The 72,089-nt window shown below is 37.0% G+C and overlaps 4 protein-coding genes across 4 annotated transcripts in view; 1 reads left to right on the top strand and 3 right to left on the bottom strand.

Moving 5' to 3' along the window:
• The first annotated feature begins 45,000 nt into the window (after positions 1-45,000).
• Positions 45,001-46,058, top strand: LOC126699600 (LOB domain-containing protein 29-like). Its single transcript, XM_050397524.1, has 2 exons — positions 45,001-45,385; positions 45,500-46,058. Exons 1-2 carry the CDS (start codon positions 45,107-45,109, stop codon positions 45,917-45,919), a joined length of 699 nt encoding a protein of 232 aa, XP_050253481.1. The 5' UTR covers positions 45,001-45,106; the 3' UTR covers positions 45,920-46,058.
• A 1,465-nt stretch (positions 46,059-47,523) lies between these two features.
• Positions 47,524-48,912, bottom strand: LOC126700849 (uncharacterized). Its single transcript, XM_050399028.1, has 3 exons — positions 48,472-48,912; positions 48,274-48,334; positions 47,524-48,137 (listed from the first exon to the last, which is right to left on the bottom strand). The coding sequence occupies exons 1-3, from the start codon at positions 48,910-48,912 to the stop codon at positions 47,524-47,526; spliced, it is 1,116 nt and encodes a 371-aa protein (XP_050254985.1).
• An 11,233-nt stretch (positions 48,913-60,145) lies between these two features.
• LOC126699601 (uncharacterized) lies at positions 60,146-61,467 on the bottom strand. Its single transcript, XM_050397525.1, has one exon. It carries the CDS (start codon positions 60,689-60,691, stop codon positions 60,242-60,244), a length of 450 nt encoding a protein of 149 aa, XP_050253482.1. The 5' UTR covers positions 60,692-61,467; the 3' UTR covers positions 60,146-60,241.
• A 9,324-nt stretch (positions 61,468-70,791) lies between these two features.
• Positions 70,792-72,089, bottom strand: part of LOC126699593 (WEB family protein At3g02930, chloroplastic-like) — a 4,512-nt gene continuing 3,214 nt past the window's right edge. Inside the window, exon 3 of the mRNA XM_050397495.1 lies at positions 70,792-72,089. This exon is cut by the window's right edge and continues 1,445 nt beyond it. Within this exon, the coding sequence (XP_050253452.1) occupies positions 71,216-72,089 (874 nt within the window). The 3' untranslated portion in view covers positions 70,792-71,215.

Here is a 72,089-nt window from a genome sequence, read left to right as displayed (position 1 = left end):
TATCACCCTTCCTTTTTACTATGGCTACTGATGTTTTGTCTAGGCTTATTTTGTAGAAAGAATCTAATGGTCTCCTCAAGGGAATTAAGGTTGCAAGGAATTGTCCCTCAATATATCATCTTATGTTTGTCGATGATCTGATTATTTTTTCTAGAGCTCTCCCATCAGATATGGAAGCTATCCAAGACTGTCTCAACCAATTCCATGAATGGTCGGGCATTTCGGTCGGTACCGCCAAATCTGCCATTTCCTTTAGCATTAACGTTCAACAGCCAGCCAAAGCTGAATTCTGCAATCAAATAGGGCTTAAGCTCTTGGATCCAAATTCCAAGTATCTTGGCTTGCCCCTCCACATCAAGTGTGGGAACCAGTCTCCTTTCAACACCATCATTGATAAAATTAATAGTCGGATCACTGGCTGGAAGGCAAAAGTTCTATCTTAGGCCGCCCACTTCCCCCTCATCAGATCAGTCCTCACATCCATTCCAACCTATTGGATGTCCTCTTTCCAATTGCCTAAGAACACTTGTGCCCAAATTGATGCAAGGCTTCGTAATTTCTTCTAGGGGTTCTCTGATTCCAACCGCGACTTATATCCAAAAGCTTGGGGCTATATTTGTAAGCCTAAATCTTCTGGTGGCCTTGATTTTAGAAAAGCCCATGATCTTAACAATGCTTTTGTTTCCAAGTTAGGTTGGTTAATTGCTTCAAATGCTGATAAACCTTGGGCAAACCTTCTTCGGTCTAAATATTTAAGAGGTCGCAGCTTGCTAAATGCCTCTGCCAAAACCAATTCATCCCCTCTTAAAATTGGGCCATTGTCACCTTATTAGCTCAAGGAATTCTATCAACATTTGAAACGATCCATGGATACCTTCTCTTCAAGGTTTCATTCCCCCGCATCCTCTAACCCCATCGGACATCCAATTGGTTGCCAAGCTTATCATCCCAAGTACTAGGCTATGGAACTGTGACTTACTCCATGCTCTTTTTAACCAGCAAACTGCCTCCTCCATCCAACAAATCCATCTCTTTGCCTCCCCAACTGAAGATATTGCAATTTCGGCAAAGAATCCAAGCGGTAAATTCTCGGTTAAATCGGCTTACTTAGCCGACCAAGAAGCAAGATTCACTCCATCTAGTCCTCTTTCCAAAAAAGACTGGTCCAAGTTGTGGGCTTTGAAGATTAATGAGCGGCTTAAGCTCTTTTTATGGAAAATTGCCTAGGATTCCTTACCCACAAGAGAATTCCTTTGTTGTAGAATCCATGATATGGACTCAATATGCCCTCGCTGCTATGGTTCCCAAGAATCCATTGTCCACGTATTTTTTGAATGTCCTTTTGCCAACATCATATGGAGACACCTATCCTAACCCCTCAACATCGGCAGCATCCCTCCAAGATCGGCTCTTGAATGGATTCAACTGATCCTTAACCCATCCACACATCTTGGTCTAAACCCCTAGGACGCCCACACCTTTACTCTCTTGGCTGCTATAACATGTGATCTAATTTGGTGGAGTCGCAACAAACTGTTTTTTGATAGCTCACCACCAACCTCCCCTATTGACATTGCTGTTGATATTAACAGAAGTTTCTCTGCCCATTCTAACGCTTGGAAATTGAAGATGTAGCCCACCACCTCCGCTTGGGAACCTCCTCCTCCTGATTGGGTTAAATACAATTTCGACGCTGCCATCACCCTGAGTGCTTCCTTTCCCTTTGCAATTTGTAGTGACTTTAATGGGCATATTATCTTAGTCTTCACAGCTAAAGAATCTATCTCCTCCCCCGCTTGGGCCGAAGCTAAAACAGCCCTCTTGCTATTTCTTTAGCAGCTAACCTCTAGCTCCCATCTGTCATTTTTGAAGGCAATGCAAAGATTGTAATTGACTCAATTAAAGCTCCTAGTTCCACTCCTTTTTGGGACCTTAGATCAATCATCTTTGATATACAGCTCCTCCTTCCCTCCTTTTCTCAAATTGTATTTAATTTTTGTCATAGAGCCTCTAATGGCCTAGCCCATTCTATTGCTTTTTGGGCATCTTTTTGTTCAACTTGGGGACCCTAACCCCTTCTTATCCATCCCTTCTTGGGTTCTTTGTGAGGATTCTAATGGGCAAGTTCCCCCTATGTTGTCTTTGCCCACTTTTAGGCTTCCTATTCAATAATATTTTACTTACCAAAGAAAAGAAAAACACCTATCATACAATATACAGACACCATCTAATCATTTAAATACTACAATGATGCCAAGGGAAAAAATGTTCGAACTATGAAGTTAGTAGCATGTTATAATTATTTCTCAAAAAAAAAAAAAAAAATATTGCAATGATGGTGTAAACCGTAAAGCATAAGATCCATTATTTTAAAATTTAAAACTGCAGTTTTTGTTTTTCCCTACGAACTTAATTATATTCAAATATCAAAATGTTGGAATGTAATGTAATTAGTTATTTACAAGATTAATTATTGTTTTTTTTTTTTTAAACATAATATGCACACGATTATTGACTGAAGTCTTTGTATTGTACGTTTCTTTAGTTCACTTTTAAGTTTTTTTTTTTTTTTTTTTTTTTTTTTTTTTGAGGTGACACTTTTAAGTTCTTACTGACATTTTCGGCTTTGTCTGTTGGTCTATAAAATTATATGAACATTTTTTTTAATTATAAAATCATATAATTAAACATAGTTCATAAAATAAAATCATATAAACACAAACTTGGTATAAGAGTAATAGAGTATGACTCTTATTTTATCGTTTTGCCAACACATCCGAATTTCGAGCTGGTAGGGACGTGGACGTGGGCCACGCAGCCTCTTTAGGACCCAAAACGCAAAAAATAAAATAAAATAAAAACTAGTGCCACACGTGTGCTGAGTCATCGTCAAAATCGAAAAGACACAAAGGTCTTTGGCTAGATAAAGTATATTCCTATTCCGCACGTGTGCCTAGATCCCAAGGAATAAAACGACTGTCTTATTATTATTATTTTTAATTGCTTTAGCTCTACCTATTGATTTAATTTTTTTTGGTGTTTTGTTGTGGCAAACATAGTTTTGAAACTTGGACCGAACTGTATGGTCCGACCGGGAAAATTGTGAACCTCTCAATTTTACGGTTCTTTTAACTTCAAGAATCGCTCTATGAAAAAAAAACAGGGCCCAATGCGAACCGCGGTCGAACCTCACGACTCTGAGAACTGTGAACGGTTCTCACAGGTCCTTTTTAAAAAAAAAAAAAAAATTAAAACCTTAAACGGTATCATACCGGAATATACCTATATTTTGGTCAGGGAAAAAAATTCGTTGGCAAAGAATTTGAATAAAAGTAAAAAGAAATCAGAAAAGAGATGTTAGCAATATTGAATAAGAGGAGACCGAGAATAGCTTGAGAGCACTATAGACAAGATGATTACAAATAAAATGACAATCGATCTCGATGTATTTAGTCCGTTTATGGCAGACATCATTGTGAGCAATATGAATGCCATTATGGTTGTCACAATAAAGAGGAGTAGTAGATGATGTGGACACATCTAAGTCCTTAAGAAGCCATCGTAGCTAAAGGAGCTCAGATGTAGTATCAGTAAGGGCATAATATTCTGCTTCAGTACTGGAGCGGGCCACATGGGTTTGTTTCTTGCTTCGCCAAGAAATCAGAGAAGAACCAAGAAGAAAGCAATAACTAGTGGTGGACCTGCGATCAGTGGGATCTCCTACCCAATCAGCATCAGAGAATGCACGAAGAATAAGAGGAGATTGAGCTGAGTAGAAAAAGTCATGGAAGAGAGTGCCCTTCAGGTATCGAAGAATGCGCAGAATAGTAGCATAGTGAGTCGATTGTGGAGCAGACAGATACTGGCTCACCTGATGAACAATATAGGAAATGTCTGGAAGAGTGACAGTGAGATAAACTAGGCTGCCAACCAATCGTTTGTAAAGAGAGGGATTAGACAATGGTTTCCCCCCTGAGAGAGCCAAATGCGCATTAAGTTCAACTGGAGTGTCAACAGTTTTGCTATCAGTGAGTCCAGCTCGAGACAAAAGTTCAGAAGCATACTTGACTTGAGTAATATAAAGACCATTTGTGGAATGAGTGATTTCAAGACCCAAGAAATAGCTGAGATGTCCAAGATCTTTCATTTTAAAATGTTGACTAAGAAAATTCTTGAGATCTTGAATGCCACTGAGGTCATCACCAGTTATGATCATATCATCCACATATAAGAGAAGCAAAATTGTGCCTTTATTAGTGCAACAAAGAAATAAGGCAAAATCATAAGGATTGGCAGTTAATCTAAGCGAAAGATGGTGGAGCTGAACTTGGCAAACCAAGCTCTTAGAGCTTGTTTAAGGCCATAAAGAGCACGTTGAAGGCGACAAACCTTGTTTGATTCAACAAAGAGACCAGGAAAAGGTTGCATATAAACTTCTTCACTTAAATCCCTATTAAGGAAGACATTTTTGACATCCATCTGAAAAAGATCTCATTTATTAGCAGCGGCAACAGCTAAGAGGGCACGAACAGATGAAATACGAGCAACCGGAGCAAATGTCTCTTCATAATCAATCCCATACTTCTGTGTAAAACCTTTTACAACAAGACAAGCCTTATAACGCTCAATGGATCCATTAGAGTGAGTCTTGATCTTGTAAATCCACTTACAACCAATCACAGACTTCCCAAGGGGAGAGTCATCAAATCCTAAGTATGATTTTTAGATAATGTATCAAGTTCCTCTTTCATTGCAATTTGCCATAAAGGGTTAGCGAAGGCCTCACGTAGCATAACAATGATAGTCAAGTAAATCTGTAGGATGGATCTTACCTGAGTTAAGTGACAAGGTGGAATGTCTTGTGCAAGGTCTTCAGGTAGAGCAGGAGTAAAGGACCCAAACTCAGGGTAGGGTGGCTCATCTTTGACCTATTCATCTTCCACCTGTTCATTAGAAGGTGATCCAGGAGAGGCATAAAAAGTATCTGGTGGTTGGATAGAGAAGTCTATAGGAGGATCAAGAGTAACTATAGAAGGAATATGTGACTCATCTAGAAAAAGTTCCAGGACGAAGGAGGTAGATAGAGAGGCATAAAAGTGAGAGAGCTTGACAAAGGAGTGATGTTCCCAAAAGACAACATTGTTGGAGATGCGAAGACGATAAGAGACATGATCATAACACCGATACCCCTTTTGAGTTTTGCCATAGCCAAAAAAACAACAAAGTCTAGACCGAGGCTTAAGTTTGTTATGCTCATATGGCTAAAGAAGAACAAAACAAGCAGAACCGAAGGAGCGAAGGTGGTGATAGTCTAGAGGTGACCCAAAAAGGCGCTCATATGGAGTTTGATTTTGGATAACAGGACTTGGAATGCGATTAATAGCATGAACAACATGAAGAGCAGCTTCGCCCCAAAAAGGAGCAGGAACTTTGGCAGAGAGAATGAGAGCACGAACAGTGACAAGAATATAACGGAGTTTTCGTTTGGCTCTACCATTTTGCTGAGAGGTACCAAGACAAGTTAGTTGATGAAAAGTGTCATAGGAATGCAAAACAGTTTGGAAAGCATATTGAGTGTACTTAAGAGCATTATTAGATCAAAAAATTTTGATACGTTTGGAAAATTGAGTTCCAACAATTTTTGCAAAATTAGAATATACTTGCAATAATTCAGAACGATGTTTCATATGAAAAATCCAGCTATAGCAGGAATAATCATCAACAAAGACAACAAAATATCAAGATCCACCAATTCTAGAGACAGAGGAAGGCCTCTGGACATCAAAATGAATTAGGTTAAAGATATCAGTGGACATTGATTCACTAGTATTGAAAGGCAAAGCTGGTTGTTTTCCTAACTGACATGAAACACAATCAAAATTTTCTGTGGACACTAAACCTAACAAACCTCTAGAAGCCAAGTGTTGTACCCAAGAGAAAGATGCGTGACCAAGTCGAGCATGCCAAAGGGAAAGGAAAGGAATAAAAGAAATAGCAGCAACAACAAAAACAAGAGTAATAGGTGGAAGATGAAGGTTATCCATGGGAAACATACGCCTAACTCTGGGACTGGTCCCAAGCTCCTGTCCCGTCCTCGGATCCTGCACAATACACCCAAAATAATCAAAGGTAATGCGATAACCCAACTCAGCTAATTGGCCCACAGAAAATAAATTGTAAGAAAGTTTAGGAACATTAAAGACCCCAAGAAACGAGAGGTTGGAGGTCGAGATAGAACCTATATTACGATCAAACATTGTGGAACCATTAGCTGTGCGAATATTAAGAAGGTGTGGTGCGGGATCAAGTTGAGAAAATAAGGATAAGTGAGGTGTCATGTGGTTGCAACAAGCAGAATCCATAAGCTAAGAGGAAGGAGACATACCAGATAAAACTGAGAGAGAAGAGGAATAAAATGCATTACCAACCATACGAATGGTATCAGCGATGATGTTTTTAAGCTCATCTGTGGAAATGGTGAAAGTTGATCCAGAAGACTTAGATTGTGCAGAGATGGGAGCTATTGGTTGGACACTTTTAGTGTTAGCAACAGTAGTAGCAAAAATTGAAATAGCTAATTTGTTGCGATGATAGCAAGTCTCAATATAGTGGCCAAGACATTTGCAAAAATTGCAAAAACGTTTCTTGGATTGTCAGCGACGATTACTACAACAACAAGAAGACTTGTCCTTATTCTTCATTTAGAAGCAAAATATGCAAAAATGGATTGCAAAAATGAAATCTACGCGAAAAATTGGACAAGGAGCACTTGGACTACAAAAAAAGTCAACCCTTGGAAAAAGTCAATGGTCAAATTGCCTTAAAGGTCAATGATTAACCCTGAAAAAAAAAAATCAACTGCCCGAACTCAAAGTCAACAGAGATGACATCAGCAAATGACGTAAGCGAATGACGTTAGCAAGCTACGTGGCAGAATGACGTTAGCGGATGACGCAATAAGGGCTGACGTGGTAGAATGACATCAGCAGGCTAGTTCTGGCGCGTGAAAGCACGTGTGGGTGCATGACTTACAGAGGTGGCGCGTGAGAGCGCATGGAGGTACAACTGAGATGTGTAGCGGCGCGTGGAGGTGCATGACTTTCGACGTAGATTCCTTTGGCGATGTGTGTGGGCGCATGAGGACTCCGTTGGCTACGAGACTTCCATGAGTGAGTAGATCGGCGCAAGACGATCTCAGTGGTACCTGCAGAAAATTAATCAGAGCAATGTTAGCAGCTGTGATCAGAAGAGCAGTGGTCTTTGCGGTGTGGGACTCCTCAATAGTGGTGGCTGCAAGTTCGGAACCCAAGGACGACGGCTGGGAGACGTCGAAGGTTCAATGGCTAGAGGTTGCGGCGGTTGTTGTGATGATGGAAGCGATGTTGAGAATGGAGTAACACCAATAAAGACAAGACTGCTAAGAAAATGTCAGAGTAGTGGCTCTGATACCATGTTAGAAATACTGAATAAGTGTATTGTATTTCTTAGAATAATAGAATATACATGAGTGTCTTTATATAGGAGGCAGATATGTGTAGTATGAGTAAGAGTGCTATACAAGTAAACAAGGTGGGCCTAAAGCCCACAACCCAATACACGTTAACAAGAGAAAAAATAAAATAGAGCTACATTACCACCCACTATTTTATATCTTCTCAAGTTTGTTTCTTGTTTCAGCTAGATACTAGCTTCTCCTTCTTCTTCTTCTTCTTCTTCTTCTTTTTCTTCTTCTTTTTCTTCTTCTTCTACCTTCTAGAGCCATTTCTGACTTCTTCTTCTCTCTTCCTTTAATTTCATTCACTTTTGTTTGTATTGCTATTTTAGGTTTGTGAGCTAGCCATGTGAGCATTGGCAAATAGAAAATGGAAATTGGAAAGACAATTCTGAGACTTTGTTTCTTACAAAGTCTTGAGCCCCACATGATATGATGATGCACCATATCATCCTTTTTTGTCCACTTGTGTCGGTACAAATTGACTTTTTATAAAAAAAATGGTTATTATTATTATTATTTATTGGGTAGATATTTCATATTTGGGCTTGGGATGGATATATTAGTCATAGTTAAAATATAGATTTATAGTTTTAATTGGACTATTTTAGTTAATTTTTCTATTTTGTACTAATTTAATATATTTATTCATATTTTAAATAATTATTAAACTAATTATGACGTCATTACAGTTCGACCTCGGTCCAATCTCAAAAACCTTGAACCTCTCTCTTTTATGGTTCATTGAACGGTTCAGGTTTGAAAATAATGAATAATGGTCAAAGAATCATATATACTAGTAAATGTATTCGATAGTTTGAGTTGATTTTTCAATTAGATTAAATTTAGTTACCTAAGCTTATCATCATTGGGAAAATGAGTTTAAGATTTGAGTTTGGATTCGAATAAATTGATTAATGAAGAAACTTGAAAGAAACCCTTTACCAACCTAATTTCTACTGTTTAATTGGCAATATTAATTACATTTTTTTTTTTGGTTGTTGAGTTTGATCTACTACTACATGATATGTGCATGACATGATTTTCATTTTTGTGCTGACTGCTGACTAGCGTGCATATTAGGGATTCCATTAAAGCCATAGCTATTTGTAGGTGATTGGTTGAAGCAAAATGATCTAATTAAGAAATATGAATCATGATTTTTGACTACTTAATTTTTAATTACAGTCATAAAAATATTTCAAAATCCCATAGTAAGAAACTTTTTTTTTTAATTTATAATTAATAATTAATTTGGTAGTCTATATATATATATATATTAAAAGTCAAAGAGGATAGAAAATCTAATTGGATTTCAAAACTTAGAGAAAATCTAATTAAATTCAATTGGATTCTAAATTTTGCGCCATGTGTCCTATTGAATTTTTAATTTTTGTGCCAAGTGAATTATTAAGTGTAAAAGTTGAAGAGTCCAAATCCAATTAGATTCTAAATTAAATTTCAATTGGAGTTTAGTTATCTGCTACGTGTCCATTTTAATTTTTGTGCCAAATGAATTATTGTGTGCAAAAATCAAAAAGTCTAAAACTAATTAAAATCTAAATCATATATATATATATATATATATAATAAGAAACCATTACATATTTAGAAATATATGGTTTAAAAAATGTGTAAGCTAATATCATGTATAATTTAAACTGTATAATTGTGATTTCTTTTTTAAATGTACCCGTGTATATGCACGGGGTTACACACTAATTATTATAATGGAGGAGATGGGATTTGCACCCTAAATATCTTTGTTGAAAACACCATAATAAGAAATTTTAGTTTAAAATGTGATGTATACCATGCGCATGCCTTATTGAAAAATAGATAGGCTAATTTATTGTAAAAAAAAATGAAAAGTTAATGGATACTCTAAGGGCATTAGTTTAGGAAATATTTATAAAAACTTTTTATGGAAAAAGAAAAAAATAATTAAATTATTTTGACAACTTTTTATATTTCTCATAAAAGTAGTACTAAAACTTTCTTAAATTGGTCATTAATAAATGCTCTAAGCACACTTGTTAATCGGACCAAAAGAAAAATAAATAAATAAATAAATAAAGTAGCCTCTTCTATTATTTTTGCACAATGAATTAAATTCTCAGTTAGCAATTAACTTTCTACTCAAGTAACTTCTTGGACCATTGTGCACCATTGGCGTGATAGTCATTTTACAAGTATAAGTGTTTGTGGGGTGTGGAGGGCAAACATGGGTGAAGGGATGGGGGTGGGGGAATTGCCCCCTGACCTCCCCAAAAATTGTCAGGTAATATTACTATTCGTAAGGATTGAGATTAGGTGCAATTGCACGATGCAATTAACCTCATTCCTTCACAAATTTTTTTACATTTTTAACTTTTTAACTCTAACTTTTTACTTCCTTTTAATTTTTGTTTTTTAATTTAACAGTAGAGATTGAAAGTTGCTTTAATCTCAACCCTTCATTACAATTACATTAGGTAAAATAAGCTAAGGGCATGTTTGGTAGACTGTAATAGGCGTTGTAATTTAATAGTTATTCATATGGTTTAGTTATTCTTTAGTTTGGTTATATTTTTATTAAAATGAATAGTCATACTCATTCCTTATGAATAGCTATTTTTCAAAATGAGGAATTACTATTCCTCTTTAAAAGGTTTTGTAAGGACACGATTCGTAACGAACCGTAACAGTGTTGGGTTCGCACGTAAAAAGACCCAAACAATATCATTTGTAGAGCGTGGGTTTGAAAGGTTAGGCCTCAGTCACCAGACGGTGGGTTTCTCGTGGTGTTTATACATGATTAAGTCGTTTTCGCCTTAGGAGTCTTTCTCTTGGAGGCGGGCTGGGAGGCACTGGTTTTTGGCCATTTTTCCCAGCCAGCCTTTTGGATTGCTTATTTTTCCTTTTATACTAGCCTGTGTTCCTTATCCTTCGTCCACGTGTAGGATCGACATTCCAAGACTGATACTTGTCCCATCAGCCCATACCCAGAGTGGTTGGGAGTGGTTGTTAAAACCTGGAGAGCATGGCTCTGTCAGGTGCAGAGTATTGAATGGCAGTAAGGGCAGCTTTCCCTGGTCGTTTACACTTTCCAGCGTATCCTTTTCTATTGACCTAGATATTTTTAGATTTTTTCCAAGCTGCTCCTATACCGTTTTTGCCTTTCCTTTTAGTGAGACCTCGGACATGCCGAGGACTAAATCGTACTTTGGCTGTGCCCCAAGACTATTTTTGGACTCGTATTACCGAGTCTGGGCTATAACCTTCCTCGGCTTGGGCCTTGGGCCCCAACGAATAAACGAGCCAGGGCCTCAAATCATCGGGCCCCACAATAGCCCCTCAAAATCCTGCTGTCCGACCTCTTGGTTGAAGAGGAGGGTTTTGATAATGCTAAGCCTTTATTAGGGCTCGTTTAATTCTGTCCTTCATTAATGTTGGTGTCTCTTCATCTACCCAGGAAACATTCTAGGCTACGAGACATTCCTCTGATTTCATTCATGACGCATTCTTGCCGTTTGATTATCCAAAACGCGCCTTTAATGATTTCCTTTTACGAGACCATTCAAATTCGACGGTATGGGGAAGTGGAACGGGTATGTTCTAGTTTACAGATTTTCTTGGAAATCTAGACAGATTAAATATCTCTTGTTTTGCCCTTCATATAAGAATAAAGGCATGAGGTTATTTCTTTCATATAGAGACCCTTTCAATCCTTCTGAAACCAGAAACCCTTAGCCACCTCCAGAGTTTTCTTTATTTGCTAGTTACACCTTAAAGTGTGATATGTTCAAGATAGGAGCGAGTAATGAAGGAACCATACCTTTCTTAGAAGTACCATGTTCTTACGAAGCTAGAAATGGCTCGGTCAGGGCAGGGATGGCAGAGACTCAAGATACTCCTCACCCTCCTTTCAGCCAAAATCCGAAGTAGGGGTTCGTCGTGTCAAACTTTCGACGCGACTGAGCTGGGGTCACCCATTATCAGTACCAGCCGCTCTCTCATGAGCATATCTAACATGGCATCAGCGTGTTAGGAGTCAGGACTGACGCAGGGACTAAATGCCCCTGCTTCTTCCTCTCTTCGTTCACTGGTACCTCCTTTTGCCTCTCTTTCTTCTTCTTTCCACCACCAGATCCATCCTAGTGCTTTTCCTTCTTCCTCTTCTTCTCCTCCTTCGTTCTCTTCTTCTCCTCCTTCTTTCTCTTCTTCTCCTCCTTCTTTCCCTAAAGAAGGTCCTCCTCTCAATATGAGCGCTACTGAGGCAAAGTTTGGAAGGACTTCGGAGACGAGTTTAAAAAGACACCTGACCGTTTATTTGTCTTATTGTTATTGTTCGTTTTTTTTTCTTATTGTTTTTGTAATCCACCTTCTGTAGAGGCTTGTTTAAGCCCTTCTTTGTACGTTGTAATACCTCTTTATATTAATAAAAGTCGTTATTGCTTTATTTCACATGCTCTATCTCTTTATTTCTGAAATGGTTACGCCGTGAATAGACATACTATCTTGTGAATTCTTTTTATTTTTACACTTTGACCAATGTCTAGGACTGAAATCCTAGTTAATAAAAAGATCTTACTCTGTGTTTATTGAAACTATCCGACTTAATAATACTAAATCGAACAAATGATACTTAGGGCTAAAACCCCTATTAAGAAGAAAAAGACAGGATGTTATGATGAGCTTATTGGGGCGGTCTGGCATAATACCGCCGATCTGAGAGCACAATACTTAGGGCCGAAATCCCTTATCAAGGAAAAAAGGCACTACTATGAACTTACGAGTGCTGTTCGGCACAATAATACCGACTTGAACAAATGACATTTAGGGTCGAAACTCTTGCTAAGGAAAAGATATTATCATGAATTTAATAGAGTTGTTTGACATAACAATGCCGACCTGAGAAAACAACACTTACCCCAAAATAGCCGAGATGACAACTAAATGCTCGGTGCGGTGTAGGAGGTAATCATCCGAAGATATATAACCCAAAAATGAATAGCCCCTCCAAGTTGCTGAGTAATAGGGTATTCCACCATCTTCCTAACAACTTTCACAGCTTTAACCTTTTTCTGGTATTTGAGCCGAGGATTAAGCAACTTAGAACTTTTATTAAGCAGCCGACCTTTCCATAGGTTTGAGTCCGAGGACCATGCAATACCTTGGTTCTGTCCAAAACTCATTTTTTTTTTTTTTTTTTTTTTTCCCCGTCTAAGTAGTTGGTTTCCCCATAGGTTTGAGTCCGAGGACCATGCAATACCTTGGTTCTGTCCAAAACTCAGTTTTCTCATCTAAGTAGTTGGTTTCCCCATAGGTTTGAGTCCGAGGACCATGCAATACCTTGGTTTTGTCCAAAACTCAGTTTTCTTATCTAAGTAGTTGGTTTCCCCATAGTTTTGAGTCTGAGAACCATGCAATACCTTGGTTCTGTCCAAAACTCAGTTTTCTCATCTAAGTAGTTGGTTTCCCCATAGGTTTGAGTCCGAGGACCATGCAATACCTTGGTTCTGTCCAAAACTTAGTTTTCTCATCTAAGTAGTTGGTTTCCCCATAGGTTTGAGTCTGAGGACTATGCAATACCTTGGTTCTGTCCAAAACTCAGTTTTCTCATCTAAGTAGTTGGTTTCCCTATAGGTTTGAGTCCGAGGACCATGCAATACCTTGGTTCTGTCCAAAACTTAGTTTTCTTATCTAAGTAGTTGGTTTCCCCATAGGTTTGAGTCCGAGGACCATGCAATACCTTGGTTCTGCCCAAAATTCAATTTTTTTTTTTTTTTTTGTCTAAGTAGTTGGTTTCCCCATAGGTTTGAGTCTGAGGACCATGCAATACCTTGGTTCTGTCCAAAACTCAGTTTTCTCATCTAAGTAGTTAGTTTCCCCATAGGTTTGAGTCCGAGGACCATACAATACCTTGGTTCTGTCCAAAACTCGGTTTTTGGTATGGGGCCTTTGCTTTAGGAGGATGGGCTCCTCGGCCAAGCCCCTAGAACCATCCGTGCGATTGACGCTACAAAGCATAGCCCCTAGTCAAGAATCATAGCCCCTAGTGGAACTTTATGCTAGAACACTATAACCGGCTGTTAGAAATGACAAGGGAACTGCCTCGAACTACCGTCTATGCCAACACACAAGCCTTTCCCACAGACGGCACCAATTGTAAGGACACGATTCGTAACGAACCGTAACAGTGTTGGGTTTGCACGTAAAAAGACCCAAACAATATCATTTGTAGAGCGTGGGTTTGAAAGGCTAGGCCTCAGTCACCAGACGGTGGGTTTCTCGTGGTGTTCATACATGATTAAGTCGTTTTCGCCTTAGGAGTCTTTCTCCTGGAGGCGGGCTGGGAGGCTCTGGTTTTTGGCCATTTTTCCCAGCCAGCCTTTTGGATTGCTTATTTTTCCTTTTATACTAGCCTGTGTTCCTTATCCTTCGTCCACGTGTAGGATCGACATTCCAAGACTGATACTTGTCCCATTAGCCCAAACCCAGAGTGGTTGGGAGTGGTTGTTAAAACCTGGAGAGCATGGCTCTGTCAGGTGCAGAGTATTGAATGGCAGTAAGGGCAGCTTTCCCTGGTCGTTTACACTTTCCAGCGTATCCTTTTCTATTGACCTAGATATTTTTAGATTTTTTCCAAGCAGCTCCTATACCGTTTTTGCCCTTCCTTTTAGTGAGACCTCGGACATGCCGATGACTAAATCGTCCTTGGCTGTGCCCCAAGACTATTTTTGGACTCGTATTACCGAGTCTGGGCTATAACCTTCCTCGGGTCGGGCTTTGGGCCCCAACGAATAAACGGGCCAGGGCCTCAAATCATCGGGCCCTACAATAGCCCCTCAAAATCCTGCTGTCCGACCTCTTGGTTGGAGAGGAGGGTTTTGATAATGCTAAGCCTTTATTAGGGCTCGTTTAATTCTGTCCTTCATTAATGTTGGTGTCTCTTCATCTATCCAGGAAACATTCTGGGCTACGAGACATTCCTCTGATTTCATTCATGACGCGTTCTTGCCGTTTGATTATCCAAAACGCGCCTTTAATGATTTCCCTTTACGAGACCATTCAAATTCGACGATATGGGGAAGTGGAACGGGTATGTTCTAGTTTACAGATTTTCTTGGAAATCTGGACAGATTAAATACCTCTTGTTTTGCCCTTCATATAAGAAGAAAGGCATGAGGTTATTTCTTTCATATAGAGACCCTTTCAATCCTTCTAAAACCAGAAACCCTTAGCCACCTCCAGAGTTTTCTTTATCTGCTAGTTACACCTTAAAGTGTGATATGTTCAAGATAGGAGCGAGTAATGAAGGAACCATACCTTTCTTAGAAGTACCATGTTCTTACGAAGCTAGAAATGGCTCGGTCAGGGCAGGGATGGCAGAGACTCAAGATACTCCTCACCCTCCTTTCAGCCAAAATCCGAAGCAGGGGCTCGTCGTGTCAAACTTTCGGCGCGACTGAGCTGGGGTCACCCATTATCAGTACCAGCCGCTCTCTCATGAGCATATCTAACATGGCATCAGCGTGTTAGGAGTCAGGACTGACGCAGGGACTAAATGCCCCTGCTTCTTCCTCTCTTCGTTCACTGGTACCTCCTTTTGCCTCTCTTTCTTCTTCTTTCCACCACCAGATCCATCCTAGTGCTTTTCCTTCTTCCTCTTCTTCTCCTCCTTCTTTCTCTTCTTCTCCTCATTCTTTCCCTAAAGAAGGTCCTCCTCTCAATATGAGCGCTACTGAGGCAAAGTTTGGAAGGACTTCGGAGACGAGTTTAAAAAGACACCTGACCGTTTATTTGTCTTATTGTTATTGTTCGTTTTTTTTTTTCTTATTGTTTTTGTAATCCACCTTCTGTAGAGGCTTGTTTAAGCCCTTCTTTGTACGTTGTAATACCTCTTTATATTAATAAAAGTCGTTATTGCTTTATTTCACATGCTCTATCTCTTTATTTCTGAAATGGTTACGCCGTGAATAGACATACTATCTTGTGAATTCTTTTTATTTTTACACTTTGACCGATGTCTAGGACTGAAATCCTAGTTAATAAAAAGATCTTACTCTGTGTTTATTGAAACTATCCGACTTAATAATACTAAATCGAACAAATGATACTTAGGGCTAAAACCCCTATTAAGAAGAAAAAGACAGGATATTATGATGAGCTTATTGGGGCGGTCTGGCATAATACCGCCGATCTGAGAGCACAATACTTAGGGCCGAAATCCCTTATCAAGGAAAAAAGGCACTACTATGAACTTACGAGTGCTGTTCGGCACAATAATACCGACTTGAACAAATGACATTTAGGGTCGAAACTCTTGCTAAGGAAAAGATATTATCATGAATTTAATAGAGTTGTTTGGCATAACAATGCCGACCTGAGAAAACAACACTTACCCCAAAATAGCCGAGATGACAACTAAATGCTCGGTGCGGTGTAGGAGGTAATCATCCGAAAATATATAACCCAAAAATGAACAACCCCTCCAAGTTGCTGAGTAATAGGGTATTCCACCATCTTCCTAACAACTTTCACAGCTTTAACCTTTTTCTGGTATTTGAGCCAAGGATTAAGCAACTTAGAACTTTTATTAAGCAGCCGACCTTTCCATAGGTTTGAGTCCGAGGACCATGCAATACCTTGGTTCTGTCCAAAACTCAGTTTTTTTTTTTTTTTTTTTTTTTTTTTTTTTTTTTTTTTTTTTTTTTTTTTTTTCCTTCTAAGTAGTTGGTTTCCCCATAGGTTTGAGTCCGAGGACCATGCAATACCTTGGTTCTGTCCAAAACTCAGTTTTCTCATCTAAGTAGTTGGTTTCCCCATAGGTTTGAGTCCGAGGACCATGCAATACCTTGGTTCTGTCCAAAACTCAGTTTTCTTATCTAAGTAGTTGGTTTCCCCATAGCTTTGAGTCCGAGGACCATGCAATACCTTGGTTCTATCCAAAACTCAGTTTTCTCATCTAAGTAGTTGGTTTCCCCATAGGTTTGAGTCCGAGGACCATGCAATACCTTGGTTCTGTCCAAAACTTAGTTTTCTCATCTAAGTAGTTGGTTTCCCCATAGGTTTGAGTCTGAGGACTATGCAAACCTTGGTTCTGTCCAAAACTCAGTTTTCTCATCTAAGTAGTTGGTTTCCCTATAGGTTTGAGTCCGAGGACCATGCAATACCTTGGTTCTGTCCAAAACTTAGTTTTCTTATCTAAGTAGTTGGTTTCCCCATAGGTTTGAGTCCGAGGACCATGCAATACCTTGGTTCTGCCCAAAATTCAATTTTTTTTTTTTTTTTTTTTGTCTAAGTAGTTGGTTTCCCCATAGGTTTGAGTCTGAGGACCATGCAATACCTTGGTTCTGTCCAAAACTCAGTTTTCTCATCTAAGTAGTTAGTTTCCCCATAGGTTTGAGTTCGAGGACCATACAATACCTTGGTTCTGTCCAAAACTCGGTTTTTGGTATGGGGCCTTTGCTTTAGGAGGATGGGCTCCTCGGCCAAGCCCCTAGAACCATCCGTGCGATTGACGCTACAAAGCATAGCCCCTAGTCAAGAATCATAGCCCCTAGTGGAACTTTACGCTAGAACACTATAACCGGCTGTTAGAAATGACAAGGGAACTGCCTCGAACTACCGTCTATGCCAACACACAAGCCTTTCCCACAGATGGCACCAATTGTAAGGACACGATTCGTAACGAACCGTAACAGTGTTGGGTTTGCACGTAAAAAGACCCAAACAATATCATTTGTAGAGCGTGGGTTTGAAAGGCTAGGCCTCAGTCACCAGACGGTGGGTTTCTCGTGGTGTTCATACATGATTAAGTCGTTTTCGCCTTAGGAGTCTTTCTCCTGGAGGCGGGCTGGGAGGCTCTGGTTTTTGGCCATTTTTCCCAGCCAGCCTTTTGGATTGCTTATTTTTCCTTTTATACTAGCCTGTGTTCCTTATCCTTCGTCCACGTGTAGGATCGACATTCCAAGACTGATACTTGTCCCATTAGCCCAAACCCAGAGTGGTTGGGAGTGGTTGTTAAAACCTGGAGAGCATGGCTCTGTCAGGTGCAGAGTATTGAATGGCAGTAAGGGCAGCTTTCCCTGGTCGTTTACACTTTCCAGCGTATCCTTTTCTATTGACCTAGATATTTTTAGATTTTTTCCAAGCAGCTCCTATACCGTTTTTGCCCTTCCTTTTAGTGAGACCTCGGACATGCCGATGACTAAATCGTCCTTGGCTGTGCCCCAAGACTATTTTTGGACTCGTATTACCGAGTCTGGGCTATAACCTTCCTCGGGTCGGGCTTTGGGCCCCAACGAATAAACGGGCCAGGGCCTCAAATCATCGGGCCCTACAATAGCCCCTCAAAATCCTGCTGTCCGACCTCTTGGTTGGAGAGGAGGGTTTTGATAATGCTAAGCCTTTATTAGGGCTCGTTTAATTCTGTCCTTCATTAATGTTGGTGTCTCTTCATCTATCCAGGAAACATTCTGGGCTACGAGACATTCCTCTGATTTCATTCATGACGCGTTCTTGCCGTTTGATTATCCAAAACGCGCCTTTAATGATTTCCCTTTACGAGACCATTCAAATTCGACGGTATGGGGAAGTGGAACGGGTATGTTCTAGTTTACAGATTTTCTTGGAAATCTGGACAGATTAAATACCTCTTGTTTTGCCCTTCATATAAGAAGAAAGGCATGAGGTTATTTCTTTCATATAGAGACCCTTTCAATCCTTCTAAAACCAGAAACCCTTAGCCACCTCCAGAGTTTTCTTTATCTGCTAGTTACACCTTAAAGTGTGATATGTTCAAGATAGGAGCGAGTAATGAAGGAACCATACCTTTCTTAGAAGTACCATGTTCTTACGAAGCTAGAAATGGCTCGGTCAGGGCAGGGATGGCAGAGACTCAAGATACTCCTCACCCTCCTTTCAGCCAAAATCCGAAGCAGGGGCTCGTCGTGTCAAACTTTCGGCGCGACTGAGCTGGGGTCACCCATTATCAGTACCAGCCGCTCTCTCATGAGCATATCTAACATGGCATCAGCGTGTTAGGAGTCAGGACTGACGCAGGGACTAAATGCCCCTGCTTCTTCCTCTCTTCGTTCACTGGTACCTCCTTTTGCCTCTCTTTCTTCTTCTTTCCACCACCAGATCCATCCTAGTGCTTTTCCTTCTTCCTCTTCTTCTCCTCCTTCTTTCTCTTCTTCTCCTCATTCTTTCCCTAAAGAAGGTCCTCCTCTCAATATGAGCGCTACTGAGGCAAAGTTTGGAAGGACTTCGGAGACGAGTTTAAAAAGACACCTGACCGTTTATTTGTCTTATTGTTATTGTTCGTTTTTTTTTTTCTTATTGTTTTTGTAATCCACCTTCTGTAGAGGCTTGTTTAAGCCCTTCTTTGTACGTTGTAATACCTCTTTATATTAATAAAAGTCGTTATTGCTTTATTTCACATGCTCTATCTCTTTATTTCTGAAATGGTTACGCCGTGAATAGACATACTATCTTGTGAATTCTTTTTATTTTTACACTTTGACCGATGTCTAGGACTGAAATCCTAGTTAATAAAAAGATCTTACTCTGTGTTTATTGAAACTATCCGACTTAATAATACTAAATCGAACAAATGATACTTAGGGCTAAAACCCCTATTAAGAAGAAAAAGACAGGATATTATGATGAGCTTATTGGGGCGGTCTGGCATAATACCGCCGATCTGAGAGCACAATACTTAGGGCCGAAATCCCTTATCAAGGAAAAAAGGCACTACTATGAACTTACGAGTGCTGTTCGGCACAATAATACCGACTTGAACAAATGACATTTAGGGTCGAAACTCTTGCTAAGGAAAAGATATTATCATGAATTTAATAGAGTTGTTTGGCATAACAATGCCGACCTGAGAAAACAACACTTACCCCAAAATAGCCGAGATGACAACTAAATGCTCGGTGCGGTGTAGGAGGTAATCATCCGAAAATATATAACCCAAAAATGAACAGCCCCTCCAAGTTGCTGAGTAATAGGGTATTCCACCATCTTCCTAACAACTTTCACAGCTTTAACCTTTTTCTGGTATTTGAGCCAAGGATTAAGCAACTTAGAACTTTTATTAAGCAGCCGACCTTTCCATAGGTTTGAGTCCGAGGACCATGCAATACCTTGGTTCTGTCCAAAACTCAGTTTTTTTTTTTTTTTTTTTTTTTTTTTTTTTTTTTTTCCTTCTAAGTAGTTGGTTTCCCCATAGGTTTGAGTCCGAGGACCATGCAATACCTTGGTTCTGTCCAAAACTCAGTTTTCTCATCTAAGTAGTTGGTTTCCCCATAGGTTTGAGTCCGAGGACCATGCAATACCTTGGTTCTGTCCAAAACTCAGTTTTCTTATCTAAGTAGTTGGTTTCCCCATAGCTTTGAGTCCGAGGACCATGCAATACCTTGGTTCTATCCAAAACTCAGTTTTCTCATCTAAGTAGTTGGTTTCCCCATAGGTTTGAGTCCGAGGACCATGCAATACCTTGGTTCTGTCCAAAACTTAGTTTTCTCATCTAAGTAGTTGGTTTCCCCATAGGTTTGAGTCTGAGGACTATGCAAACCTTGGTTCTGTCCAAAACTCAGTTTTCTCATCTAAGTAGTTGGTTTCCCTATAGGTTTGAGTCCGAGGACCATGCAATACCTTGGTTCTGTCCAAAACTTAGTTTTCTTATCTAAGTAGTTGGTTTCCCCATAGGTTTGAGTCCGAGGACCATGCAATACCTTGGTTCTGCCCAAAATTCAATTTTTTTTTTTTTTTTTTTTTGTCTAAGTAGTTGGTTTCCCCATAGGTTTGAGTCTGAGGACCATGCAATACCTTGGTTCTGTCCAAAACTCAGTTTTCTCATCTAAGTAGTTAGTTTCCCCATAGGTTTGAGTTCGAGGACCATACAATACCTTGGTTCTGTCCAAAACTCGGTTTTTGGTATGGGGCCTTTGCTTTAGGAGGATGGGCTCCTCGGCCAAGCCCCTAGAACCATCCGTGCGATTGACGCTACAAAGCATAGCCCCTAGTCAAGAATCATAGCCCCTAGTGGAACTTTACGCTAGAACACTATAACCGGCTGTTAGAAATGACAAGGGAACTGCCTCGAACTACCGTCTATGCCAACACACAAGCCTTTCCCACAGATGGCACCAATTGTAAGGACACGATTCGTAACGAACCGTAACAGTGTTGGGTTTGCACGTAAAAAGACCCAAACAATATCATTTGTAGAGCGTGGGTTTGAAAGGCTAGGCCTCAGTCACCAGACGGTGGGTTTCTCGTGGTGTTCATACATGATTAAGTCGTTTTCGCCTTAGGAGTCTTTCTCCTGGAGGCGGGCTGGGAGGCTCTGGTTTTTGGCCATTTTTCCCAGCCAGCCTTTTGGATTGCTTATTTTTCCTTTTATACTAGCCTGTGTTCCTTATCCTTCGTCCACGTGTAGGATCGACATTCCAAGACCGATACTTGTCCCATCAGCCAATACCCAGAGTGGTTGGGGGTGGTTGTTAAAAGCTGGAGAGCATGGCTCTGTCAGGTGCAGAGTATTGAATGGCAGTAAGGGCAGCTTTCCCTGGTCGTTTACACTTTCCAACGTATCCTTTTCTATTGACCTAGATATTTTTAGATTTTTTCCAAGCTGCTCCTATACCGTTTTTGCCCTTCCTTTCAGTGATACCTCGGACATGCCGAGGACTAAATCGTCCTTGGCTGTGCCCCAAGACTATTTTTGGACTCGTATTACCGAGTCTGGGCTATAACCTTCCTCGGCTCGGGCCTTGGGCCCCAACGAATAAACGGGCCAGGGCCTCAAATCATCGGGCCCCACAGGTTATATTAGCTATTCCTTAGTAAATGCAATAATTTCAAAACTTAATATATTTCCAAATAAACAAACTTTCCATATAAATCTCACAATTATAAAAATAAAAAATCATAAAAAATAACACATATCTTTCTTAAATTTAAAAATAACAATTTTTAAGAAGATATAATTGTATGAGTAAGATATTTCCTAAAATAAATGTTAAGTTTCATTCTAATGTTATAACTCACAACCAAACTAATGAATATGTTTAGTTATTATATTACAACACACTTTATTACTAGTAATAAATATTACAATTCCTGTTGTAATCCTCATTCAGTATACCAGACGTACCCTAAGTATTGCACTGAATCTCAATCTCTATTCGTAGTTACACAATACAAGGACTTACTTAACTCCTCAACTAGAAGGACAATCAACCTTTTTACATACTTCTCAAAAAAAAAAAAAAAAAAAAAAACTTTTTTACATACATGTTGTACTGTGTATTAGTTTATCACAGGAAAACAATTTCACATTCCCACAGGCAGCTACAACACTCTGAATAAAATATAATGGGTCCTACCTTATAATATTATTATAATAAAATAAACCACTTATACTGAATAGCCTACTTCTCCACCACTATTTTGTGAATAGAATTACGAAAAAAACCCTACTTTCACTCGCTTTAGTTCCTCTATTTCCTATAACTTTCTACCCTGAAATTTTGGAGTTCGAATCTTCTGTCTCATTTTTCTTACTTCACCCTATACTCCACCAATAAAAATTTGCCACATACACACCTATTAAATTCAAATATAATTTTTAGCCTTTTCTTACTTAGTTTCCTAAAATAAATTAAAAAATAAAAAAACTCAAACAATCCCAGCCCCCACCACAGATCCTCCACCTCCACCCTTGCCAGCCACTGCCAGCAACCTTCACCGGTACCACTATAAATGGATTGTTGATGACATCAAAAACCACCCATGATAGAGGAGACCAAAGGCTCAAATCAAAAAGTTCTCTTCAATCTTTACGTTTCTTTTGCTTCCTCTTCAATCTTTATGGCACTGACTATTTTTCTTTTTTCATTCTTATCTTTTAAATTACCACAGCATGCATGGTTTCTAACTTTTAATCCAAATCAGTGAATTACTTTTGGCTTGGTATGGTTCATAAAGATGCAAATCTGGAGGAAACAGTGAGTCATAGAAGAGAGGAGTTAACGGAGAGTTAAGAGAAATGTTTGGGTTTGTTGAATTAGGTGGTGTGGTTCGTGTGGGCCTAGTGGTGGTGGATGGCAGTGATTAGCGGTGTAGTTGATGCCAGCGAAGGTTGTTGGTGGTGGTGGTGGAGGATCGGTGGTTGTAGGGGACGTTTTGGGTTTTTATTTTTATTTTTCTGGGAATATGAAAAAAAAAAAAAAACATAAAGTTAAAATCTAATTAAATTGGGGGACACATGGAAAGTTTTGATTTGTGGAGTATAGAGTAGAGTAGAGAAAGTGAGACAGAGGATGTGGACTCGAAATTTTGCTATATAGTTTTTTAAAAGCATTCAATGATTGAGATACCTATACAACTTCACAGGTATATATTGCTATATTCTTAATATTTTTACATTGATTTATTTTATCAATTTATTTTAAAAAATCAAATTACATAATTAAATTGTGTATTTTAGATTTATCACTTGGTTTGTCTGTTATTAACTATGAATTGATAATTATTTTCTTAATTTTAATGATAAAGAAATATATATTTGTAGTAAATTGAGAATATGGAGAAACCTTATCATGATAAAGAGTTTAGATCGAATTATAAATGAAATTGTAACAAAAGAGTTTTTTCAGCAATGAACATAGTTAAAAATTGATTATCCAATTGAATATGAGATCAATAGATGACTGATTGCTTAGTCATATACACCAATAAGGATATACTCAAGACTACTAGGAATGAAAAAATCACTCAACAATTTCAAAATATGGAAAAAATCAAAGGCAATTGAGTAAATTAAGCTAAGTATGAAAAAAAAAGGTTTATATTTTATGTTAGATCGATTGCAAATGACAATTACATTCGCATATAGTTGTTCATTTTTTTTGTTGTCAATATTGATTAATATGTTTTTAGATTAATTAGACACTCAATCTTGTATTCTTGTTCTTTGATCTTGCCCCCCCTAACCTAATATCCTAGCTCTGCCACTAGGGGCAATAGCCGGAAGTCTCTAAGACTGAGCTTCACCCACATATACACTTAGATTAGGTTATAAAATGTCTATCTTGCATATATATATATATATATATATATACACATATAAAAGGAACTTCTTGGAAGGTGAAAAGCTATGATTCAAAATTGGATGATTAATTGTTGAAACTTGAAAGTGTATCCATGTTGGGACTCAACTTTGCCAATGACTTAAGAACCAGCTTATCCAGATTTAGGGTAGATTAGAAGTTTCTTTTCTAAATGCATGTCCATTCATCCATTGCACATTAAGGGTGTGTTTGGATAGAACTTATTTTGCTGAAACTGAAAACTGAAAACTGAAAACTGAAAACACTGTAGCAAAATAATTTTTAAATGTGTGAATAGTATTGTGGGACCCATTTTTAATGAAAAAATTGATAAAAAATGAAATTTGTGGGTCCGTGAACAGTGCATATGTGCACTGTTCACTGTAGAAAGTCAACTTTTGCGGTTACTGTTTATTGAACAGTAACCGCAATACTCAAAACGCATGAAAACAAAAAAAAAAAAAAAAAAAAAAAAAAAAGGAGCAAAACGCAGCTTGGAAACGTAGAAGCTGAATACAAACACACACTAAGTGCTTTGTCGCTTTTTGACAATGATTTAAATGGCTTATATAATATTGCAAACAGAAAGGGAAAATTGATTTTTTTATTTTTTTTTAAAAAGATTACATAATCAAGAGGGTGCATAATTCTTAAGAAAAACCAAATTATTCATGCTCACCTCGAGAAAACGAAGACCAGGATGCATCCAAACACACAAACTACAAAAAACTTAAAAATAAAAAAGAGTTTGTACTTTGAAGTCCTTCTTATTAAGGATATTGACGAAAAAAAAATTCACATAAGAGGAAAGACGGTTAGAAATTTCCTATATGATTTGTTTTTCTTTTTGCAAGGTACACTTAGATTTTTTTTTTCCCCTTTTTTCGTTGATATGGGTGTGGAGAAGTTTTCAAGTAACTGACTAACCTTTTTATGTGTATAGTCTAGAAAAATCCTTAAAATGTCTTAAGGTATTAGTTTTTTTAAAAAAAATTATAAAAAAGAAAATCGATAATTATAACAAAAGAGACGGGATTTGAACGGTGATGACATCAACAAAAGGTGCGAACCACAAATTGAGGGAGCTAGACTGAGTATTTCATAGATCACATATAATGCCAAAGAGGGACAAAATTGGCCTCTTCCCTTTTTGGGCAAAATAAATAGCATTCTACCCCATTTCCCAAACTAATTAAGGAAATACACCTCTTTTGAAAATCGACTTTTTCAAAATCGAGTTAAATTTTTTTTTTTGAAGCCCTATAGTGGCATTTTAAGGAGCCTATAATGACGTTTTAATGACCTATAGTGGCGTTTTGTAACTCGATTTCTATGAAGTCGAGTTACATGCAATTTAATTACCTATAACTCGATTTCATGGAGCTTGAGTTAAAAAACACCACCATAGGTCCTTAAAAACGTCACTATAGGACTTAACTTGATTTTGAAAAAGTTGATTTTCAAAAGAGGGGCATTTCCCTAATTAGTTTGGGAAAGGAGGTAGAATGCTATTTATTTTGCCCGAAAAGGGCAGAAGCCAATTTTGTCCTGCCAAAGAAAGTTGGGTATTGCTTGATTTCTAGAGGAAGTTATAGTAATATCTGCAAGTCCCTATAAATTTTAAACAAGATGCTCTCTTAGTCGATCTCAAATATGTTAATATATGAAGTTGGTGTACCGTTTATATATCTATACCACGCATTTTGATTGGACAACAGGTATTTTCGTGGAGACCAAATGGAGGGTGGGGCATGCAAGAGTTTAGTCTATAAAAATAAGAGTTCCCCCCCCCCCCCAAATATTTGAATTAGTCCAATGATACTCTTAAAAAAAAATAATTGGTCTAATAGTTATAAAAATATAACTTTATTTTTTGCAATTCTATTTTTTATTGTAAAATGTACTCTTACATCTGTTAAATATTTGATAAACTTTGGCATCAAACATGTTTGAATTTATCTTTTTTAACCCGTTATGTGATGATTAACAAGTCATCAACTCATTAAAAAAATCTTGTCACTAAAACTATACATAAAATGTGTATTTAGTTGACACATAATAGGTTAGAGCAAGATAGTTTTAAATATGTTTGGAGCCTAACTTATTTTAATGTCTTTAGTTGGACAAAATTGCCTTATGCCCTTTTCACCCAAATTATATTGCCTTATGCCCCCCTTCCCAAACTAATTAGGGAAATGCCCCTCTTTTGAAACTCGACCTTCTCAAAATCAAGTTAAACCTTATAGTGACGTTTTTAAGGACCTATAGTGGCGTTTTGTAACTCGATCTCCATGAAATCGAGTTATAGGCAATTTTATTGCATATAACTCGATTTCATGAAAATCGAGTTACAAAACGTCACTATAGGTCCTTAAAAACGTCACTATAGGGCTCCAGAAATATATATATATATATATATTTTAACTCGATTTTGAGAAATTTGAGTTACAAAAGAGGAGCATTTCCACAATTAGTTTGGGAAGGGGGGCATAAGGCTACATAATTTGGGTGAAAAGGGCATAAGGCCATTTTGTCCGTCTTTAGTTGCATGTTTTTGAAATTTTCATTAGTTCAATTGAAAATGCTAAGGATTTTTTTCCCCCTTCTTGGGTGAGTGTATATATATAACTTATCAAATAAAAAAGTGTGTCTATATATGTGTGTATATATAATAATAAAACATGTGTGTGTATATATATATAAATATATATATATATATGTATGTATATGAGGGTTGTCTTGATAAATATATTAGTGTCGTAACTTGGCCCCCCCAAACAAAAATTCCTGGCTCCACCCCTGGACACACACATAACACAGACAATAGACATGCTGCACCTGCCTGCTTAGTTTATGTCATTACAATTTGGACTAATTTTTCTTAAACCACTTGGTAAAGAGGTTTTAGTGGACAGCTCCATTGGGTGGTTCAATTGGGTTTTGGCACTATTTATTAGCTCGAGACAAGGACGGGCTCAAGATTTAAAGCTAAGGGCCCGGAGATATGCGAAAAAAAAAAAAAAAAAAAAAAAAAAAAAAAAAAATCACAACTGCATTCATATATGTTGAATATAAATCTTTTCTTTTGAAAAAAAATCAAATACTATAGTTGATTTTCTCATGATCTACAAACAAAATAAAAATTATATTTATTATCTCACAAAAGGACTAATCAAACATTGACAATTTTATTTTGATAAATTTGTGTCACATATATATTATATTATTTATTTCTTTTTTTTTTTAACTTTTCTTTTTTTAATCTTTGTCACCCATTGCCTCAAAACTCACCGGTACCCCCACTACTAATTTATAATGCATTATATGTCCTTTATCTCCTTCTTTCTCTTTATCTTTGTTGTTGATACCGTATTTTGTCCGCCCTTGATTTGCATGCCAAACCCCGAAAAATCAAAAAAATATTATTTTCTCTCCATGGCGCCACGGGAACATCCAAAATGACGTGGCGCAACCCGTTCGGACACCGAAGCACTCAAAGTGCCTTTTTCAGCCAAAATGACCAAAAAACCCTTAGTGCACCCAAAAACCCTAGTTTTGATCCGGTCGTCAGAATGGGTTGAAACTAACGCCATTGTGAAGATTATCAAAATTCTCATTCCAACGACCATTCATGGGTCGAAATCGGAGTTGGAAAGGCCAAGATATCGTGAAAACTGGGTTAACGCATCGATTGATGCACCGCTAACTTCCCAGAGCCATAACTTTTGATCCGACCGTTGGATTTTCAAGTTCCATACCTTTTTAGAATTAAGAAGTCAAGATATTTCCAATGGTTTCAAGATCAACCCAATTAGAGGAAGTTGAGGCTAGCAGCCTTTGAAGGGCCGCTACCTCGAAAAGTGTGTTGGGGCTATAAATAGCCCCAGGCACCCCCCAGACCAAAAAAAGAGAGGTCTCCCAAGGTTTTGCTCTTTGCCTGGACGTTTTCTACACATTTTTTCTCTCTTCCAAACACAAAAAACTCATGAAAAATACATCAAAGCCTCTTGATTCTTCCTTCTTCACCAAGAATACAAGGTAGTGTTCTTGTACCCAATCTTCTTCTCCTTGGTTCTACATCTTGGATTTGGGGTTTAGGGGTGTGGATGTAGCTTTTTAGCTATTATCCACACCCCTAACTTTTTAAATCCTTCTCTAGCATTTATCTTGCTTTTTTTTGCCTTAATAACATGTTTTATGGCTTTCCTTGACATCTTTGTTGCTTTATCTTGTTTCTTGCATGTTTTTAGCTTAGATCCATGTTCTTCCATGCTTGTTCACGTGTTATTTGTCTCGATCTACGTGCTTTATGCTTTATGCCATGTGTTTGTGCCTAGATCTATCTTTTCCATGTGTTGTTTGACTAGATCCACATGTTTCTATGCTTGTTCACATGTTTTTCTATCTCGATCTACATGTTTTACGCTTTATGACATGTTTTCCCATGCTTTGTTCCTCTTTTTGCTCTATGTTGATGTTAGGGTTATATGCTCACATGCTTGTATGATGTTTTTGGATATGCCTTGCTTGGATCTGTGTTTATGCCTATGCTTCCATGCTATAGGGTTAGATCCTTGTCTTCACATGCTTATATGCTTGGATTCATGTTTTTCCATGTTTATGTGCTAGGATCTACATGTTTACATGCATGTTTCTATGCCTATATGTCTAGATTCATGTTTTCACATGCCTACATGCTTAAATCTATGTTCTCTACATGCTTTATACTATCTTCCGTGTGCTTGTGTGCTCCTTGCCATGTTTGTATACTTAGGCTTAGGCTATGTTTGTCATGCCATGTGCTATTGTAGCCCTTTTGTTGCTTTTGTCTCTCTTTCTTGTGTTTTGGCCTATTGGTTCGAATTTGATCTTGACCCTATGGTCTTGGTCCTCATTCGTACACCTTGGCCCATATCAAAGGGTTTGGATCATCCTATTTGCATGTCTATGCTTGCTTGCTTATATGCTTTATGCTTGTGTTAGCCTCTCTAGTTCTAGGCTTTGCCATGCTCAACGCTCTTAGCGGGTTTGTGGTTGTGTGGTTACGTCCGATGCCGATGAGGCCTTGTTTGGGTGTAACCACTTGGGAGGCATCTCCGGATGCTGGGTTGCTTTGTGCATACCTTTCCCCTTTTCCACTCGGTGCAATGATATGCTTGCCATGCTTGTTTGTGCCACCTGTTGGCTTTCTATGCATCTTTACACGTGATAGGCCAAGAATGTATTGACTCCTTAGGTAAATTAACCAATTAATTAGCCAAGTGAATTAATTAAGTCAATTTAACATGCAATACGCGTGGCAGCACAAACAAATCACCAAATAACCAAATGCAGCGGAAATTAAATTTGACACAGGTGATTTGTTTATGAATGAGGAAAACCACCAAGGCAAAACCCCAATGGGTGAATTTAAGGTCACTACTCCTGAAAATCCACTATTATCAAAACAAGCGGTTACAAGTAAAGGAATCCCAGTAGCTCATACCAACCTGCATTTGAACCCTTACCCTAATACATAATTGGACTTGTAATGTAGTGACAATCTCTCCTTTCAATGCACGGTTCCCAATATGTGACTAACCAATTGATGTGCGAATCCTAGTACGCAGCTTACTCCTTTGTACGAATCCTAGTACATGACTAACACACTAACTTGAGAAAGATGTTGGCTGTAAAGTTTTTCAGTTCATCCACACGATGAAGATCAAGAAGCTCCTTGGTTACAAAACCCTTTGACATACAAACGCAGCAACTTCTTCAAGAGATAGATGAACTAGGGCAAATCATCTCTGGTCACAATTTGAGTGAATAATCACTTTGCATCAAGTTGCATCAATTTGCATCACCTTTGACGGCCCTTAAAATAATCCTTATATATGTCTAGGATTGTGAGAAAATAAACCCTACACAAATAACTTGGATATGCGTGAAAAACAGATTTGGAAATCTGAATTTCGTAATTCTTGATAGATAAGTTATCTGTTGAGCTGCTGTCAAGCATTGGGTTAAAATTCCCATTTAAACCTCGATAGATACAATCTGTCGAGTTATCTGTCGAGCTTTAAAATACAGCATTTCTTTACTTGTTTCTTGAACAAATTTGCATGGCTTCAACTCTTGACTTGAACAATATGTTGCTTAAAGACTTAAACCATCCTAGAGCTACCCAATTACAGGTAAATTACATTTTGTTAAAAGATTAGCCAATTCTAAATGACATGTGTTCATAACAAGTTCCACATATGTCCTAACAATCTCCCCTTTTGGCAATCTATGACAAAACCACAACAAACAAATGAAATATGAGAGAAGTCATAAATCACTCAACTCATACTTGTTGAATACAATAAAATCTAATCCTAACATAAACTCTTGAAAAAATTTGTAAGAAGAGAGTTCATGGCTTGTTAGATTTTGACAACTTGTATTTCTGAAACACTTTAAACAAAACTCATAAAAGCATCTTAGTGTGAAACAGAAATAAAAGATTGCATACATAATAAACATGTGTATAAAGAAAGAAAATAAACAACACATGGAGAGATAGGTGAAAGTGATAACAACATCATCAAATATATATATATATATATATCAAAGATAAATACAATGTTTTCTATCACTAAGTGGTCACAAGACTGATGTACAAAAGGATAATGTATCTACAATAGAAATAAAATAAAAGATACATAAATCCTCACTATATCCCTCAAGAAAAAAACACTCCCCCTAACAAAAAGGTTCTATGCTAACTCTCCCCCTAAGTACATGACTACTCTTATACCCAAAACTACTCCCCCTTTTTGTCACAAATGACAAAGGGAAAGTCACTAAGAAGTAGTCATCTCCTTATCACCCAAAGAGCTAGCATCCTCATCCTCATCATCATCATCATCACCGAAGCCATCATCATCGTCCTTGTCCTCTAAAGCTTATGGAGATGGAGAGGGAGAAGCAACGAAGCCACCAAGGCGAGCCTGACGTCGTGTAATACGACCCACATGGGTGGTCACCTGACTCATCTCATCAGTGAGAGTGTCAAGGCGAACATCCATGCGCTAAAATTGTGCCATGATCACCTCAAAAGTCACACCACTCGCTGAAGAAGAAGGAGCGGAGGTGGATGGAGTGAAGGAGGTTGGAGGAATCTTCGTCTTGGTCCATGGTTGCTTCAATTGAAGCTGGGCCTCACTTCGTCTAATGGACGCCACACTCAAGGCACCTATGAAGGAGAAGTGAGTAGACTCGAGATAAGAGACAGAGGAGTTGACAAACTCAGATTTCTTTTGATCTATCTCATAACATCTGGCACTACAGTTGATCTATCTTTGTACATAACTTGTTCATTAAATATCATATTTCTATTTCTGATGATTTTTTTATTTTGTTCATCCCAAAATCAATAGCCAAATTTCTCATCATCGTAGCAAATAAAAAAACATATTTTAGACTTTGCATCAAGTTTACTACGAGTATCAGAATTAATATGAACATAAGAGACACAACCAAAAACTTTTAAATGGGAAAACTTTACCTCTTTACTGTTGCAAACCTCTTCAGGAATTTTGAACTCCATAGAAACTGATGGTCCTCAGTTTATCAGGTAAGCTACAGTACTAACAACATCAGCCCAGAAAGTTTTTGGTAATCCAGCATGTAACCTCATACTCCTAGCACGCTCATTGAGAGTTCTGTTCATGCGTTCAGCTACACCATTCTGCTGTGGTGTCCCAGGAATGGTCTTTTCCATTCTAATTCCATGTGCAGCACAATACTCATTGAACTCTCCATCTATGCACTCTCCTCCATTGTCTGACCTGAAACATTTTACTTTCAAATCTGTTTCTGTCTCAACCATGGCCTTCCACTTCTTAAAGCTCTCAAATACATAAGATTTATTTTTCAAAAAACAAACTCATACCTTTCTGCGTGAGTCATCAATGAAAGTAATGTAGTACCTTGAACCTCCAAGGGATGCAACCGGAGAAGGCCCCCACAAATCAGTGTGTACTAACTCCAATTTTCCAGCCTTTGGTGTCCTGCCAGTTTTTAAGAAGTTCACCATTTTCTGCTTTCCTAAGATGCAGCTTTCATATATGTCAAGATTAATAGACTTCAGTTCTGGTAGTTTCCCTTTTGACAGCATCTTCATTCCTTTCTCACTCATGTAACCAAGTCTTTGATGCCATAGATTTGCATCAGTATTTGTTTCAACAACTGCAATTGTATCCCTTAGACTTGAGGTTATATACAAAGTACCAGTTTTCCTTCCACGAGCCAATACCATGGCTCCCTTTGTAACCTTTCAGGTACCACCAACAAATAGTATTGCATGCCCTTCATCATCAAGTTGTCCTACAGAAATCAGATTCCTCCTCGAGTTAAGAATATGCCGAACCTTCTACAATAACCAGACAGACCCATTGGGCAATATAATCTGAACGTCTCCTATACCCATAACATCCAAGGCTTCTCCATTAGCCAAATACACCTTATCAAAATCACCTTCAACACAGTTCTGTATGATTTCTTGGTATGGAGTGGTATGAAACGAAGCTCTTGAGTCCAAAACCCAATCATCAAGTGGACTGTCTATAGCAAGAAGCAGCGCATCCTGTACGTCATCTATTACAACATTAGCAGAATCATCATCATTCTTCTTCTTAGGACTTTTGCAGTGCCTCTTAAAGTGGCTAGTTTTGCCACAGTTTCAACATTGTACCTATTGGCCAGATATAGATTTACTTTTGTTTCGATTGGAATTTCTATATTTTGATCTGCCCCGATTTGAATTTCTGTCATTACCTCTACTTCTTGTCTCAAGGTTTATGGCAGAACCAGACCCTGAGGTTTCACCTGCATCTCTTTTGTGAATTTTCTTAGCCAGAACTAGATCTTGTATGTCATTGTACTTCAGCTTTTCTTTTCTAGTAGAATTGCTCACTGTCATTCTCATAGCCTCCCAACTGTTTGGCAATGAAGCCAAAATGATCAATGCATGGATCTTATCATCAAAATCAATTTCTACAGAAGACAGTTGATTTGTGATGGTGTTAAATTCATTCAGATGTTGTGCTACTGATGCATTCTCTGCCATCTTCAAATTGAATAGTTTCTTCATTAGATGCACCTTGTTGTTTACTGATAGTTTTTCATACATACTAGACAAAGCTTTCATTAGATTTACCATGGTCTTCTCCTTCACGACATTGTGTGCAACAGACCTTAACAGGGTTAATCTGATAACTCTCAGTACCTGTTTGTCAAGAAGAGTCCATTCATCATCTTTCATAGTTGCATGTTTCTCCCTTAAAAGCGGCAGGTGCAACTTCTTCCCATAGAGATAGGTCCTTGATTTGCATCCTCCATAATCCGAAGTTTGTGCCATCGAATTTTTCTATTCCAGACGCCTTTCCTGTTTCCTCTGTCATTGCTCCCACTCAAACCTAATCCTAGGCTCTGATACCCATTGATGAGAATTTGTACGAAATTCCCAGATTTGTGAGATGCAAACATAGAGAAAAATATACTCCAAAGAAAAAATAATCACACACAAGACAGTATTTACGTGGTTCAACAATTTGCCTACGTCCACGGAGTTGCAGAGATTTCACTATTCTTAGGGAAAAATACAGAGTGCGGCAGTACAATTTTTCTCTCTAAAAAACAACATCAAAACCCTAATCTCCAAAACAACAGTTTTTATATCCTGCACACAAGATTCACAATAGACTAAGCCTAAAAAAATCTCCCATTAAAAACTGTAACAATATTATTTCGAGTCGGGTCATAATCCGGATCAAACACAACTAGGCTCCACAAAACCCAACATGAAAAAGTAAAAATATAAACAAAATGAAATTTTCTGTCAATAAACATGAATTATATATTTTGGAAAATTCCTGGCTTGATCCAAGAAGGGAATATCAATAATATTAATACAAATTATACCCGCCTCTCACCAAACCTAAAGGGCAATTCTCTTATGCACTCTTGACCCAGGGGGTGGTGGTTTAATGGCTAGTAGCCTTACTCCCAAATAGTTAGAGTACATCATGTCCTCCTGAGTCTGACTTCTACAAAGGAAGCACCTAGAGATTATTGGTGAAATATTGGTTTTGTATTTAGTGATACCTTAGTGGGGTTAGGATAGTTATGGCTCACTAAACCTTGCGAGTAAAATGTTATTATGGTCAGTGGTCACCCCAAGTAGAGAAACCAACTTTTTTTTTTTTTTTTGAGAAAAAATAGAGAAACCACTTTTAATTGCTCTCTTCTACCCTTTTTTTTCATTAAAAAAAAAAAAAAAAAAAAAAAAAAAAAAAAAAAAAAAAAACCTCTAACCCTTAAATTCATTGATGGACAAGATTGCCGTACTTTGCAATATAAATCTTTATCAAAAAAAAAGGGAAAAAATACATTTGCTAATAATTTATTGGTCTGTATGCACAAATTCCTTGTAATTAAGAGTAATTTAATTTCTTGATATTTATACATAATTAAAATCATTCTTTGAAAAATATATAAAAAATATTATATAATAGAGCATTAAATACATCTTAATAAATAAAGTTGCCTGGGCCATGAGCTTAATTGGGTTCGGATTTGCCTATTAAATACTTTAAACTTTTCACATATTGGCTAAAACCCAATTTCAACTTTGGACAATTGGACCACAGTAGTACCGTACCAGTATGGATTCAAAAAAGAAGAAGAAGAAGTAGTACTGTACCAGTAGGGAAGATAGATATCAGGCTTATAATAAATTTCGCATCTCTAATGAAATCCACTATTGGATTTGGGTTCCCAAGACCTAGAGATTGCAGAAGAATAAAGTCTACTTCTAGGAGGACCATAGCAGCTAGACTATGGTCCTTATAGAAAATATATTTTGGCTCGATCCACAGTATTGACTCTTAAACCAATTTGACTATTAGTTTTTAGCTTTCGGATTCAAAAAAAAAAAAGAAAAAAAAGTTATTAGCTTTCAGATCCCATAATAAAGTTAGCTTAACTAAATCTCCATTTTTTTTTTTGCTAAAACTTAAATCTCCTTAAAACTACCCTTGATTGGTACACTAAACTAATGTATGAAACACATGTTATAGGGATCTCTAACTTGATTCCAACTGTAGAGTAGTTCAGCAATAGGTTCTTATTGTTAGGACATATGTGGAACTTGTTATGAACATATGTAATTTAGAATTGGCTAATCATTTGACAAAACGCACACAAAACGCACACAAAACGCACTTTATTTGTATTTGGGTAGATTTAGGGTGGTTTAAGTCTTCAAGCAACATATTGTTCAAGTCAAGAGTTAAAGCCATGCAAATCTTTTGAAGAATCAAGTGAAGGAGTGCTATATTTTAAAGTTCGACAGATAGCTCGACAGATTGTATCTATCGAGGTTTAAAAGGGAGTTTTAGCCCGATGCTCGACAACAGCTCGACAGATAACCTATTTATCGAGGTTTACGAAATTCAGATTTTCAGATCTGTTTTTCACGCATATCCAAGCTATTTGTGTAAAGTTTTGGGATGGCAATTTAGATCCAACCCGTGGATACCCGAACCCGCCCAACCTTAATGGGTCGGATTTTACCTGGCCCGATAAATTATAGGGTCAGGTATGGATTAAAAAAAAAAAAAAAAAAACCTGAAGCGAGTCCAAGTCGGGTCCAGCAAAAACCCGACCCAAACCCGAACCCCCCGTTTATATATATATATAAGTTAAAAATACTAAAATACCCCCATATATATATATATATATATAAGTTAAAAAAAAAAAAAAAAAAAAAAAAACCTAATTCCATATTCCCATTTCACACAATTAGCCGCTACTCCCTCTCTCCTCTCCCACTCTCACTCGGTCACTCCCTCTCACTCATCCCTTACCCACCTAGTACCCACATCTCATTTCAGCAATTCAGCTCACGCCTCACACAAGCACACTCACAGCACAGCCACAACTACCTCCCTTTGTCACTCACTTTCAATCTCACAGCTCACACAGTCACACGGCCTCAGTCTCACTCACTCTCAAGCATTGCCGTCCAAGCTCTCTGCCTCTCACCACCGGTCCAAGGTCTCACCGCCGTCCCCAGCTGTCATCGCCTGTCTGTTCTCTACTTCTCTTCAATTTATTTTTCTTAAGTATTTCATAATCACATTCCCTAGTAAATCCAAAAACCAACGAAAACCCATAGTTTTCTTAAGTATTTCATAAAATGTTTTTTTTTCTTTTTTGGATGAGCTCAAATAAGGTTTACTATCTAAAATCACAAATGTAGTTTGGTTTCTTGATGATTTTGTTGCAACTGTGACAGGGCAGCAACCATGTTTGGAGAGTAGTTCATTTTTGTTACATACTTGAATTTGTTGAGTGTTTGCTTGGACTTTGTTCTTCTTTGAATTTGAGTTTGTATGTGTGTGTGAGGACTATTTTGGTACTGTCTTTTTTTTTTTTTTTTTTTGGGTTGGGCCACATTATACAGCTTGAATGGGCTTGAATCTAGGCAAAAAATCATAATGGGCATCAATTCTCTCTTCTTCTTTTTTTTTTTTTTTTTTTTTTTTGGGGTTGGGCCACGATTTGGGCCGCTGCTTAGGCCCAAATCTGGTTAGGCTAAACAGGGCCCGACAGGGCGGGTCTGGGCCTTGGAAAAAAAAAATCCGTTCAAGTCGCGGGTTTGGGCTCACAGGTCAGGTCCAAGTATGAAAAAATCCAGCCCGAACTCAACCCGTTGCCATTCTTAGTAGGGTTTCTTTTCTCATAACCCTAGACATATATAAGGATTATTTTAAGGACCGTCAAAGGTGATGCAACTTGATGCAAAGTGATTATTCACTCAAATTGTGATCGGAGACAGTTTGCCCTAGTTCATCTTTCTCTTGAAGAAGCTGCTGCGTTTGTATGCTGTAGGGTTTTGTAACCAAGAAGCTTCTTGATCTTCATCGTGTGGATGAACTGAAGAACTTTACAGCTAACATCCTTCTCAAGTTGGTGTGTTAGTCACGTACTAGGATTTGTGTAAAGGAGTAAGCTATGTACTGGGATCCGCACATCAATTGGTTAGTCACGTATTAGGAGCTGTGCATTGAAAGGAGATATTGTCACTATATTGCAAGTCCAATTGGGTATTAGGGTAAGGGTTCAATTGTAGGTTGGTATAAGGTACTAGGATTCCTTTACTTGTAACCGCTTGTTTTGATAATAGTGGATTCTTAAGAGTGGTGACCTTAAATTCACTTGGTGGGGTTTTGCCTCAATGGTTTTCCCCATTCGTAAACAAATCACCCGTGTCAAATTTACTTCCGCTGCATTTATTTATTTGGTGATTTGTTTGTGCTACCACGTGTATTGCATGTTTAATTGACTTAATTAATTTACTTGGCTAATTAATTAGTTAATTTACCCAAGGGGTCAATACATTCTTGGCCTATGAAATGGTATCAGAGCAGGCACACTCTGATTAGGGTTAATCATTGTTGTGTGATCCATTAACCCCTGTTTGTCATGGATAGAGGACAATATTTAATTATACCTCCTTTATTTGATGTCACTAACTATGCATACTGGAAAGTACGCATAAGAGCTTTCTTGTAGTCATTAGATGAGAAGGTGTGGCAAGCTGTGGAGATAGGCTGGACCAAGCCAAAGGAAGCGCCGGCTAATTGGGATGATACTAGGACCGAAGCGGTAAACTTCAACAGCAGAGCATTGAATGCTTTATTCGGTGCAATCACAAATCAGGACTTCAAGAAGATATCCTTCACTAAAACTGCTAAGGAAGTATGGACCATCCTCCAGACAACCTATGAAGGAACTAAGGTTGTCAAGGATTCAAAACTTCAAAGGCTTACCACGAGCTTTGAAGAGATTAAGATGGAGGAGGATGTATCATTTGATGAGTTCTATGCTAAGCTGAAGGACATAGTGAACTCTGCTTTTAATTTTGGGGAAACCATTCCAGAACCCAAGATTGCTAGAAAGATACTCAAATTTCTTCCGTAAAGATTCCATGCCAAGATCACCGTCATTAAGGAATCAAAGGACATTGCCCCAATTCCTTTGACAAAGCTGGTTGGCAACTTACAAGCCTATGAATTGGGTTTGTCTAGGATTGGGAAATCGAGCAAGAGCAAGAGCAAGATCATGGCACTAAAGGCCAAAAGCAGTGACATCGATGAGTCTTCTGATGATGAACATTCTAAAATGAAATCCTATATCACAAGGCAGTTCAAAAATTTTATTAAGAATGCCAAAGCGAAAGGATTTGACAAGGACTGAAAGCAATCCAGTTCTTCACAGTTTAAGAGCCAAGATAAAAGGAAGAAGGATGCTAGGGATGGCGGTCAGTACATTGTTCCCTTTGAACCAAAGTGCTTTGATTGTCAGGGTTTTGGACACATGAAACAAGAATGTCCAACTTATCTCAAGACCATTGGGAAAAGCAAAGCCCTTGCTTCTACCTTGAGTGACATCGAGCCTGAGGATGATTTAGATAATGATGATGAGGAAATCTTGAATGCTTTCACTGCCACAATGAATCCTACTGAGGCGATTGTATAAGAGGTAGATGAAGAAGAGGACTTGGTGGTGTCTAAATTTGAGAAAATGGATGAACAGGATGACATCCATACAGCCTATACAAAACTATACAAGGTCTTTAAGAAGCATGAGAAATTGTATAGGCTGGCCACCAAGAAGCTGAGTGATATGGAACTTTATCGAGAAGAGCTCTCCACAAAGGTTGATGAAGCTAATCAGACCATTGGAGCATTATGGTTTGAGAACAAGTTCTTGGCTGAAAGGACCAAAAAGCTTGAAGATGAGCTATTCCAGGTTAGAGCTCAATTGGAGAGGACTTCCAGTACAAAGCTTGATGAGATGCTTAGCTTTCAGAAATCTGCTTCTAATAGAACCGGTTTAGGGTATGATTTCTCTTCACCTAATATTGCTTCTTTTAGTACTACTGTGTTTGTTCCACCTGCTAATAATGTTGTTTCTAAGAAAAATGATGTTAAATCTGTTTTAGCTAGTGAGAACATAGATAAGGGTAAATCTATCTTAGGAGCACCCCCTAAGCTTGAAAAGAAAGAGACTAAAAACCCTAGGACTAAGAAGGGTAATAACCAAAAGTCTAAATAAAAGAAGCAGCATCTCTGTCATCACTGTGGAGCTATAGGACATACCCGACCTAATTACTACAAATGGTTAGCCACTCAACAAAGTAACAGTGTGATCTCATCTGGAAATCAGAATCAGTTTCCATCCTCCTTTGCTCCTCTTGGAGATCTTCTGAAGGCCCTCATGTTCTTTTCGAACTTGAACGGTTTCAATTCTTCCCCCTCATCGTCGGATCAAGGGTTTGCCAAACGAAAAGGTTCTTCCAAAGTGTGGAAGGAAAAAGGCTCTAAGTGATTTAGTCACTTTTTCTCTCTCCCTCTCTTTTTGTTTATGCATTACTTGTGTGTTTTGCTTTCTTTTTTTGAGGCATTCTAGTTTTATGCTATGCTTTGTTTTGACACGGTTTTTGTTTGTTTGTTTTCAGTTTTTGCCTTATTTTGTTTTTTCATAAAAATTTTAAAAAAAATTGAAAAATCAGAAAAAAAAAAAAAAAAATACAAAAACAGTGTGTTCTGTGTACATTGGTACTTGTGTACCTTGGATTGTCATTGAAACAAAGTTTTCTAAACTTTGTATCTTTTGTACCTTAAATGAGCATGTCAATATACAACTAAGCAAGTGAGCTTTGTGGCTCATGTTTATGATGAGTACAATTAAATAATCTCTTGTATTTAACACTCATATCGCTCTTTTTGATGGGAAGGACTAAAAAATCCTAAGAGAAAGGCATAAATAACCATCTCTCCACTAAAGCCCGCCAATCATGTATAATATCTGTATGCTTCAGCTTAGCAAAATTGTGATGTTGTTGACTTAACATAATTGGGTATTTCTTCTCCCTCTTATATGCTCATGCATGATATGCTTAAAAGAAAAATATGCAAAGAAAATTCAAAAACAAAAAGAATCAAAATGCTTTTAAACATGGTTGCAAGCGTGTTTCTAGGAGATGTGGAAATTATAGGATGTACCTCGAAGGTGATAGTCCCCATCAAGCAATTATGATTGTGTGTGAGTTAAATTAATTTTCTCATATCTCAAATCGTCATAACGTGAGACACTAATGTAATCTTGCGATGTTTTCACACACAACATGCAAAATTCTTTACTACTTTTGGTACATGTGCTGGTACAATGTGATTTGGTTATCACAAGGAATATATGTTTTAATGTATGCTCACTAAACTGTCTTGACTTGTTTTTGAAATATAAAATTGGTTAAACTTGTTTTGTGTGTGTGTATGTGTTTGGATCTTAAATGCTTTACATTCTTCTTGTTGAGAGATGTTTTTGAAGGATTAAAATGTTGTTTGGATCTTTGGTTGAGTAGCTTGCTTGATTGCATTCTTTTGTGTGTTTTTCTCCTCTTTGAAAAACCTGTTTTTATCAAGCTCGATAGCTTCTCGACAGCTCTCAACAGATATCTATCCATCGAGACCCTTGGACTTCTTTTTCTCGACAGATCTTAACGCATCTTCGATCCATCGAGCTATTTAGAATTTGTCTCGATAGCTTCTTGACAGATTCTCGATCCATCAAGAAAGTTTCTGTCTGGCCAATAGCTTCTCGATAGCTATTCAATCCATCGAGGTTCTTTGCCATCGACAGATTCTTAACAGCACCTTGACAGATTTATCTGTCGAGAATTAGTGCTTGACAAATTCTCGACAGATCTCGATCCATCGAGACGCGTTTTCTATAAATAGATCCAACGTGATTTCAGATCTCATTTTTCTTCGTTCTCTCTCAACAAAAACCAGCCCTTTCACCTTCCAAACACTTTTCTCTCTCTCTAAACCTCAAACCCATTTGATCTTCGGCCTAGAGTGATCATTTCTTCTTTGGTATGATCTTTCTTTCTCTCATTCTTCATGCCTTTCATGCATTTAGATCTAGGTTTTGGGTTTTTTTTTTAAAATTTTTTGGTTTTTTTGAAAATCTTTGAGTATTTTGCGAAATTTTTGGGTTGGGTTTTGCTTAAATGATGTTATATGCTCATGCATTACATTACATTTGCATTTTCACAATGTTTTGTGCATTTAGATGTATGTTTTATATGTTTGAACCTTATATGTTGGTAGGATTGGATTGGGCTGAGCCCATTATGTTTTTTTGTTGTTGCACGTCACATGCTCATGCATTGTTCATGCATACGTACTTTTTTTTATTTTTTATATTCTGGTACTATCTGTTAATTGGTGCTTTTTTGTTTCTCTCTCTCTCTCTCTCTCTCTCTCTCTCTCTCTCTCGGATAGGTTGTGCAATGGCACCCAAGCGCAAATTTATTCTATCCCGGAACCCTCTTCGTTCCGGGGCATCATCTTCTGATTCTACTCTTCTTCATGTCAGGTTTCGTGATGAGAAGGCCCGTAAGGACTTCTTAGAGAACTTCTTCAAATGTGGCATTCATTCGGGATGCCACATTATCTTATCAGACTTCTCCGATACTACTCTACCGACTGTCATTCATAGGCGGGGTTGGGAATCTCTATGTGAGATGCCTGTGAGTTGTCCCTCCATGATCATATAGGAGTTCTACTCCAATATGCATGGTTTTGATTCGTTTATACCTCAGTTTTTTACTTTTGTACGAGGTACACGTATAGTAGTTACTTCGGAGCTAATCTCTTAAATGCTACAAGTTCCGAGGGAATCGCATCCTGATTACCCCGGATGTCCATATCTAAGGACTGTGTCCAAAGACGAACTTCTATCTCTCTTTTGTGAGAAACCTTCTTAGGGTGAGCGTCAAAGCACTTCATGCTCAGGCTTTGCAAAGGGTCCGAGGTTCCTGAATATGGTGATGACATTTGTTCTCCATCCCTTGTCTCACTATAATTCTATTATTGAGCCTCGTGCTTGTTTTTTGTTGTCCCTCATTGAGGACTTTACTATAGACTTTTCCTCTCATTTCATTCTCTTCAGTATAAATGTCTATAAGGATATGGTGACCCATGATAAGCTTATTTTTCCTTCTGCTATCATGAGGATCATTCGCCACTCCTCTGTCTCCAATCTCAAGTTTGATCATTTCCCCATCATGCGTGCCATTGGCACCAGTACTATTCGACAGGGCAAGGCCCAGCTTCGACTGAAGCGGCCACGGACCGAGACGGTGACTCCTCTATCCACCTCCGCTCTTTCTTCTTCCGCAGGTGTGGTGTGATGCTTGAGGCCATCATGGCGCAGCTTGAGCGTGTGGATGCTCGCCTTGGTACTCTCACTACTGAGTTGTATTAGGTGAACACTCGTGTGGGTCGTATTGCACATCCTTAGGCTCGCCTTGGTGGCTTCGTTGCTTCTCCCTCTCCATCTCCACAGGCTTCAGAGGATGATAACGATGATTATGGCTCCGGTGATGATGATGATGATGAGGATGAGGATGCTAGCTCTTTTGGTGATGAGGAGATAATTGCTTCTCAATGACTTGCTTTTGTCATTCGTGACAAAAAGGGAGAGTAGTTTTGGGTATGAAAGTAGTCATGTACTTAGGGAGAGAGTTAGCATAGGACCTTTTTATTAGGGGGAGTGTTTACTTTTTTGAGGGATGTAGTGAGGTTTTATGTATATTTTCTTTTCTTTTCTCTTTAGATACATTAGTGATAATAAACTTCGTACTTATCATTGATATATATATATATATGATGATGTTGTTATCACTTTCACCTATCTCTTCATGTGTTGTCTCTTTTATATATTTATACACATGTTTCTTATGTATGCAATCTTTTATATTTATTTCACACTAAGATGTCTTGATGAGTTTTATTTAAAGTATTTCAGAAATACAGGTTGTCAAAATCTATCATGCCATGAACTCTCTTCTTGCAAATTTTTTCAAGAGTTCGTGTTAGGATTAGATTTTATTGTATTCAACAAGTGATTATGAGTTTAGTGATTTATGACTTCTATCATACTTCATTTGTTTGTTGTTGTTTTGTCATGGATTGCCAAAAGGGGAGATTGTTAGGACATATGTGGAACTTGTTATGAACATATGTCGTTTAGAATTGGCTAATCCTTTGACAAAACACAATTTACTTGTATTTGGGTAAATCTAAGATGGTTTAAGTCTTCAAGCAACATATTGTTCAAGTCAAGAGTTAAAGTCATGCAAATCTGTTCAAGAATCAAGTGAAGAAGTTCTGTATTTTAAAGCTTGACAGATAGCTAGATAGATTGTATCTATCGAGGTTTAAAAAAGGACTTTTAGTCCGATGCTTGATTGCAGCTTGACAGCTAACCTATCATTGAGGTTTACGAAATTCAAATTTTCAGATCTGTTTTTCATGCATATCCAAGCTATTTGTGTAGGGTTTCTTTTCTCACAACCCTAGACATATATAAAGATTATTTTAAGGGCCGTCAAAGGTGATGCAACTTGATGCAAAGTGATTATTCACTCAAATTGTGACCAGAGACAATTTGCCTTAATTCATCTTTCTCTTGAAGAAGCTGCTGCGTTTGTACACCGTAGGGTCTTGTAACTAAGGAGCTTCTTGATCTTCATCGTGTAGATGAACTGAAGAACTTTGCAGCCAACATCCTTCTCAAGTTGGTGTGTTAGTCACGTACTAGGATTCGTGCAAAAGAGTAAGCCGCGTACTGGGATCCGCACATCAATTGGTTAGTCACATACTGGGAGCCGTGCATTGAAAGGAGAAATTATCACTACATTGTAAGTCCAATTGGGTATTGGGGTAAGGGTTCAACTGTAAGTTGGTATAAGGTACTAGAATTCCTTTACTTGTAATCGTTTGTTTTGATAATAGTGGATTCTCGGGAGTGGTGACCTTAAATTCACCTAGTGGGGTTTTGCCTTGGTGGTTTTCCCCATTCGTAAACAAATCACCCGTGTCAAATTTAATTTCTACTGCATTTAGTTATGTGGTGATTTGTTTATATTACCACGTGTATTGCATATTAAATTGACTTAATTAATTTACTTGGCTAATTAATTGGTTAATTTACCCAAGGGGTCAATACATTCTTGGCCTATCACTTATGAAGTTAAAATATTTAGATTTTCTGGTATCTGACACTATTCTTTCAATTTTTTAAAGAAATTATTATTTTTACCATATTAAAAAAATGTATTTTTTTGAAGTTAATATTTTAACCATAAGATTTTCAATTGCCCTGCGAAGTTTCTGGTTTTTACAAATGTGATGGAAGACTAAAAATATCTAAATTTGGATATTTCATATCCATCATAAGTACAAATGAAATCTAATATCCTTCCCAAGATAATTCTCATCTTTGATCATCCTGGATTATATATTCTAATTAAACACCCATCCTCCATAAGAGCCTGCCATTTGTTGTTACCAATTTAAGTAGATTTAAGCACATAATTAAGGTTCAATGCCAAGTTTTTACCTCCTATTGGGGAAAAAAAATCCAAGTGTTTACACCATTGTTCACTAAGGAGTTGGAAAATCTCCCAAGGTTTTCATAAATAGTGTATCGCCACCAAAAAAAAAAAATAATAATAAAAAAAAAATAAAAAAAACCTATATTCCATTCAAAATAAAAGTCTCAAACTATAACAAGTATGACAATCAAAAACCTAAATGATATTACAATTAATGGTACATAAATTCAATTGTAATGTGATTCATGTGAAGTGTTTTAGATGAGTAAATGGAGTCAGGTAATATAGGTTGGACTTAAGACGTCCCATGGCAAATAATTCGGTTATATCAGTTCTCAATTTATGAGTCCTACCCATTTCCATCTAACATGATGTATGTCTTTCAAGCTAAAAAGCATGATGTATGTCTCAAATTTGCAGGCTAAGCATACAACACAAGTTCAAAGAAGTAATATGAATAATCTTTTTCCACTGGAGAGATTGCTTCCAGGAGATGCATCTAATAGTGGGTATTAATCTTCAACACACAAACTAATAAAGAAGTTTACACAGAGTTCAATTTATGGTGGTGATTGTTTTAATTGTGTAACAATATTTAAATGTAACAAACATCTTTTTAACCCAAATTTGGTATGGAGGGGGCCCCATACCAATCTGTAAATGTAGTTGTAGTTATATATATCCAATCATCAAGAAAACTAGAAAAGAAAGCTATTTTGTCCTATATAAGGATGATGAATTGAATCTTAAATAAAAGGATAAGAATTTGGTATGGAGGGGCCCCCCTCCATACGATGTCACCCGGGTGACATCCAGTTTTAGATTAAACAATAATGAAAACTGTAGGCCATTAAGGGAACTTAATGTAATTAATTATTCATTATAATATAATCCACCCCCCTCTTCCTCTGATATTTATAAACATGGTGATAATGCCTGGCACAAAGCTAAGAAACCCAACAAGCAATATCAAAACCCCAAAAACCCCAAAAGATAATTAAGATGACAGGTCCTGGTTCTCCTTGTGGAGCTTGCAAGTTCTTGAGAAGGAAATGTGTAAGGGGTTGTGTTTTTGCTCCTTATTTCTGTCATGAACAGGGAGACACCCATTTTGCTGCCATTCACAAGGTTTTTGGTGCAAGCAATGTATCAAAGCTTCTTGCTCACCTCCCAGTGAGTGGTCGTAGTGAAGCCGCAGTCACAATCTCATATGAAGCTCAAGCTAGGCTTCAAGATCCTATTTATGGCTGTGTTTCACATGTTTTTGCTCTCCAACAGCAGGTTTATTTAGTACCCTTTTTTCCTTTCTCTCTCATTTGATGATTCAAACCCTAATTAATTTGTTTTTTTCTTGGTCCTGACTCAATCCATGGTATTTTGCTTTGTTCTCTGAAGGTTGTCAATCTACAAGCTCAACTAGCATCTCTTAAAGAATTACAAGCAGCTCAAAGCTTTCTCAATGGCTCTGCTTGTGCAAACCCTAATGAAAAGTACTATGGAAACCCTTCTCATCCACAAGATGTTCAAAGTTGGTTTCAGTCAGAAATTTCAAACATGATGCAACAATTCAACCCAAACATCAACAATAATGCCTCAACAATGCCATACCAAGAGAACATGTCCATGTCAAACTCTATGGGGAACTATGGAAATTCAAACATCCCTGAAGAAATCGATGCTTCATATGGCTGCAGCTATGAAGAGGCTTCTCATTCCATGTCTTCTCTAGACATGAATATATACGACAAGCAATGGTCTCTCCAAGAAACTGATGACCTTCAGTCAGCGGCCTTCGGCTATATTCAGCATTCATGATCGAAGATATGGGACTTGGCGTGACAGATGTGTAATCGGTGAAGACGACCTTTGTCAATTTTGAATTGCTGCACCATACTTTGAAACATGCACTTTTGTTGCCATAAATAAGCTAGAAACCCTAGAAATGTTCATACAATTGGAAACCCTAAAATCCAGCCTATGATTGTTTTGTTTAATCTAGTGTAATCTTGGAATATATGAGTAGAATAATAGTGTACTTCTTTGACAAAACTGAAGATCTGCCTTATGTTTGAGCAAATTTGCTTTGTTTATGGATCTAGCTAGTAAAGACCCTAAAATTTAGACTTAATAAATTTTGCTAGTTTGATACTTTCCCTTCATAAACCTAAGAAGTTGCTTTTGCAGACCTTCTTGTTTGGTATAAGGGAAGTGGGTAATACGTTTAAGTTAAAAATATACTAATTGGGTAAGACAGAAATTTTCTGTTTTGCACATATGGAAGTATATTTTTTTGAAATCTATAGAGAATTTTTTTGTTAGTTGTTGAGCGTGAAACAAGCATGAGTACTTCCTTTGTTCCCAACATTTTTTTTTTTATAAGTAAGAACATTATATATATGAAAGGCTACTCTATGCATGAAGAACATAGAGCAAACCTAGAAAAAACAAGAAGAAGAAAACAGAGAAAAAACATAAAAGAAAACCAAACAACATAATAATTACAGAAGAGAAAGGGGACAAAGAAAAGAAGGGAGAGAGTCACTAGTCGTGAGTCCCCATGCTCGAGACCAATCAAAAAGAGTCCCACTAAAAGAAGTAAGCATCTAATCACCGAAACTATCCAAGTCCTCAAAAGTCTGCTAATTCCGCTCCTTCCAAATACACCATAGGATGCACAATGGAACTAAGTTCCAAATCTGAGACGAATGCTTCCCCAACCAATTCCACCAGCCAAAAAGGAAATCTGGTATCGATCTAGGTATAACCCAAGACAAGCCAAAAGTTATAAAGACAAAGCTCCATAACCAATAAGCCATCTCACAATGAAGAAGTGGTCTACCGTCTCTCCACACTGACGGCACATAATGCACCAGTCCACAAAATCCAATCTCCTCAATCTCAAGTTATCACCCGTTAGGATCTTATTCCAAGCTACACACCAAACAAAAAAAGAAACTCGCCTAGGGGCCTTAGTTCTCCATATAGCTTTCCAAGGAAAGACAATTGAGGGAGAATCCCTTAATTTGTTATAATACGACCGAATGTTAAATTCCCCATTAGACTTCAACTTCCATCTCATCCAGTCTCCAACATTCATTGGAGGAGTATTAGCTCCCAATAAACAAAGAAAATGCAACCCTTCATCCATCTCCTAATCATAAAATTCTCTAATAAAACGAATATCCCAAATTCTTCTCTCCTCCGCCCCCTGCCTTGACAAAGAAGCTTCTACAGATATCCCCTTATCAATAGCAATACCATACAACCTTGGGAAAGCCAATTGAAAAGGTTGATCCCTATACCACCCATCCTGCCAAAACCTCACTCTATTCCCCAACCCAAAAACAAACTGACAATTTTTGCTGAAATCCTCCCATCCCATGTGAATACCTCCCCACAAACCACACCCATAAACTCCCCTACCCAGCTTTGAGGTCCATCCCCCCCCATTCTTCCCCATATTTTGAAGTTACCACCCTCCTCCATAACTGATCCTCTTCCTTCCCAAACCGCCCCAACCATTTCCCCAATAAGGCCTTATTGAAAGTAGTAAGTTTCCTTATCCCCAAGCCACCATTGGCTATAGGCGCACAAACTTTATCCCATCCTACCAGATGAGTCTTGTTATCACCCCATAGAAAGTCCCTTTGCAACTTTTCAATTTTATTAGCTACATGAGTAGGAATGGTGAATAACGATAGAAAATAAGTAGGAAGACTAGATAGCGTACTCTTGAGAAACATCAATCGACCCCCCTTAGACAAATACAACTTCTTCCACCCGGTTAATTTCCACTCAATTTTTTCCAAAATTGGATTCCAAATTGAAGGGGAATTATGTGAAGCCCCCAACGGCATGCCAAGATAAGACATAGGCAAAGTTCCAACTCTGCAGCCTAAAATTTCAGCCCAGACATGCACATCAACAACCTCCCCTATTGGAACCATTTCACTCTTGTGCACATTGACCATCAAACTTGTTACCGCCTGAAAACTAAGTAACAACAACTGAATATGAAGAATTTGCTCCACATCTGCATCATAAAATAGGATAGTATCATCTGCAAACAATAGATGTGAAACACATTCCCCACCACCCCTCCTACCCTCAACTTTAAAACCACGGATCAAACCAGCTCCCTCCACTCTTCTCAACATCCTACTAAACACCTCTATCATGATCAAAAACAGCATAGGAGATAGCGGATCCCCTTGTCTCAAACCCCTTTATCTACCAAAGAAATTAGATAGAGACCCATTAATCAAAACAGAGAACTAAATTGTGGATATACAAGTACGGATCCACTTACACCACTTCACTCCAAAGCCCATTCTATTCAACAAATACAATAAAGCCTCCTAATTCACATGATCGTAGGCTTTCTCAATATCAAGTTTACAAATGACTCCAGGAACCCTACTCTTCCCTCGGCTATCCACACACTCATTCGCAATAAGAGCCGAGTCAAGGATTTGTCTCCCACCCACAAAGCTATTCTGAGTCTCAGAGATCAATTGATCTAAAACAACTCTTAAACGATTTGCCAAGACCTTAGCCAAGATTTTATACACACTCCCCACCAAGCTAATAGGGTAGAAATCTCTAATATTAGAGGCATCATTCTTTTTAGGAATTAATGCAATGAAGGTAGCATTAAGGGATTTTTCAAACTTACAATGTTGAAAAAACTCTTCAAAGACCGCTAGGACGTCTTTCTCCATTACTCTCCAACAATGATGATAAAACGCAGTAAACCCATCCAAATCTGGAGCTTTGTCCCCTTCCAAGTCACTTACAACTTGAAGCATCTCCTTTCTTTCAAACTTCCTTTCAAGCTAAACCCTCTCCATATCCCTAATACGATCAAATTCCAAATCCTCCACAACAGGCCTCCACCCCTCAGTCTCCTTGTACAAATTTTTATAAAATTATACTACTTGATTAGTTACCTCGGATTCCTCCTCAAAAACCACCCCATCCACCTCTAAGGTCCTCAGATGATTAACCCTTCTATGGGAGTTAGCCATTTTGTGGAAAAACTTGGTGTTATTATCCCCTTCCTTGATACATAACATCCTAGATTTTTGTCTCTAGGAAATTTCTTCCAAGGAAATAAGATGCTCCACCTAGGACCTCAAATCTGCCCTATGACATTTCTCCCCATCAGTGGGACCAAAATCCCCTTCCTTAGCGTCTAATTTAATCAACTTCTCCAGTAATTGCTTCTTTTAACCCTCTACATTACCAAACTCTCGGTAATTCCATTACACAATGTCCTCTTTCAGAGTCTTTAATTTTTTTGCAAGCACGAAAATAGGTGTACCTACAAAGGAATGCCGATTCCACCAGGATTGAACTCAATCCACAAATCCCTCCGTCTTCAACCACATATTTTCAAATCTGAACGGACTTTTCCCCCTTGCCATTCCCCATGCCTCCAAGAGAATTGGACTGTGATCTAAGATAGAACGGGGTAAAATCCTTTGAATAACATCTGGGAAATGGTCCTCCCAATCTGGAGTAACCAAAGCTCTATAATCCTAGACATCGCTGGTTGCTAAGTACCACTTAATCATGTATAGCTACCTCCTTACAAAGGCAAATCAACCAAGTTAAGATCCTCAACAAATTCAGAGAATTTTTCCATAGCTAGGGTCAAACATGTCTCACCCCTACGCTCACTAGAAAAACGAACAATATTAAAGTCCCCAAAGCAGCACCACGGTATCCTCCAATACTGCTGAATACCCACCAACTCATCCCACATGTGACCCCTCTCATTATTCTCATCAAGGCCATAAACACCTGAGCATGCCTATATAAAACCATCCCCCACCCCTTGCCACTTTACTGAAACTGAGAAAGTACCAACCATAACCTCCACCTTATCCAAAACCCTTTTATCCCACATAAGCAAAATACCACCAATAGTCCGATCAGCCTCCAAAACAGCCCAATCCACATATGGACAACTCCACAAACTACAAACCAGCTATCTATTCATGCTAGCAATTTTCGTCTCTTGTAGACAAACAACATCACACTTCCACTTTTGCTACAAATTCTTCACCACAAGTCATTTCCGAGGATCATTTAAACCTCTAACATTCCACGAAATCATTTTTATCTTCATAAACACAAAAAATCCCCAACTACTGACACCAGCACAAGACCACCCTCTATCTCCTGTCATAATTCACCAAAGAGATCAAGTTTTGCAGCTCTTAATTTTGGACTTAGCCACTTTTTTGCTACCCGTTGCTTTCCTGTGTAACACATTGGCTGCCTCCATCACAGTTTCTAGCCTCTGTAAAAGAGCAATGCACAACTTCTCATATCGAGTCATTGACAACACAACCAATTTACTGAAACCAAGAATTCTATGTTTCACCCACCCAAAAATATCTAACTTAGTCTCAATACTCAATACCTTAGTGACCTCCTCCAACTTTGCCAAATTTGTCGATGCACTTGGAGCAATGATTTGTAGAGGTAAACAATCTGACAATTCTGTTTCACCAGAACTCATAGAAATATTAGCTGCATCCTCCACAAGCATGACCTCTCTAGGAAGGCTTAAGAGTTCCTTACAATAAGAGGAATTAACCTCCTGACCCAATACTCCAAAACCCAGTGACCCAGCTCGTAAAAACTCCAGAAAAGATTGGGAAAAGGAGGTCCAACCAATCACGACGCTAATTCGAGAGTCACCGTCCTCTTACCTTCAGAAATCAACCCACCCGACAACATATTGGAGCCCAAAATACTGTTCCGGTCAGAGCTAAACCTAAAAACCATCGTTGAAGGAGACTCTGTGCTCCTCGACACTCCTACCGGTGAAGCACAACACTAATGAGTAGACAAAACTCCATCTGCATCAGCCTGCGTCGCCCCTACTGACGAAACCACATGCAACTGATAAACCAAAGTGCACTCTCCCTCCTTTGCGGCCTTGTCACAGTCCTTTTAAAGAATCTCAATATGTCGCTCCACTTGTATGGACAAAACAGGACTCATCGGAGGCACCAAGAAACTCTTTCCACCATTCTCAGCCGAACCCATTCCTTCTGTGTCCTCACAGGACCTCCAGCCACCTGTATCGGCATCTTAGAGCTCATCAGAATCACCAATGGGCTCTCTCCAACCTTCTTGTGAATAACAATTGAGAAAATAGGCCCTACAAAATTATTGGAATATTCCCCAGGCTCAAAAGTTTTTGGGCTTATGGCATTTGGGCCTAGACTAGACTTACTAATTGGCAGTTGGGCTGCCAACTTGTTAGAGTCCAAACCCAACTTACCCTTGCCAAGTTCCTTACAAGCCCGTGTTGCCCATTTAAAATTCTTTACTCCCCCTTTATTTCTATCCTAGGAAACCCATCTCCTTCCTTTCACATCAATCTTAGACCACTCCCTATCCAGCATGATCTCTTTAAATCACTCCTCTTCCCATTTTCATTTGCTTTTGAATTCAAACTGAAACTTGATGGGATACATTTCCTATTTTCTGCCGGATTTTGCTCACCTAAATCTATCTCCACATTAATGCACTACTTCCTCCTATCCCTTCCTCCCACCACCATCGTATCAGGTTTGCCCATTGGAAAATCCCCTACCTTAGCACCTGTAAATCTTGGATTCATCGCTAACAACCCCCTTGACTGATTCTGCCTCTCCACAGACTCCTCCTGAATCATATTTTTATCCTTATCCTTGGTTGTAATATGTTGTGACTGAGTCACATCCCTTGGCTGCACCTGACCCTTCAAAATTTCAACAAAAGATCGAGAGGGATGAGGCCCTAACATTCTCCTCTGTGGAAGGGACACAAATTTGGCCTAGCCTAAACCACCTAAAGCATATTGGTCAGATTCTAACATCCTCCTCAATTCAAACCCAAAGACCTTCCAACCATTTTTGCCTTGCCTCTAGGAATTATGACAGATCTTCTATGCCCGCCAACTTTAAGTTCAGACACTAAAAGGAACTGACCAAAGGAATTTGATCCTTGTTGTAAAGTGTACGCAGTGTCTCCTTCCTTAAGCGTAAAAAACTGTTTGGGATTGATTCCGACCACCGTGTGTTCTATATTCTTCATCAACCATAATGCTGCATTCTTACCCATGAATACTGACTTCATGAAGTGTTTGCCTCGTTCAAAAATACGTAAGGAGAAAAAATTTCCTCCTTCCTCAACCAACAATTGAAAAAGCTTAAATTCAACGAAGAAATTACGAATTCCAACCATACTTAAAAACCCCTTTGTTCCTAACATATATGAGATAATACACAAACTTTGTCTTGTGTCAGCCTTTCTATGTATTGGAATAAACAAACAGTTAAATAATAACTTTCCTAGCTTTTTGAGTGACATGCAACTAGGCTACCAAGTAATTTCAAGTCAGTTCTGATCTTAAGATACTGCACTTGCAAGGTAAGTGGGTGTTCCCTACCATGTGATAATGTCAATCAGTTGGAGGTGGAGGAGGCTATTTCCCTATTATTAAACCAATGCATGTCACATCAAAACTTGGCAACATGGAAATTCACTTCCTAAACCAGTCGGTATACTTCAATTAACTAACTTGAAATGGTAAAGTTCACTAGATTAATAAGACTTTCCAAATCAGATGAAGTTCAATTGCAGCAAAAGACACTAATAAATTGCTTGGTTCCCTTTCTAAACAGTAATTCTTCATGCTTTAATGATGTTTAAACTCGGCAACAACCAACAGTGATAACTGATATGTGATTTAATCTATTTAATAGACTACTGCACACCAAGATAAAATTTTGCACATTTAATAGACTAGTAAGGGTTGCACATGCTGCCCGTAAGTAAGAAAATTTAAGATGGAATTTTTTTTTGAAATAGTATCAAACCATGTATTTAAATTTAGGATAGTCATTTAACATATAACTATCTATTTAGTATGGTAATTTCTTGGGAGAAGGTATTTGGTAACAAATGAAACCATGTTAGCAGCATCAAAATCTAATAAATATGAGACATGTTAGCAAAAAATAACTAACCCACTAACAATTGAAAGACATGTGTTAGTGGGTAGTTATTTTTGCACACATATCTCTTGTTTGTTGAATTTTGATATGGATGACGTGGTCTCATTTGATACAAAATAGTTTTTCATTTCTTAGAACCTATTTACTAAAGAAAATATCTACTCACAAAAAAAAAAAAAAAAAAAAAAATCTACTAAGAATAATAACAAATGTCATCATCTTTCAACAATTAACAACTACGTTTTGATAAAGCATTGTCACAATATTTTAAATTTTTGCAATAAATGATGACATATGCTACAATTGAAACTCTTCATTAAATTAAATACCTACAACCGTTTGTAATGAATATTTTGTTATTCATACTTCCTTCTTTATCATTTTATTTTATGAGCCTAACTACGATACTTAGCTTACTTAATTTTTAATAAACACCTTTTTAAGAAAGAAAACAAATAAAAAAAAGAACAAAAAAACAAACGACATATGTCATTAAAGTATTTATTAGATAGAATTATAAATCTAGAAGATTTAAACCACTAATAAATTAGTGTTCTCTAGGTAACAAATAGAATACCATACATCGTCATTTTTACTTTCTAAGTATGACTAACACATAAAACTCAAAATACAGGAAGAAAATTTTTGGGACATTAAATTTAATGAGGCATTTTAGTTATTGCACAATGAAATATTCTAGGAATCATAAGATTTTGTTAGGGTTTAACTAAGAGAGTAATAGTAAGAACTATATACTTGTCTACAAAATATAAAGGAGGAAATTATTCAACTTTAAAATTTGAGGGGATGAAACTACCCCAAACATAAAGGGGGAAAATACTTTTTTCTATAATTCTTTTTTGTTGGTAAAACTATGTGTTTTTTACTTTAAACAATGTGTTTAAAAAAAAAATGGTCAGTCCAAGAAAACTGTCTGTAAAACTATATGAATTTTGGCTCAACAAATTGGCTAAAGAAAAAAAGTCAGAAACACAATAAATGTCATGAAATTTTCTCAATACCTTTATTTTAACTATGGTGGGCCCTGGTATTATATTTTATAATTTTATTTTAAAGTAATACTACATCCACAACATTTTCTTAATAAATCGTAGATGGTAAATTGTTATTGGTTTTAACTAGGACTACCACTTTAAACTATGCATTTAAAAAACAACAAACAAAAAATCAACAAATGAAAATTGTGCATGAAACAGTGAATTTTTACTCACCAAATTTGACTAAACCAAAAAAGAAGACTAAGAACACAACAAATTGTCACAACATTTTCACAATACCTTTATTTTTAGCCGTTGTAAGTTTCAATCTAATATATTATTATTTATTTTATAAAAATGTTATTTCTATAATATTTTCATAACAAATTCCAATTGGCAAGTTGTTACTGATTTTAAAATAGACCCACGACTGATATCACTTTTTTATCCATCAATAGTAGCTTACCTATGATTTGTTGTGAAATTAATGTGAAAAAGTTGTGGACTTAGCATTTTTTTTATTTGATCTATAAGAAATTGATAGCTCAAAAATTGTGAAAATATTGTGGTAATGATAAGTGTTACAACATTTTCACAAAACATTTATTTTTATTTGTAGTTGGTCACAGTCTCATATTTTATTATTTTATTTCGACTTATAAGAAATTGACACCTCAATAATTGTGAAAATATTGTAAAATTTGTTGTGTCAGTATAACAATATATATATGCTAGTTCATATAAATATTTAAAGAAAAAAAGTACAAACAGACAACCGAATAAAAATAAAAATAAAATAAAATAAAAAAAATACTGTAACTACAGTGCCACTTGAACAAACCAAAGAGGCGCTGTTTGGGCATTGGTGCTTTTTATATATAGACTAGTGTGGGTTGCACGTGCTGCCCTTTCGTGAGAAAAATAATATATATATATATATATTTTTTTTTTTTGGTTGAAGAAGTATGAAATCATGTACTTAACTTTAAAATAACTATTTGAATATCTATTTACTATGACAATTTCTTAGAACCTATTTACTAAATGTAATATCTACTCACCAAAAAATGCTACAAAGAATGATAATAAATGTCATAATCTTTCCACAATATTTAAATTTTCGCAATGAATGATGATATATGCTACAATTTTTTTGAAGATCTTCATCAAATTATATACTTGCAACCATCTACAATGAAGATTTTGTTATTCATACTTCATTCTTTATCATCTTATTTTATGAGTTTAACTATAGCTTACTTATTTTTAATGAACCCTCTTTTAAGTGGGAAAAGAAATTAAAAAAATAACAAAATAACAAAAGACATCTATCATCAAAGTTTCTATTAGATAAAATTATAAGTCTAAAAGATTTAAACCTAATAAATTAGTGTTCTCTAGATAATAAATAGAATACCATATATCATCATTCTAACTTTCCAAGTATGACTACCAGTCTACGACATAATATTCAAAATAAGAAATTTTTTGGGACATTAAAATTTAGTAGGAGTATTTTAGACATTGCATAATGAAATATTTTAGGAATTATAAAATTTCGTTAGGGTTTGACTAAGAGAGTAGAAGTATATGCTCATTTACAATATATATAAAAAAAGGAGGGAGTTATTCAACTTTAGTTTAGGGGGGAATGAAACTACCCCAAACATAAAGGAGGAAAGTGCTACTTCGTCAATTTGTGTGTGTGTGTGTGTAAAACAATGTGTTTTTAAAAAATTAAAAAATTAAAAAATTAAAAAATTAAAAAATTAAAAAAATTAAAAATGTGTTAAGAAAATCAACCTAAAAGAACTATGCATAAAACAATGACTTTTGGTTCAACAAATTGACTAAACCAAAAAAGAAGTCTAGGAACACAACAAAATGCCACAATATTTTTACAATAGCTATGATGGGTTCTGGTCTGATATTTATTATTTTATTTTAGAGTAATGTTACATCCACAACACTTTCATAATAAATCGTAGGTAGTAAATTGTTATTGGTTTTAAATTGGACTAACCACTATTAACCGTGCATTAAAAAAAAAACAAATAAAAAGCCAATTGAAGAAAATTACACCTAAAACAATGAATTTTGGCTCACCAAATTTGACTAAACAAAAAAAGAAGCCTAGGAACACAACAAAATGTCACAAAAAAAAAATCCTAAGAACACAACAAAATGTCACAACGTTTTCGCAATATTTTTTATTTCCAGCTGTGATAGGTCTCAGTTTGATATTTTATTATTTTATTTTTTACGCCTACAGTATTTTCATAACAAATCTTAGATGAAAAATTATTACTGATTTTAAAATTATGCATTAAAAAAAAAACAAAAAAACAACACAAAATTAGGTGTGAAACTGTGAATTTTGGTTCAGCCAATTTAACTATACTAAAAAACTAGAGAATCCAGATACTTCAGAAGACCAGTGAGAGAGGACATGGGAGACAAAAGTCTCATATAAGGACTTTAACAATAAATAATTCAACTTCAGCACACTTAACTCCCGCCCGTCAAAGCAACAAGCATTTATTTCTCTCCATATACACCCCACAAGACACCAAGGGATCGTTCATCAAAAAAAAAAAAAAAGACACCAGGGGATCGCATTCCAAGTCCCCCCACTACTTCTCCCACCAAGCCTCCCCCTCCAAGAAAGATGACATTTCCTAAACCATTTCTTCCCTGCGCCCCCCACCCCCCTCCCCCCCAATTTTCTTTCTCCCTCTCTAGAAAGAAACTTCTTTCTTCTTCATTCAAGAAAAAGTTCCCTCCCTCTTCCTCTAGAATTTTCTATGGTTTATCTTTCATCTTTCTATTAGAGACTTCCTTCCCTAAGTAAATTTCAGCCACAATTTTCTTTTTAAGTTGTCTAGAAGCAAGGTGAAAGACATTTTTTACTGTCAGTAATAGATGATGCTAGAAGTTCGAAGTTAGTTAGAGCATTTGCAACAGTGGAACTAAAAAGCTATAATGCTATTTTAGCTCTACCAATATAACAAAAAATGGCTTGCAGCAGTGGAGCCAAATCCATAAAATTTAGCTTATTTGCTACAGTGCACATCTATCTATAGATGTGCACTGTAGCACTCATCTAAAAAAAAAAAATTTATTCCCACTACCGAATAAAATAATAAAACTCATCTTATTATTTTCATTCTTTTATTCCATTTCTTCTCTATTCCATTTCTTCTCACCATGCACTCATCTCCCTCACTCATCAAACACTCATCTCCATCTCCCTCACTTATCTCCCTCACTCATCTCTCTCACTCCATCAAGCACTCATCACCGTCGCCGTCCCAGCCCTAGCCCACGCCGTCCGTCGAGGTCCCAGCCCAGCCCAGCCCAGCCACGCCGTCGCAAGCTCTCATCTCCCTCACTCATCTCTCTCACTCCATCAAGCACTCATCACCGTTGCCGTCCCAGCCCCAGCCCACACCGTCCGTCGTCGTCCCAGCCCAGCCCAACCTACGCCGTCGTTGTGGGTTTTTTTTTTTTTTTTTTTTTTTTCTTCTGTGGACTGCCGGTAGTGGTGGTGATGGTGGTGGTGTTGGTGTTTTCCGATTTGTTGTGGGCAAGTGGGCTTGTGCTCGTTGTGGTTTTTTTTTTTTTTTTTTTTTTTTGCTGTGGACTGCCGGTAGTGGTGGTGGTGATGGTGGTGGTGGTGGTGTTTTCCGATCTGTTGTGGGCAAGTGGGCTTGTGCTCGTTGTGGGTTTTTTTTTTTTTTTTTGGCTGTGGATTGTCGGTAGTGGTGGTGGTGGTGTTGGTGGTGGTTGTGCCTGTGGTTGATGGTAGAAGTGGTTGAGGTTGGTGGTGTAATATTTTTTTTGGTAGTGGAATATATTATTTTATTGTAGTAATTATAATATTTTATTGTGATGTTTATATTATTTTATTATGTTGAAAGCTAAAATAGATCTACTGCTGCAGTATGTGTGTAGGTAAAATAGATAAAATAACTTTTGATGGAGCTAAATTACTAAAAATTTAGCTCCACTACTGTGGATGCTCTTACTTAACCGACTTCAACCATGCAAAAGTAGTGAGTGCTGGAGCTCAATTAGAGAGTAGTGTGAAGCAAAGTTTGAAAGAAGAAAAGAAGTCCTAGCTAGTGTCAGTACCTAGGTGTCCAGAAGTGAGGTGTGTGCAAGTATATTTATGTGAGTTGGTGTGTTTGTTGTAGGAGTTGGAGGGCCATATAAAAGGTCAAGTGAAGGAAAAGTGCACAGGCAAAAATAGAGTTGTCATGTGTGTCTAAGTAAGGGTGACTTGTGTCTTTGCAAAAGTGTATTGTCATTGTCAACTTGTCATTATTTTGAAAGGATTTTGCTAATGTGTGCCCTAAGGGCACACAATAATTAACTATTTTTGGAAACAAATTTCTTGGGAATTGAAAAAGTATTGACAACTTTTTCAATTTTCGAGAAAATGTTTCTAAAAATAGAAAGTTTACTGTGTGCCCTTAGGGCATACATTAACTGGACCCATTTTGAAATAGAAGTATTCTTTCACTCTCTTCAGCACGTGTTGTCCAATTTTTCACTACGTGTTGTAATGCTTATTTTGTCCAATTTTTTGACGCATTTATTTTTCTTTTTCTTTTTTGAAGGGAAAAAAAAAAAGTAAAAGTTGCAGAGCTCTATTAAGTTCTTTTCAGTGGCTTCAAGAATTTTTTTTCAAGGTATTCTTTAAGAAGTATAACTTATATAATTTAATAAAAAAATAATTTATATATTGACGACAACAACAATAACAATAAAAAAACACGTAAATACATAAAGCTTGTAGAGTTCAGTTGTAGTTGTTGTTAGTGTTATTGAACAGGGATGGACGGCGATGGCTAGGGAGAGTAAGTGAGTTTCTTATTTCCTTTAAGCCTTTAGGTTTGATTTAGTTTTAGTTTAAATTGTTTAATGACTTGTGAATCCGTGAGGCACTGAGGCCATGAGGATTTTTCTTTTTAATATTTGTTGAATTAAAAACGTAATCGTGTTGGTGTTGGAGTAGTGATAGTCGATCTTAGTCTGAGATGAGAATGATTTTGTACTGGGCTTTTCTATTGGCATTTGGTTTGGGCCTTGTTAGTGGTTTTTTTTTTTTTTTTTTTTTCCAAATTTTTGTTCAAGTTTTTTTTTTTTTTTTTGGGGGTTTTTTCCATGGTTTTATAAACCAGTATGGTGAAAGAACTGAAAAAGTGACTGGTTACTGGTTTTTTGGTTGGACCAAGATTCGACCGATGGTCGAACTGGTGACGTCATAAATAATATAATTAATAAAATTTTAAATTATATAAATAAAAATATAATAAGTTTATTACTAATAATATGATAGCAAAATGTAAAAACAAAATATTTAGTGACACATTTCTTGTAAATTTAATCAAATTTCCTTAGAATGGACAATCACACATTTAATTATAATCATAAAAATAAAAAGTTTATTATTATTATTATTATTATTATTAATTGATGTTATATAAAAATTAAGTAACTTTTTAATTTTATTCACTTAATTAACTAAAACTAATATTTTTTTCTAATCAAAATTATAGGAAAAAGAAAAAAGAAAAGTAGTTGTACAATAAGAAAGGCTAAATTTACATAATTTTGACCAATTAGTTGTATAATATATATTATAATGTTTTTAAGGAAAAGTAGTTGTACAGTGACAGTATGTCAGGTAAAGCAAAAACTAAAAGTAAAGTCGTAATATAGGTTGAAAAGAATATAAAAGTATGTGGTTCTTTTTGCTTGAAAGACCCTAATATATTATTAAGTTGCTCAAATTATGGACCAAAATTGAATTTACTGGTATAAAAAAAAATTCAAAATGTTCCCAAATTTTTTTTAAAGGTATATGTATAAAAGAAAAAAAAAATCTCAGGTCGGGGTGGTCCTGAGACCACCCTGGCCTTAAGGTGGCGCCGCCCCTGCCTACTGCAATAAGTAAAAGCAAGAGAAGGGTTCCAATTCATCCATACCTATGACCACCCCGACCATAAGGTGGCGCTGCCCCTGCCTACTGCAATATGTAAAAGCAAGAGAAGGGTTCCAATTCATCCATACCTATAAGGACATCACTTCTTATACAATATAGCACCATCTTCTTAGTAAGATACCACATTTGCTTGATCAAGTAAAGCAAGGTTCTCCATGTAATCAGCTACATCTAAATGATAATCAACTTGATCACTAATCTCTTTCTCATGTAGAGTTTCAGGGTCAATTAAAACAGACTTATTTTTCCTCTCTAATTCACTGTTGGTGGAGACCAGCGAGGGCATATTTCGAATTAGAAGTAAACCATACTTGGTTAAACCAATCATATTAGAAAAGCTTTGAACTGGTACAACATAGAGTTTATTCCAGGAATCAAACACACCATACTCCCTCATCACCCAAATGTTGCATATTGAGAAGCTCAAGCGAAGAATATCAAATTTAAACAAAGCCAGTTTTTCCTTGAATGACATAAGACATTTTGTAAAACAACTTCCTTCATCAGGCAGTGGTAGCACTTTGAATTCCTCATTATTGACATCAAATGACAAAATCATATCGGTATAACGCCAGTCCTGTTCATTTCCTTCTTTTACCAATTCTATCAGCCAATGCACATGCCCACTAACAAATGGGAATGTCAAATAATTATTAAAGCCGGGGTAGCGAAAATCAATGGGTCTCCAAGAGAATCCAACTCCAATTCTTTTCTATGAATCCGAGCTTAACGAGTACACCTCAGCCTCAGGGGGAAGCATAGGTTCGACACGAGTCAGTGAAATCCTGACAACCTTGTAGTCATTATTCAAGGAATCATACCCAAATCCGAGTGCCACATTACTTAACTGGGTCAAGCAAGTATCGGGCAACCTCTTAAATTTCCTAATACTAGGGTTCAGCAAGTAAATATCATTACACGCTGACATAAAATAATCAGAGAAACACAATATGCCATTACAGGAACCCAGTATTCTGGGAAACGAAGAATGAAAAGTGAAGGGAATTCTAAACTCGGATATGGTTTCAAACGTGCGGTTGGAAGCGAGAGTACAGACTTCATGACTGTGAGAACGAAACAAACTAGCGTTGGGCTTGTGTATGAAATAAGCATCATGATGATTGTTATTAAAGTGAGTGGAGATGAAATTGGGGTTGGCTATGGAAGAGTACCAGGATTTGCAAACGCACCTGAATCTTAGGAGTGATTTCACGGGTAACCTTGTTAAGATTTCCAACACGATTTCGTCCGGGAGATCACGGTTTGTCCTACGTCGGAGGATCACCGGTGGTCGTGCCTTTTTCCTTTCGGACATCTTCTAACGAAAGACAGGGAGAGAGATTGTGCGTATTGTTGACTTTTTTTTTTTTTTTTTTTTTTTTACCCAAACACGTTTGGGTTAATATTGGTTTTACCTTTAAGACATTTTTGTATTAGAAATTGTGGATATTTATCTAAAATAATGGAAGTAAATAATATATGATGATATTTTTCTTTTCTTTTTCTCTTAAATATGATTTTAGTAATTAACTTAGAGTATAAAAAAGATATGTGAAGAAAAAGAAACAAAAATTGAAAAATGAAAAGAAAAAAAAAATGTAATTTTTGGATATTTTGATCCAATCTTAAATTTGCTTTCATATTGTTTGGCTATCAAAAAAAATGGAGGAAAATAAAGGAGATTAGCTTTTTTTTTCCTTTTTTTTTTTCTTTTCGAGATTAGTTTTTTTAAATGTTTGGTTTTAGTTTTTGTTGACTAAATATTTTACGTGATGTGATTTTTATTTTGAGAAATGCTATGTCCACACAATTTTCATTATAAATTTTAGGTGTTAGGTTGTTATTGGTTGTTACAAGTAAGTAAAAAAATAATTTAAGTTGTATATTTAAATTATAACCAATAACAACTTACGTGTTCTTCGTGGTTTAGAGTGTCTGAAAGGAGAAAACACAAGTTTCGCAACATAGAAACTAAGGAAGGTATCTGTGACTGTTGTTGATCTGCATTTGGGTTCTAAATGGCATTTTTTTATCGCAACCCACCCACATAGTTAGGGTTTGTAAAATTTTCTCAAAATTGGTGTATGTTTTTTTTTGAGTTATACTTGAATGGTTTACTTCGTTTGCTGAACTAACATGTTTTGTTTGGTTGGTTGGTTATTTGTAGGGGCTTATACCTGCAATAGAGACATTATTCCCTACTGTGGAGCATAGATATTGTGTGAAACACATCTACAACAATTTCAAAGTTGATCACAAGGGATTGGAACTGAAGGATGTACTGTGGAGGTGTGCTACTGCCACAACAGTGATGGAGTTCGAGAGAGGCATGCAGTACATAAAGGATTTGGATGAAAAGGCATATCATTATTTTGCAAACATTACACTTGCACAGTGGACAAGGTCACACTTCACTTCTAGGGCCTTAAGAGATTGTTTGGTAAATAACTTGAATGAGTCTTTTAACTTAATGATATTGAAGTCTAGGGACAAGCCTATCTTGGCAATGTTGGAGAGGATTAGGGTTAGACTTATGACTAGGCTTTACACAAAAAGGAAAGGGATAAAGAAGTATGTTGGAAAGTTGTGTCCAAGCATACAAGATAAGTTGGAGAAATTGAATCTTGAAAACAAGCCATTTAGTGCTACCCTAGCTGGCAGTTTCCTTTATGAGGTAGCCAGTTAGTATGAGAGGCATGTAGTTGATCTTATCAAGAAGACATGCAGCTGTAGGTCTTGGGATTTAAATAGCATTCCATGCAAACATGCCATAACAACCATTTATACAAACATTGAGACATCAGAAAACTACACCCACCCATGCTACCACAAAGAAACTTACATGGAGATATACAAGGAGGTACTTCCTCCCACGCCTAGCCAATCAGAATGGGCTGAGACTAGACAGCTTGCTCCCCTAGCACCTCACATATACAAACCACCAGGCTAGCCACCCAAGCAAAGAAATAGGGCTCCTAATGAGCCTAGGAACCCTTACAAAGCAAGTAGGCTGAACAAACCTGTAAGGTGTGGGAAATGTAAAAAGGAAGGGCATAACTGAAAAGGGTGCAAGGCTGGCATCACTGGGGAGACACCATGGTAGAGGAGACAGAGGCTTCAAAGAGAAAGGTTGTAAGTAATTAGGATTTAAATGACAAAAAAAACTTGTTTTTAAACTTACAAAGATATTTATGTACTAAAACTAGGTTTTGTTGCAAGCAAGGGGAAGGGTGCTTGCACCTAGTACCAGATCTAGAGTTGCACCCCAGCCACCATCCCAATAGCCTATCCAGACTACAACATGAGGTTTGCCACTCAGCCTTCATCCTCATAGTAAGGAAATCAATCTAGGCCATCTCACATAGAGCAGGATGGTTCTCTTCCTCACAGCCACAGCTTCACACACCTAGAGAGACTTGGGATACCCTACCAAGTTCTTCACAGGTAACTTAGTTGAGTTGCTTCTTTCTTGGATGGTTGTGTAGACTAGGATATTTTTTAACAAGTGGATTTATTTTTTATTTTGTAGCCTTCACATGCAAATAGGAGCACTGGTGGTGCGAGGACTAAAGGACAGCTTGCTGCATAAAATGAAGCCAGTGGGTACGCATGCCAGCATTGGGAGTAAAGGTAGGGGCAGGAGAATATGTGGGCCTGCAGCTAGTGTAGCTAGTGTTTTTTGTGAAGACCACTGTTGGTTTTTTGTAATTATCAATTAGTGTAAAAAAACAATCACCTTATTTTGAGCAATTATATATGTGTGTGTGTATATATATATATATGTATGTATGTATGTAGCTAACCATGGAATGTGCTTTTTTGTAATTTACTAGAAGTTAAGGTACTATAGACTCCAGGTTGTTATTATGGTATGAAATTTTATGGTATTATATGGAAGTTGTGGTATTATGGTTTGGAAGTTGTGGTATTTATTCAATTCAGTTTGTATGGAATATTATTTGTCCAAAACAGTTTGTATGGAACATTATTTGTCCAAACCAGATTATATGGAAGTTTATTTATTGCTGCTACAGATTGTGTCCAAGTAGATTTTTCCAATACAGAGTGTATGGAAGTTATTATTGTGGAATGGTTATTATAGTATGCACAGGTCATTGATAATTGACCAATACTTCTTTCATTATATGCCCAGAGACTAGTGGCATGACCAAAACTTCTTTCATTGAATGGTTGTTATGGTATGCACAAAATATTTAATAATTGACTAATTCTTCATTCATTGACATATCAAAACATTACATTAGTAGGCTAGTGCTATTACAATGCAAATTCATTAACACCATTGCCATAACTATCTCTACTAACTAATTAACTACTTCAGGGCAACAACCTTGATCTCTTCACTCCAGAGAACTCAATTAAGCCAAAACACAACAATAACAAAAAAGATCCATGACAAAATGCATGCAAACTTCCACATTCTCTACTTCTCTTCAGCAAACATGGCATTTTCCTTAATTTTTGCACAAACAGCTCGAGCCTTTCTCTCCCTCTCCTTGGCTTTGGCTTTCTCTTTAAGAGCATTTTCTGCCTTTTGCCTAACTTCTTCTACCTTCTGCCTTGCTGCATCCGCCATTTCCAGATCTGTCCTTTCCCTCTCATTGGCAAGTTGGAAAGCACTTTGAAGCCTAAACATCCTTTCCAGAGCCAAATGTGCAATTTCGTTCCCATGAGGACAAGTTGGGTTATCAAGCCAAACAAAGAAAGGACAATTAGGACCAACCTTATAACGGCTACAACCCAAAAACCTCCTCCCAAAATTATACAAACTCAAACTTGTTCTCAAAACACAAGTCTGCTCATTGCATGTATGCCCACATGAACCTGAGAAATTACCACTTGACATATCAACAAAACACGATTCCTGGGAAGTACAAATTTAGAGTTTCACACAGTAAGTTGGCACTTGAACAAAATCTGAAACACTAAATTGAGAACAGACACAAATACCTTGATTTTCTTTACCGAAACTACCCTCCCTAGCTTCGATGTTACGAAACTTGTGCTTTCTCCCCCTCTAAACACTCCAAACCACGAAGAACACGTTGATCTCACCACAAGTCTTTCTCTCGAAAAGTTTCTGAGTTTTGGGTGTTTTGATTCGCATTACATTGTGTTTTGGGGTTAAAAGGTGTTTTTGTAACGGCTGGGCTTGAGGTGGGTTACAAAGATTGACAAGAACATACCACAGGTGGGTTAAGTGACACTTTCAAACCATGGGTAGGCAAAGTGATTTTCGCTCAACCACAGATGGGTTATGTTTAATTACCCCTATAATTTATTGTAATAGTGTTGTGAAAATGTTGTGGACGTAGCACTTCTTTTTTATTTTCCTAACTACTGACATTGTTTATTGGAATTAAGCTAACAAATACATGTTTTATTAGCTACACCAATATTTTTTATTAGTAGATGATGGTAATGATAACATTGAAATATATTTGATATTCAACATATGAGTTATGACTCCTAAAAAACATTAGGGGGGGGGGGGGGGGGCAATGAAATTCAACTTGGTTGTTTAGTAAGTGGAACTTTTGTGTCATAAGAGCGTTCACACCCGGCATGCCATATGCCATATGTAAGGTACATTTAGCATAAAAGCCCAAAATCTCCCCCATATCCGAACTTGTAAAAACTAAGTATTACAATTCTAAACTTAAATATTATTATTTAATTCTCTCTCTCTCTCTCTCCTACTTTTTATTATAAACAATTCCAACACTTTCTCTCTCCTCTCTCTCTCTCTCTCTCTCTCTCTCTCTCTCTCTCATTATTTCTCATTTTCTCTGCTCTCTTTCTTCTCTCTTCAGACCCAAAACCTGTAGCCACCACACCACAACGAGCCACCACTCCCATTATTTATCCTCTTTCTCGTTGCAGATCGGCGTGTTTAAGCATTTTCCGACGTGGTTTGCAGCGTGGTTTCCTATCAACAAGTGCAGGCAAGCCAAGTTGTACCTCCCATGGAAGTACGAGACTGAGTCCCATATCTATGAGAAGTGCGAGTACAAGCTCGTCATGGAGCGAATGATCAAGATGGAAGTGCGAGTACGATCTTCTTCTTTGTTATTTATTTGTTTTTTCTTTCTTTGATTGATGATGGGTTTGTTTTTTTTTTTTTTTTTTTGGGTTATTTATGATCTAGGATTTTGTTGTGAAATTTAGGATTTTTTGTTTGTGGGTTTTATTGATTGATGCGTTTTTTGTTGATCTATGAAGTTTTGGGTGTTTGAGTTGATGGGTTATTGTTGGATTTTGTTTGATTGATGCATTTTTTTCTTGAACCTATTCAATCGTCTTAAGAAAAAATTATCTTTTGATTCTCCTCCAATTTATGGTACAGCCGATGATCTCTTTGTTTTGAATCAATTTTCAATAATTGGTGTGTGTGATTTTGTCTCTTTGTGTGTTGTTGTAGATTCGGCATTAAGAGAGAGGCTGAATAAGATTATGGCTTCAGACTATTTCAACACCTCGTAGGAAATGAAGGCTCCGGTGGAAGTTGCAGATGGAAGAGAGCTAAAAATTAGAGAGAGGAGAGAGATGGGAGAGAATAGATATGATTTTGGGATATATTATTTTATTGTGTAAAAATATTATTTTAATGTGTTGTATTGTAAAATAAAACTTGAGATGCTGGGAGTATTGTAAAATTGTATTGTATAATTGATAAAGTGGTTTTTGGGATTGTAAAATAGGATATGATAGAATTCCCGAATGTGAATGCTCTAAGCATAATAGTAAAAATTCACAAGTATAATGGGCAGTTTTGCGAACTAGGCTGAGAATATATAGTACTTTAGTCTACTTTTATCTAACTTATTTTTAAATAAAATAAATCAATAAAATAATCTATACACTTTAGAGCAATCGCACCCGTCTATGCAAAATATTCTGTCTATTTTAGTGTAAGAGTTATTTTATTACAATCAACTTATAATCAATAAAATTACAGTCATTGAACCAAGGATTTTTAACTTCAAATCTTCTTGTTATTTATTTTTTTTTTTTTTGTGTGTGTAAATTAGGACATGTTTTTCAACTTACATGACTTTTCTTTTAGTTTTTTTTTTCTGAACCGGAAAACTTGACTAACAAAAGCAAAAGAAATGTCTAGTAGGCATGCAGTCATGGCTTTCACTGAATTCCCTATATGACATGACATCCAAATGTTTGAAGAATATCTGTGGAACTTTTTTTTTTTTTGAGAACCCTGATATCTGTGGAACTTAAATTGTAATGCAGCAGTTGGGGAAAAATGAAGCTGCATAGCTTTGGTGGTAAGGTCTAAGGACCTGATTGAAGCACATGTACTATAGGCTCTTTCCTCTTTTGCAAGCCAAAAGAAGCAGAAAACAAAAGCTGTTCAATGGGCCACGCTGAGAACCTATGAGGTGGGCTTGGGTCATTTAACCATAGAATAGCAAAACTACACGAATGCACACACAAACCAGGACCATTACCCAGTTGGGAGCTGGAAATAATTCTTCAAGATGTTAAAATTAAATGCTTAAAATCAAATCTATCAAGTTGTAACTTCTGCTAGGTTAAGTGCGAGAAAGTCTAGATAATATACAAAAAAAGAAAAAAGAAAAATAACTTGACACCTTCTAATTTAGCAAACTTTTAGTAGTAAACAAAAAAAAGTGATGTCACTGGTTAACCTAAATGATAAACCAATAAAAGTTTACCAATTCAACTGATGTGAAAAATTGTCAAATTTTTTTTTTGTTTGGGTGTATAGCAATACTCTGATAAGTATAAATGGAGCAGCACATGAAATAGCTCAATGGGCTTTGAGAAACAAATTTTCTGGCAAAAGATTGAAACAATACATTTTGTCTTATAACTTTTTTTTGATAACAATTTTGTCTTATAACTTGTAGTTTATCGGTCAATTCTATTAATACTCCTACTACTATTAAGTATTAACCAAAAGAGCAAAGATTTGTTACAAACTAAATTGCAGCAACTCCTATAAAAATGCACATGTGTCAATGCCTTAAATAGACACCTGTCTAGTTTTATATTTTTCCATATCAAGATTGAATTTTTCCCCAAATGGAGTTCATTTGAGGCATTGACACATGCATTTTGCAAGAATTGTTGCAACTTAGTTTATAGCAAATCCTTACCCTAACCGAAAAGCTTTAACTCTTGGATTGGTCACACCCCTAACTAGTTTGCATGGACTACAAAGTCTAAGTCTAAGAAACCAGTTTATCCAAAATGATTTTATTAGAGTACTTGCATCCATCATTGAATAGCATAAGGGATAAATTTAGCACATTTAACTCCAAAAATCATTTGCATCAATTCATGTAAATTTGTTAAAAATAAGATGTGAGTTACAATAACCGTATAAATATACAGGGTTACTATTCACATGCAAATTTAATTTTTAATGTTTCTTTACTCGTATACACAAAAAGAGAGAAAATTTGAGAATAATAAAAAATTGATAAACAAATAATATTTTAATGAAATGTAGTGTAAAAACTTAGCAAATCATTTATGGAACACAATAGATTGGATTCGTGCCAAAAAGATAAGAAAACACAGTTTGAAGGGACTAACACTCCTCGGTCAAGTCCGAGGATGAAATGTTCTTATATTCACTCAGGTTTATCTAAGTACAAGATGTTCCCCCTCCATTTTGTTTGTTTTTCTAGTGAATATATACCCCATTTCTCACGGGAGTCTTTTCTTTATACAGTCATATTCCTTTTCAATCCCAACTTTCCACCTATTGATTATATAAGTGATTTTCTGGATGTTTGTCCCATCAAATTCTTCTTGGAACCTTTGTGTGTAGCTGTAAGGCTCAATATCATTGTTCAGACATCATTTCTACATAAATGCGGCCAGTTAGTTAGGTGCAGAGCATTTAATGTGGTGGTAGCAGCCTTCTTCTCAAATATTTTCTAGTTCACTGCATATTCTTTTATCTGAAACTTATCCTTAGAATTATGGTACCCTCTTGCACAGTATTCTCTAAGCAACAGGGTTCCAATCCCCCACAATGTTTCCCGAGGAAGTTTGGATCCTCAAGAGACAACCTTTGTTCGTCATTACTTGTTCTTGTCCTCATCACATTGCCCCACACGCTTATCTTATTGTTTGACCCTCCTCAGGCTACCCTACATCTTCGAGCATGGCCCATGACCCAATACTCCTATTCGGCTCATTTATCCCTACAGTATGTATTTTTAAAAGTAATGTAGGTATTTTTGAAAATTAATTATGTAAAATAGGGAAAAAAAATTCTTAAGTTAAAATTTAAAAATAAAAATAAAAATTTTCACGAGCTAATGGAATGCTCTAGATGGTAATATTATCTGTTACAAGTTGATGATGGCATTAAAAGTTGTGCAAATTTCACCAAGCTACTGTTACAATTTTTGTTTCATTAGTAGTTTGGAAATTTCTAGGCAGTACTTACTAGCAAGAAGAGTTTGATTACTCATCCCGATGAGAATTTCCAAAGCATGTCCCCTTCTTTTTGACCCAAATCTATACGCTTGGGATTGTTCAAAGCAAAGCTTCTTTAATATTAACCATTAGTTAAGAATTTGACTTTCTAGGTGCCTCATGTTACAAATGATAATTTTGTTGGGTAAAATGGCACTGGCTCAGTACCTAAAAAACTTGTCTCCCACTCACCTAAGCTTCACCTTCCTTCGGCTATAAGTATGCATTGGGGCCACTTATTTATAATGCTAACACATAACACTTACTTTCGGTATACTTTTTATACGGCTGACCACAATAACAACCACAACAAACTGTACATGTACCATACAAGGTGTAGCTTGATAGTAAGAGTCTTTATCCCAGCACCAGAGATAAGCAAGTCGAGCGATAGCCATAACAAGACCCATGTGGTACACATGGTATTACCTATTGCTATTACGTGACATGAGGTCGATGAGCTCATACCAAAAACCTCATTTTTCATTTAGCCAAAAAAAAAAAAAAAAACTGTACGTGTAACACTCCATCCAACATAAAAAAACAGTCCATGTAACATTAGCAATGTTGCAGAACTATTGAATTCACCACAACTTGTGAAATAAGCAATCTGATACACCAATACTTAGGCAATCAGCGTTTCCAATACATGGAAAGGCTGACACAAGACAAAGCTTGTGGATTATCTCATATATGTTGGGAACAAAGGAAGCACTCACGCTTGTTTCACGCTCAACAACTACCAGATAAATTCTCTTCAAATTTCAACAAAGCAAAAAAAAAAAAACAAAAAAGGATTTTGAGTCTGACATGAAACTAGGCTACCATCTAAACTCAAGTCAGCCCTGATCTTAAGATATTGCACTTGCAAGGTAAGTAGCTGTTCCCTACCAATTTGATAATGTTAATCAGTTGGAGGTGGAGGCCATTTCCCTAAGATTAAACTTATGCATGGCACATCAGAACTTGGCAACATAGAAATTCACTTCCAATATCAGTTGGCACACTTCAATTAAATAACTTGAAATGGTAAAGTTGGCTAGATTTATAAGACTGTTTCCAAATCAAATGAAATTCAATTCCAGCAAAATACATCAAGTTGTGTGGTTCCTTTTGCAAACAGTAACTCTATGCAGTAAAGAAGTTTAAATACTCTGCAACAACTAACAGTGATAGGTGACATCCATTTAATAGACGACTGCATATCAAGATAGAATTTTGCAGCTCTTTGCAACAACTATCATATCCATTTAGAATACAGACTTGGCAACAAGACATCAAGATACAAAATCAAATTATCACTCCTTTTCATAAAATCTATCTAAGAAGGGCAATGAACACAATGAAAATGAAGGGGGAAAAAAAATTCTCCATCACATACAAGATACTGTCCCACATGAGGAATCACATTAAAAAACAAATGAGAGAGAAGGAAAAACTAAAAAGATAATACAAGCCTCTTCATTTCTTTAACCTATTCTGCTTTCAGGAAGCATAAACAATGAAGCAAACACATTTAGGTGAAAAATAATACCAAATATACCTGCATGCTAGTAGAGCACAAGTTAGGCCAAACTGGTCTATTTCTCTACTTATGGTTGCTAGTGCTCTTCTTCTTTAGTAGGCTTCCAAACTTTCCAAGCAAAGGCTTCTTCTTCTTTTTCTGTTGCGGCTGCTTTGATGGTGGGCTTTCACTATCGTTAATATTTTCTGTAGAAGATACCCCATTTATCTGATCAAAGCTCTCACCACCTTCCACCTTTGAGTCCACTTCCTCTTCAAAGCTTTCCTGCTCTGTTTCTCTCTCTGGTGAAAATTCTTTCTTTTCAATCTTGCAGCTCTCCCACATCTTAAATTCAACTTCTACTGAGTCATCTTCTTTTTCTTTGCTCTCATCTTCCTTCATCTTTCCATTCACGTTCTCAACTTTGGCAGAAACCATTTTTTCAGCCTCATCAAACGAGAAATTATGCTCTTCCTGTGAATTTTCTTTTCTGGGTTCCTCACATTGATTTAGTGGAAGCTCCAATTTAGGCTTCTCTTCTCTTCCATGTCCATTCTCTTCAGAGAACTCAACTACCTTTGGAAGCATATCATAGTCCTTCTCACTGTCTGTAAGATCACCATTTTCTTCAGTTTGCTTTTTGGCTGTAGCTTCTTCAAGCAACTTAGATAACTCTTCAACTTTCCTAAGGGAAGCAGCTTCCCTAGTTCGGAGCTCCTCATTTTCTTGAATTATACTCTGTAACTCATTTTCTTTGTCCAGCAAGCTTTCCTTCAATTTCATGCTCTCAGACTTTGTTTTCCCAAGAGTTTCCTGCAAATGAATTACCTCAGCTTCAACTTCCTGTAGGCTTTCCTTCAGCTGAGCTTCTTCCTCCTTGGAGGCATAAGCTTCTTCCTCAGTTTGCTTGAGCAAATTCCCCAGCCTTTTTATTTCCTTTTCCAGAGAAGAGCTCTCT

This window comes from Quercus robur, chromosome 9, assembly GCF_932294415.1.
Source record: "Quercus robur chromosome 9, dhQueRobu3.1, whole genome shotgun sequence".
Lineage (NCBI taxonomy): Eukaryota > Viridiplantae > Streptophyta > Magnoliopsida > Fagales > Fagaceae > Quercus > Quercus robur.
The sequence above is the reverse complement of the archived record's forward strand: the minus strand, read 5'-3'. Positions and strand labels throughout refer to the sequence as shown.

Coding starts and splice junctions, on each gene's coding strand:
- LOC126699600 (XM_050397524.1), top strand. CDS start 45,107: ATGACAGGTCCTGGTTCTCCTTGTGGAGCTTGCAAGTTCTTGAGAAGG. Junction 45,386..45,499: donor TTTTTGCTCTCCAACAGCAG/GTTTATTTAGTA, acceptor TGTTCTCTGAAG/GTTGTCAATCTACAAGCTCA.
- LOC126699601 (XM_050397525.1), bottom strand. CDS start 60,691: ATGATTTTGTCATTTGATGTCAATAATGAGGAATTCAAAGTGCTACCA.
- LOC126700849 (XM_050399028.1), bottom strand. CDS start 48,912: ATGCTTCAAGTTGTAAGTGACTTGGAAGGGGACAAAGCTCCAGATTTG. Junction 48,335..48,471: donor TTGAGAAAGCCTACGATCAT/GTGAATTAGGAG, acceptor TTTCTTTGGTAG/ATAAAGGGGTTTGAGACAAG. Junction 48,138..48,273: donor TGTTTTTGATCATGATAGAG/GTGTTTAGTAGG, acceptor TTTATGATGCAG/ATGTGGAGCAAATTCTTCAT.